The 72,089-nt window shown below is 39.2% G+C and overlaps 1 protein-coding gene across 2 annotated transcripts; it reads right to left on the reverse strand.

Moving 5' to 3' along the window:
• Window positions 1-24,209: 24,209 nt before the first annotated feature.
• Window positions 24,210-31,585, reverse strand: LOC127107063 (uncharacterized). Of its 2 annotated transcripts, none has more exons than XR_007795623.1 (15): window positions 31,339-31,585; window positions 31,009-31,204; window positions 30,457-30,531; window positions 30,034-30,108; window positions 29,706-29,803; window positions 28,863-29,109; window positions 27,974-28,071; window positions 27,505-27,751; window positions 26,172-26,288; window positions 25,918-26,022; window positions 25,431-25,493; window positions 25,267-25,356; window positions 25,079-25,134; window positions 24,568-24,728; window positions 24,210-24,447 (listed from the first exon to the last, which is right to left on the reverse strand). XR_007795623.1 is itself a non-coding variant. In XM_051044338.1 (15 exons), exons 1-14 carry the CDS (start codon window positions 31,444-31,446, stop codon window positions 24,571-24,573), a joined length of 1,740 nt encoding a protein of 579 aa, XP_050900295.1. In that variant the 5' UTR covers window positions 31,447-31,584; the 3' UTR covers window positions 24,210-24,447; window positions 24,568-24,570. The 2 variants fall into 2 exon arrangements, 1 of the variants encoding a protein (XP_050900295.1); XM_051044338.1 differs by having other exon boundaries at window positions 24,568-24,735; window positions 31,339-31,584.
• Window positions 31,586-72,089: the final 40,504 nt, after the last annotated feature.

The following is a 72,089-nucleotide window of genomic DNA, read 5'->3' on the forward strand; positions in this document are numbered from 1 at the left end:
TTTTGGACCTCATTTTAAGCCCATTAGGTCACCACTACCACTACTATAAATACCAGCTCTCCTCTGCCACGAAAAACACACACACAGACAGACACAGAAAAACTCACAGAGACTCACACACAGACCCAGAGGAAACCCTAGCACCGAAATCCTGCTGATCCAAAGAGTTCAGAAGGCGGAAACCCCGAAGGCCGCTTACCCGCTCTGAAGCTACCGCCGCCCAACGCAATCAGGCTCGCCAATTCAAGGTTGCAATTCGATTGCAAACAGGTTTGCATCACTATTCTCGCTTTATTTTCTTAATTTGCATGTGATATCGCTTTGTATTCTCATTTGGCATGTGGTACCGCTTCATGTTCTTAACTTGTGGATGATACTATAATTGAATTTATAAATGTATTTGAAGTTTTGCACGTGAATTTAAGTGTGCCTAAATATTGTGAATGCTGAACCATGTAATTATGTGTTGGATACCATAAGCCATGCCGCAGGTTGAAGTCATGCTCTTCTCAAATTCCAAACCCGTGGCCACTCGCTAGCTCATCGCTAGGCGAGCCCGCAGCGAGCCTTCGCTGAGCCTTCGCTAGGCGAAGCAGAGGCGAACGGAACAGGGGTTGCTTTGTCTCTTTGTTGCCCATTTTATGTTTACCTAATGATGATTCTGCATTATTTGGCTTAAATTCCTGACTGTTATATTTATTTTATGGTGCAATTTCCAATTGTATTTTACCTCGATGCTTTAATCCGTGTGTTCATGGTGTAAGGGCTAGCATACTTCCGAAGAAATAGCCTGCAAGGCATACCGCTTTAGGTGTCGCTTTAGGTGTGGACACTCTTGAGGAAACGGTTTCTGGAATGGCTTAAGTTTAATGTGGAGATTCCTCTCGAATCACCAAGATTGATTTTTAATGTATTGATTTCATTGATTTACTGTGGACCTATTCACCTAATTGACTACGGCTATTTAATTAATTGTTAAAATCCGGACTTAAAATAAATAATATGGGACCTCTCTTTATTACCCCACGATTGCGTAATACGGTCATGCCCCGCGAATATGGGGATATCTTTAGCAAAGACCCTTCGGTAAAATCATCATAGTCCCTCGGATGTTGCCTTCGGAAATACGATTTTGTCCCTCGATGACCCTTCGGTGTAGCCTACGGTTAAATGATGATAGTCCCTTCGAATGCTAAGGTATCCTCACAACTGTTGCCTTCAATGACCAACCGATGACCCTACGATGACCCATCTACATCCCCAGGATAAAACTACTTACTTCTCCATAGTAAGGACAGTTTTACCCTCATAAGGATGGGAAATGCCCGGAAAGACCTCGGACAGGTATAACCTTAATTGCTCATTCATAACAAAAAATGCTTTTCACACCTCACACCTTTCAAACATCTTTTTAGAAAATCACCACTTAGCATACATCCGTACTAGGATCATTGCCAAGTTATATTTTTCTGAACTATTTTCAAAATTAAACGAGATAATCACTTTGTATACATTCCTGCAAGAATCATTACAAAGTTAAATTCTCATTTTCAAAACATTTTTCATACATTTTTCAACCACCTTTTTTAAACTAAAAAAACATAAATGATTGAGCAATTAAGAGCCCATGGATAACCATGTATACAAAGGGTGCTTACCCCTTCCCTTTGTATAAAGTACCTCCCGAACCTAAGAATTTAAAATTAAGGTCTTTCCTGTTCTTTTCCACCTTTCCTTATGGGATAAAAGAAAAGTCGGTGGCGACTCTTGCTAACCGCGACATTGCGATTACAAATCCAATAAAGTCCAGTTCACCGTATGACAGAACTGGCGACTCTGCTGGGGAGTAAAGAGAGGTCCACCTTAAAAATCATTTATGTTTTAATTTGTTCTTTCGTTTTAAGGGATTGTTTGAGTGAAAGATCCTACACCCGGATCTAGTGTACCTTAGGTAAGTAGCAATAGATCATCGCGACTATCCGGCGTATACTGGAATGGTTAAAATGATGGCTACGGTTAATGTGACACTTTGGTTGTCCTGATGTTCCTCATGTTACTTGAGGAAAAATTTGGCTTCCGCGTGGTGTCATTAAAGCATTAACCAGACCTTTAGAACCCTAATTGACTCATCCTGGCCATTAGAAAGTAGTGAGATAACTGGCTTCGGTTCCGACTGAGGTTGGTTGATACTCGATACTACACTCTTTGAGATTGGACTTTAGGGAAGCTTCGGTCAACCACTTGGTGTTGCACTGAAGTGGACCCAAAGAAAGGTCGATGATCTGAGATCCTTCTAGAACCCGGTTACTATTCTAGGACAGGTTGAACCAACCAAACTTCAGTGGGGAGGGTACTTACCTATGGAACTCATGCAAGCCTTAAAACCTAGGAATGATTGTTGTGTGACATGTCTGTGCTTGCATAGCATCATAACATCATAACATCATAACATCATACTAACCGTTTCAAGGACTTAGGGATTTAGCTTTGCTCTGTTGAACAGGTTATGGCTTCCAGGAAGACTATCCGGATCAATCTTGTAACGATCTCTCCTCAACTCAAGGATTTGGTGTCAGAACTTCCCGATCGTGCTCAGTTCAGCAAGAAACATGGTCATCTTCTCAACCTGGTTACCACTGGTTTCAAAGAAGATATGATGAGAGTCCTATTCCAGTTCTTCGATCCTAAACATCATTGCTTCACCTTCCCAGATTATCAGTTGGTACCCACATTAGAAGAATTCTCCCAGCTGCTTGGGATACCTATCCTGGATCAAATACCTTTCAGTGGTTTAGAAAAGATTCCGAAGGCTGAAGCAGTTGCCGCAGCTCTACGCATGACAAAGTCTGACATTGAGACCAATTGGGTAACAAGGAGTGGAACGAAAGGTTTACTTGCCAAATTTCTGATAAGTAAGGCCCGAGAATTCCTAAAAGTTATGAATGTCCGTGCTTTTGAAGATGTTCTAGCATTGCTAATCTATGGTTTGGTGATATTCCCTAATCCGGACCAATTCATAGATGTGAATGCTATTAAGATATTCCTCACTCATAACCCTGTGCCTACCTTGCTCGGAGATGTCTTGCATTCCCTTCACACTCGTACTACGAAAAGGCAAGGGACTCTCATGTGCTGCGTATCTTTGTTGTCTAGGTGGTTTATTTCGCACCTTCCTCAATCAGTCCTGAAGAATGATCAAAATCTGAAGTGGTCTCAAAGGATAATGGCACTCTCCCATTCAGACATCCGTTGGTATTCCGATCTCAGAGAAAATGTCACCCTCATCGACCATTGTGGAGAATTCCCTAATGTACCACTCCTGGGGATAAGGGGAGGTATTACTTATAATCCTGCCTTAGCCCTACGTCAGTTTGGGCATGCTCGAAGAGATGGTCCACATGAAATGATTATTCAAGGTACAGTGTTTGACTATGACGATGACTCTCAAGGTCTCCGTCAAAGGTTTGTACGAGCCTGGAGCATGGTGAAAAGAAGCAATTTCCAGAGCATTCCTTACCCAGATATGCCTACTGATGTTGAGGAATTGAAAAGATCCTGGACCCAGTTGAGAGAAGAGAGAGATACTTTTGAAGCTCAGTTCAATGCAGAAAGGAAGAAAGTGTTAGAGCTCACCAGTCAGCTTAATGAGGAACAAAGACTCAATGCATATCTTCGCCCGAAAAGAAGTCGCCCCTGGGAGACTTGAGCTTTCATTGTATTTTTACTATTATTCCTTTTGTAATGAACATTGATAAAAAAAGAGTAGCAATAAACATTTCTCTCTTGTTGGGGATTTATGCAAAGTTAAATTCCAAAAGTCCTTGAAAACATTTCATGCATTGCATCGCATAACATAACATTGCATAACAGGTGTTCTAAAGGACCATATTCTCACGGTCTGCCTCTTAAACAGAAAAATGGATCTCGAACAAACCGTCAAAGATCTCCAAACTCAGAATGCTCAATTCAAGGAGATGATGCTAAGCTTATCCAAGGGGCAGGAGGAACTGAAGGCCCTTTTGGCTGAAAAGAAGAAGGACAAGAAAGCTGTGAGCTTCATTAACCCGGGCAGAAGGCGTAAAGGACAGGCTACGGGAATCAAATTTGGAATCCCGAATGGCCCAGAAGAGGGGGCGGAAAATGATTCAGAGGAGGAGAATGTTGATTTCTCTAACCCTGAGGATGATGATGAAGAGTATGAAAATGAACAGTACTCTCCAAGAGATGATAAGTACAAACTGCTGGAAGAACGCATGCTAGCCATGGAGAGCCAGAAGGCGCCTGGTCTGGATTTCGAAAGTTTGGGTCTGGTCTCCGATGTGACCATTCCTCGCAAATTCAAGATCCCCACTTTCACTAAGTACGATGGTGCGTCTTGTCCTCAGATGCATCTAAGGGCTTATGTGAGAAAGATCCAGCCGCATACCACTGATAAGAAACTATGGATCCATTTCTTCCAAGAAAGTCTGTCTGGCACTCAGTTGGAATGGTATTATCAGCTCGAGAGCTCTGACATCCGCACCTGGACTGACTTAGCAACAACTTTCTATAAGCAGTACCAGTACAATTCTGAATTAGCACCTACTCGGCTACAGCTGCAGAATATGGCTATGGGATCTAAAGAAAGCTTCAAAGAGTATGCTCAGAAATGGAGAGATTTAGCCGGCAGGGTCAAACCCCCTATGTCTGACCGAGAATTAGTAGACCTGTTCATGGGTACCCTGATTGGCCCATTCTACAGCCACCTATTGGGGAGTTCTTCATCAGGTTTCACTGAACTTATACTGACAGGTGAACGGGTGGAGAGCGGCATTCGAAGTGGAAAATTACAGGCAGCTACTTCTACAAGCGGTAAAAAGTCCTACCATGGGAAGAATGAATCGAATGCTGTGTATGGTCAAAAGAGTCACAATAAGAAAAACGGTGACCATGCCATTGGAGCGGTGACGATCGCAGCCCCGCCAGCTCAAAACTTCCAGCAAAGACAAGATAGACCAAGAAGGCAGTTTACCAAGCTCAATATGACTTTAGCACAAGCACTGCAAAGCATGCTGAAGGTGAACTTAATCACTCTCAGAGGTCCTCCTGCAAATGTCAACACTGCTTCGCCTCGTTATAATCCCAATGCCAGGTGTGCATATCACTCTGATAGCCCCGGGCATGATACAAACGATTGTTGGCTGTTGAAGAATAAGATTCAGGACATGATCGATGCTGGGGAAATTGAGTTCGAGCCTCCGGAGACTCCAAATGTCGTCACTGCTCCTATGCCTAATCATGACAGGGCTGTTAATGCTCTCGATGACGATTCTCTCATCACTACTGTAGCGGACTTGACATCTCCTCTCCCGATCATAAAGAGGAATTTATTGCAAGCTGGTTTATTTCCAGGTTGCACTGAAGATTGTAATCTCTGCATACTCTGGCCCGAGGACTGTTTGAAATTGAAGAATGGCATTCAACGACTGATGGACGATCGCACGATTCTCTTGGAAAGGGTTCCTAAGACGGAATACCCTATCAAAGAAGTATCTGTGATTGCAAGGTCCAAGGGTCCAGTGAAGATTACTGCTCCCCGAATACCTGTGAAGATTATTGCCGAGCCCCGGGTAGCTCCTCTGATCATTACTACACCTGGCCCAGTACCATATTCCTCGAGCAAAGCCATTCCGTGGAATTATGGAGGTGATGTTTACATCCATGGTGTAAAGCAAGTTGGCAATTCTGCTAATCCTAATGATATTGTTGGGACTAGTAAAGTTACTCGAAGCGGAAGGATCTTCTCTCCAGAAATCTCACCTCCGGTTCCCGAAAACCGAGGAAAGGAACCAGTCAACCCTTCTCAGTCAGAGATACCGATCAAAGCTACTACTGAAGACGTTGCCAAACGAGAAATGGAAGAAATGCTGAAAATCATCCGCAAGAGTGATTTCGATGTGGTAGAACAGTTGGGGCATACTCCTTCCAAAATCTCGATGTTGTCCTTGTTGTTATCTTCCGAATCTCATGCCAATGCCTTGATAAAATTCCTGAAGACTGCCCATGTACCTCAGGAGACCTCCGTCGATCAGTTCGAAAACTATGTTGCTAATCTGACTGTCGACGGTGGCCTAGGTTTTTCCAATGCTGACCTGACGCCGGCGGGAAAGAACCACAATAAAGCCCTGCATATCTCCATTGAGTGTAAAGGGATCACCCTGTCTCATGTGTTGATCGATAATGGATCCTCTTTGAATGTGTTACCGAAAGTCGTGCTCGATAAACTTGACTGCAAGAGCATTGAATTGAAGCCTAGTGACATTGTGGTGCGTGCTTACGATGGTGCAAAGAGTGTTGTCCATGGTGAAGTGGTTCTCCCTATCAAGATAGGACCTCAGGTTTTCGACACTACTTTTCACGTAATGAACATTCGCCCCGCTTATTCCTGCTTACTGGGACGCCCTTGGATTCATGAGGCAGGTGCTGTAGCTTCGTCTCTCCATCAAAAGCTGAGGTATCCAATAGAGGGTAAGATCGTCACTGTGTGTGGGGAAGAAGAATACATTGTCAGTAGTGTGCATACCTTCAGATACGTTGAGATGGATGGTGAATTCTTCGAGACTCCGACTCAGTCATTTGAATTGGTTCCTCCGCCTAGTCCTGTCCTTAAGCCAACTCCCCTTGTGCCCGAGGTTATTCGAGCTCCTCCTGCCATGGTTTCCCTGAAGGACGCTCAAGCTGTGGTTGAAGATGGTGGCTGTACTGGCTGGGGTCAACTGATCAGCATACCCTACAAGTCTGATAAATCTGGTCTGGGATTTAGCTCTGAAAAGATGGTCAAAGATCAAATCAATGCTGTAGAAGATGCTGACAGTGATTGCGACCTGGATAGCTGGATCTACCCAACAATTGGCGACGGACTCAATAATTGGAAGGCTGAAGACACTATCCCGATCTCCTTTAGTCAGGAGTAATTGTTATTGTCCATTTAGTATTGCAAATCTTTAAATTTTAATTGAACTTCTTAAAGCATTGTGTCTATACCCGGGGCACAATAGCTAATTTGTTAAGGGTTTCGTCATTTCATAAGCATATTCATATTCAATAAATCAATGGACTTTTTCGCATTCGAATATTGCGCTCTTTATTTTTCCTGTCGTCTTTCAAACAAGTTATGCTTTCTTACACACACTCACGTAACAAATTGCAGATCCGTATCCACTCTGGATCCTATTGATAATAATTCCGCTACTGTTCATTATGACTTTGAAAATCCAATCTACCAAGCCGAAGATGGAAGTGAGGAAGATTGTGAAGTCCCTGGAGAGCTTGCCAGACTATTACTGCAAGAGGAAAGGACTATACAGCCGCATGAAGAGTCCCTCGAAATTGTAAATCTGGGTACTGAGGTAGACAGAAAAGAAGTCAAAATAGGAGCAGATTTGGAAAACAGTGTAAAAGAAAGATTGATTCAGATGTTGCACGACTATGTAGAGGTTTTCGCCTGGTCTTATGAAGACATGCCCGGGTTGGATACTGATATAGTGGTGCATCGGCTGCCTACGAAGGAAGACTGCCGTCCTGTCAAGCAAAAGGTTCGCCGCATGCGTCCCGAAATGTCTGAGAAAATCAAAGCCGAGGTTATGAAGCAATTCAATGCCGGTTTCCTAGCCGTTACTTCTTATCCTCAATGGGTTGCTAATGTGGTGCCAGTGCCAAAGAAGGATGGTAAGGTGCGGATGTGCGTAGATTACAGAGATTTGAATAAAGCGAGTCCCAAAGATGACTTTCCACTCCCGCACATTGATGTTCTGGTAGATAACACCGCTCAACACAAAGTATTCTCATTCATGGATGGATTCTCGGGTTATAATCAGATTAAGATGGCACCTGAGGACATGGAGAAAACTACGTTTGTGACACAATGGGGCACTTTCTATTACAAAGTAATGCCATTCGGTCTAAAGAACGCCGGGGCAACGTACCAGCGTGCTATGGTGGTTTTGTTCCATGATATGATTCATCATGAGATAGAAGTATATGTGGATGACATGATAGCTAGATCTCATACTGAAGAAGAACATCTCGATCATTTATACAAACTGTTCGAGAGGTTGAAGAAGTACAAGTTGAGATTGAATCCAAACAAGTGCACTTTTGGAGTGAGATCCGGTAAACTCTTGGGCTTTATTGTCAGTGGTAAAGGAATTGAGGTTGACCCGGCTAAAGTGAGAGCTATTCAGGAAATGCCAGTTCCCCGTACGGAGAAAGAGGTCAGAGGTTTCTTGGGACGCTTGAACTACATTGCCCGATTTATCTCCCACTTGACCGCTACCTGTAAACCCATCTTCAAATTACTGAGGAAGGATCAAGAGATGATATGGAACGACGAATGCCAAGAAGCTTTTGACAGAATCAAGAAATATCTCCAGGAACCTCCAATTCTGATACCACCAGTCGAAGGAAGACCTCTGATCATGTATTTGACCGTGTTAGAAAATTCAATGGGGTGCGTGTTGGGGCAACATGACGAGTCTGGTCGAAAAGAGCATGCCATATACTACCTGAGCAAAAAGTTCACCGACTGTGAAACAAGATACTCACTGCTCGAGAGAACTTGCTGTGCTTTGGCCTGGGCTGCTCGCCGACTAAGACAGTATATGTTGAATCACACCACTTTGTTGATTTCTAGGATGGATCCCATCAAATACATGTTCGAGAAGCCTGCCCTCTCCGGAAGAATAGCAAGATGGCAGATGATCTTAACAGAGTACGACATCCAGTACACTACCCAGAAAGCAATCAAAGGAAGCGTGCTAGCTGATCATTTGGCTCATCAAGCGGTGGATGATTACCAATCTATGAATTTTGAGTTCCCAGATGAGGATGTCATGTTTGTTATTGGTAATGAAAAACCTAAACCGGATGAAGGACCCGAATGGGGATCCCGATGGACTATGGTCTTTGATGGGTCTTCTAATGCATTGGGCCATGGTGTTGGAGTTGTACTCATTTCTCCCGGAGGTCACCATACACCTTTCACAGCTAGACTATGTTTTCATTGTACTAATAATATGGCTGAGTATGAAGCATGTATTTTGGGACTCAAAGCTGCTATAGATTGGCGAATCAAGTTTTTGAGTGTGTACGGGGATTCGGCCTTGGTAATCAGTCAGATCAACGGAGAATGGGAGACTAAACATCCAAATCTCATCCCTTATCGAGAGCAGGTGATGACATTGATCCCATACTTTGAGGAGATTACATTTGAACATATTCCACGAGAGGAGAATCAGTTGGCAGACGCATTAGCTACCATGTCATCTATGTTCAGAGTCAGATGGGGTAGCGAAGCTCCCGTGATTACCATTGGACGATTAGATGAACCAGCACACTGTTATGAACTTGACACTGAGGTGGTACAGGAGAAACCTTGGTTCCACAATGTAAGAAGATATTTAGAAGCTCAGGAATACCCTGAAGGGGCATCCATCAATGACAGAAAATTCCTGAGGAAGTTCTCCGCTAAATTCTTTCTGAGTAACGGAGTATTATACAAACGTAATCATGATTCGACTCTGCTTCGCTGTGTGGATAAAAAGGAAGCAGAAAGGATTATGGAAGACATGCATGACGGTATTTTTGGGACTCATTCTAATGGACATACAATGGCCAAGAAGATTCTGAGATCAGGGTATTATTGGTCTACCATGGAAGCGGATTGCCACCATCACTCCAGAACCTGTCACAAGTGTCAGATCTATGCGGATAAAGTACATGTGCCTCCGGCTCCATTGAACGTGTTGACAGCTCCTTGGCCCTTTGCAATGTGGGGCATCGATATGATCGGAGAGATTAAACCTAAGGCTTCTAATGGACATCGCTTCATTCTCGTCGCCATTGATTACTTCACAAAGTGGGTAGAGGCATCCTCATTTGCTTCTGTCACCAAGACTGTGGTGGCACGGTTCATCAAGAATAGTCTTATTTGTCGGTATGGCATCCCTGAAAGAATTATCACTGACAACGGTACTAACTTGAACAACAAGATGATTACTGAACTCTGCACGCAGTTCAAGATAAAACACCATAACTCTTCCCCGTACCGGCCAAAGATGAATGGCGCCGTAGAAGCTGCTAATAAGAACATCAAGAAAATCATACAAAAGATGACAGTGACGTACAAAGACTGGCATGAGATGTTACCATTTGCTCTCCATGGTTATCGCACTTCAGTACGCACTTCGACAGGGGCAACTCCTTTCTCTTTAGTCTACGGAACGGAAGCTGTTTTACCAGTGGAAGTCCAGATTCCCTCCCTAAGGATCATGAAAGAGGCGGGCTTAGATGAAGATGAATTGATTCAGACTCGACTCGATCAGATAAACTTGATTGATGAGAAGAGACTTGCGGCTGTTTGTCACGGGCAGATATATCAGAAGCGCATAACCCAGGCATTTAACAAAAGAGTCAAGAGACAGGTGTATCGAGTTGGCGACTTGGTGATCAAGCGTATCATCCTACCACAAGGTGATCCCAGAGGCAAGTGGACTCCCACATACGAAGGGCCATTTGTGATTAAGAAGGTATTCTCCGGTGGAGCCATGATACTTGCTACGATGGATGGCGAAGACTTCCCGCATCCTGTGAACGCGGATATAGTTAAAAAATACTACGCATAAAAAAGACCCGCTAGGTCGATGTACCTAGGCAAAAGTAAGGGCATCCCGGCGAACCAAAAAGGTTCGGGCAAAAATTAGGGATAAACATATAAAGACGTACACCCGGCAAGTCGAAAACCTGAAAGGGCGGCTTGGGCAAAAAAGGGCATCCCGGTGGACTGAAAACCTGAAAAGGCGGTCCAGGAAAAAATTAGGGATTAAAGCGTATGACTATGTCCTGTTCTCTGCCAGCTTCAACCAAGTTCAAGGGACTAACAAGCCAATCACTTCTATCCGACAGCGAGTGATGAGATGCTCGAAGACATGATGACAGTAGTGGAATTAAAATCAATAGGACTTTTTCTGCATAGCTTTCTCTTTTTCTTGACAATTTCCTCTTACTAGGATTTCTGTCTCCTTGTACATAAATTGCCTGTTTATAGGCCCTCTTTCAACATCAATACAATTTCATTTCCAAAAAGATGCTTTTGTTTCACGTTCTCTGTTTTGTTTGTGTAAACGTCCATTGGTTTCATTTGAATTGATTTATGCATTTGAGTATGATCAATGTTTACCAAAAATGCATGTCTAAAATAGCAATAGCAATCACTACGACTTCAGGATCGAGGAGAAGGTCTAATCACGCTTCCCCAGGAGTCCGTTGCTAATTCTATTCCCCGGCTAAGCCAGTTATTCCCCAGAAGAAATTGGCATCACCAGACAGACAGGTCATCTCTTCTATCCCCAGCCAGGCTCTGTTGAGTGTTTCCACCGTCAGACAGAAATCAAATCCCCAGCTAAGGAAGGGCCATCAATACCACTGCCTCCGACCAGCAGACTGAGATCTATCTCCCCAGTAGTGTCCCCTGGAAGAATGTTTCAGACGCCTAATGCATTCATTATATCATTTCATATTACATACCTGCATACAACGCTCACATTTACTTCATTCCGCATCATACACTTTACATCATTTCATAACATATACATGCATACACATGCATACCAGGTCCGCATGCATGCAACATTTGCATCTCATGCATCATGACATCGCATAAAGCTAACTTTATTTTTCAGGCTAATTATCCCCCTGATCACATTCAAGGTTCGAGTACAGCTCTCAGATATACTCCGTGTCAACATTCATTCTGACATACTCAGGTGCTACCTTCGGACAGGTACATTCCTGAATGGTAGTCTAGTATACGGCTACTCCCTTGCTCAGGTGCTACCTTCGGACAGGTACATTCCTGAATGGTAGTCTAGTATACGGCTACTCCCTTGCTCAGGTGCTACCTTCGGACAGGTACATTCCTGAATGGTAGTCTAGTATACGGCTACTCCCTTGCTCAGGTGCTACCTTCGGACAGGTACATTCCTGAATGGTAGTCTAGTATACGGCTACTCCATTACTCAGGTGCTACCTTCGGACAGGTACATTCCTGAATGGTAGTCTAGTATACGGCTACTCCCTTGCTCAGGTGCTACCTTCGGACAGGTACATTCCTGAATGGTAGTCTAGTATACGGCTACTCCCTTACTCAGGTGCTACCTTCGGACAGGTACATTCCTGAATGGTAGTCTAGTATACGGCTACTCCCTTACTCAGGTGCTACCTTCGGACAGGTACATTCCTGAATGGTAGTCTAGTATACGGCTACTCCCTTACTCAGGTGCTACCTTCAGACAGGTACATTCCTGAATGGTAGTCTAATATACGGCTACTCCCTTACTCAGGTACTACCTTCGGACAGGTACATTCCTGAATGGTAGTCTAGTATACGGCTACTCCCTTGCTCAGGTGCTACCTTCGGACAGGTACATTCCTGAATGGTAGTCTAGTATACGGCTACTCCCTTACTCAGGTGCTACCTTCGGACAGGTACATTCCTGAATGGTAGTCTAATATACGGCTACTCCCTTACTCAGGTGCTACCTTCGGACAGGTACATTCCTGAATGGTAGTCTAGTATACGGCTACTCCCTTACTCAGGTGCTACCTTCGGACAGGTACATTCCTGAATGGTAGTCTAATATACGGCTACTCCCTTGCTCAGGTGCTACCTTCGGACAGGTACATTCCTGACTGGTAGTCTAGTATACGGCTACTCCCTTGCTCAGGTGCTACCTTCGGACAGGTACATTCCTGAATGGTAGTCTAGTATACGGCTACTCCCTTACTCAGGTGCTACCTTCGGACAGGTACATTCCTGAATGGTAGTCTAATATACGGCTACTCCCTTACTCAGGTGCTACCTTCGGACAGGTACATTCCTGAATGGTAGTCTAATATACGGCTACTCCCTTACTCAGGTGCTACCTTCGGACAGGTACATTCCTGAATGGTAGTCTAGTATACGGCTACTCCCTTACTCAGGTGCTGCCTTCGGACAGGTACATTCCTGAATGGTAGTCTAGTATACGGCTACTCCCTTGCTCAGATGCTACCTTCGGACAGGTACATTTCTGAATGGTGGTCGGGTACACGACTACTCCCTTTTCGGCAGATCCAGCCTAACGGACGGCCCATTCTGCAACCCAGATGCGATCTAGCGTACGATCAATTCTGATCTTTCATCCCCAGCAAAGTCATCCGCCTAATGAACAACTCACTATGGTATTCAGACACGGTCTAACGTATGATCCATTCTGATCCCTTATCCCCGGCAGTATATAGCACACGCTGATTTCCCAGCGAAGTCAACAACATGACGGATGTTTCACCATACGGTCTAGCGTAGGACCCGGGATGACATCCATATCTTCAGACATCGTCTAAAATATGACACAATCGGAAGCTCGTCATCAAACTTCCTGGGTGGCATCTCTAAGCCCACCTCCATCAAGACTCATGGACAAGCGCAAATTTTCGGGGCATTCTAGTGTTCAATAATCTTTCACCTCCAGACCACGAACGGCACATACCATTCTACTCTCTCGGTTCAAGAATATTGAATAGGAGCAGCTGTCATACCCCAAAATTTGCCCATCGACACTACAAAGCATTTTTCGAGACCCTCTGACTTGTCATGCAAGGCACCGGTATCAAATGGACAAAAGCCCAGCTCACAACAGGCCCAATCCAAAGGCGGCCCAAAACAGCTTGCTCGCTAGGCGAGCAGCTCCTTCGCCTAGCGAACATTTCATCATGCCACTCGCCCAGCGAAGCATTGGATCCAGAGAAAAGCCCAGACCTAGCTTGCTCGCTAGGCGAGCAATTCCTTCGCCTAGCGAAGCTTGCGAGAATTTGAAGTTTTGGACCTCATTTTAAGCCCATTAGGTCACCACTACCACTACTATAAATACCAGCTCTCCTCTGCCACGAAAAACACACACACAGACAGACACAGAAAAACTCACAGAGACTCACACACAGACCCAGAGGAAACCCTAGCACCGAAATCCTGCTGATCCAAAGAGTTCAGAAGGTGGAAACCCTGAAGGCCGCTTACCCGCTCCGAAGCTACCGCCGCCCAACGCAATCAGGCTCGCCAATTCAAGGTTGCAATTCGATTGCAAACAGGTTTGCATCACTATTCTCGCTTTATTTTCTTAATTTGCATGTGATATCGCTTTGTATTCTCATTTGGCATGTGGTACCGCTTCATGTTCTTAACTTGTGGATGATACTATAATTGAATTTATAAATGTATTTAAAGTTTTGCACGTGAATTTAAGTGTGCCTAAATATTGTGAATGCTGAACCATGTAATTATATGTTGGATACCATAAGCCATGCCGCAGGTTGAAGTCATGCTCTTCTCAAATTCCAAACCCGTGGCCGCTCGCTAGCTCATCGCTAGGCGAGCCCGCAGCGAGCCTTCGCTGAGCCTTCGCTAGGCGAAGCAGAGGCGAACGGAACAGGGGCTGCTTTGTCTCTTTGTTGCCCATTTTATGTTTACCTAATGATGATTCTGCATTATTTGGCTTAAATTCCTGACTGTTATATTTATTTTATGGTGCAATTTCCAATTGTATTTTACCTCGATGCTTTAATCCGTGTGTTCATGGTGTAAGGGCTAGCATACTTCCGAAGAAATAGCCGGCTAGGCATACCGCTATAGGTGTCGCTTTAGGTGTGGACACTCTTGAGGAAACGGTTTCTGGAATGGCTTAAGTTTAATGTGGAGATTCCTCTCGAATCACCAAGATTGATTTTTAATGTATTGATTTCATTGATTTACTGTGGACCTATTCACCTAATTGACTACGGCTATTTAATTAATTGTTAAAATCCGGACTTAAAATAAATAATATGGGACCTCTCTTTATTACCCCACGATTGCGTAATACGGTCATGCCCCGCGAATATGGGGATATCTTTAGCAAAGACCCTTCGGTAAAATCATCATAGTCCCTCGGATGTTGCCTTCGGAAATACGATTTTGTCCCTCGATGACCCTTCGGTGTAGCCTACGGTTAAATGATGATAGTCCCTTCGAATGCTAAGGTATCCTCACAACTGTTGCCTTCAATGACCAACCGATGACCCTACGATGACCCTTCTACATCCCCAGGATAAAACTACTTACTTCTCCATAGTAAGGACAGTTTTACCCTCATAAGGATGGGAAATGCCCGGAAAGACCTCGGACAGGTATAACCTTAATTGCTCATTCATAACAAAAAATGCTTTTCACACCTCACACCTTTCAAACATCTTTTTAGAAAATCACCACTTAGCATACATCCGTACTAGGATCATTGCCAAGTTATATTTTTCTGAACTATTTTCAAAATTAAACGAGATAATCACTTTGTATACATTCCTGCAAGAATCATTACAAAGTTAAATTCTCATTTTCAAAACATTTTTCATACATTTTTCAACCACCTTTTTTAAACTAAAAAAAACATAAATGATTGAGCAATTAAGAGCCCATGGATAACCATGGATACAAAGGGTGCTTACCCCTTCCCTTTGTATAAAGTACCTCCCGAACCTAAGAATTTAAAATTAAGGTCTTTCCTGTTCTTTTCCACCTTTCCTTATGGGATAAAAGAAAAGTCGGTGGCGACTCTTGCTAACCGCGACATTGCGATTACAAATCCAATAAAGTCCAGTTCACCGTATGACACCAATGAACTCAGCATGAAGAGATCTCTCTAAAGCATGCAATAATTTAATGAAATAAGGAGGTCGAAATCTTACCAAGTTGGAAGAGTAGTTGTGATACAGTTGTTATTTGGCCAAGTTGAGGTGAAACAGATGCTCCTCAAGCTTCCCAAAGTTGAATGGAGAAAGAATTTTGGCTCAAGAGTGTTTAGTTTTGCTCGAAACAAAATCTGCCATAGCTGACCTCTTCAATGGAGCAGTGGTGCAAATGGCATTACAGTTGGAAATCAAGGGTTGGAATGGACTCAAAGATGATGATAGATGATGAAGCAACCAAAGCCAGGTCGTGTGCTTTGCAATTTTTTCAAGAAAAGTTCAAAGATGAAAAAAATGAGAACTTGAGAGAGTGAGAATTTCTGTTTGTAAAGTGGCTGCTAGGGCTTCTGTTTGGCAGAAAATGAACCTTATATCTGCTGTCTTAAGTTGGTTAAGCAAGGTTAATGGAAGTTTAATCATGATTTGTTAAAAATGACCTCTTTGCTAATTGGTCACTTTTGCTTAAATGGTGAGGTGCAAGGCCAAGGCTGCGAAATTGGGCTTTGTAACATGTCAAAAATGCAATTTCTGAACTATTCCAAATGGCACAAATGATTGAAAATGGTTATTTCAAAAATTCAAATTTCACCCTCACTTGAAATTAAATCATGCAAGTTCAAAAAATGCCATTTTGATCTATGATGTTTTGGTGAATGATGGTTACATTTTTGGAAAGAGGGGATCAAATGTGACTTGTTGCAAAAAACCCCACCCAATTTGGCCAAATGGTTTGAGAGATATGGCCTTTTGAAGTTCAAAAATATTTGAGAATGATTCGATCATAACTTGCCAACCATACATGGGAATTGAGTGTTCTTGGACTTTTTGGAAATGGGAGAACACGATCTTCAACTTTCATGTTGGGTAAAAATTCATTTGAAGCTTGTATCATGATGTAAGTTTGGGATCAAGAAGTTTCCATTTTTGGCAAATTCCAATTACAGGTCAAGTTTCTATTTTTGGAAATTTCTTGTCTGGCTTCAAATTCTTCCATGATGATGTTTGACATGTTATATGAGGCCTATATGGACATGAATGAGCCCTCTCAAACCAAATCCCACCATCAAAACCATAAAATCAGGCCCAGTTGACCAAGGTTGACTTTTTAGGGTTTCTGATGGACTGATGCATTGACTGGTGACTTCTGAGCATCCAATCTTTGACCAAACCATTTCAAGAGGACCCCTAGGTCATGTGAACATGTTGGACCAACCCTAGGGCCTTGGCTCAATGGAGTTTGCACTTGCTTGATTGACTGACTGATCTCCTGACCAGTTTGACCTAATTCTTCTGAATGGCTTGCACTTGAGGCAAAGGGACAATGCAATGCTATGCAGTGGACCATGTTATGTTATGACCTAATATGAGAATGTATGTACAATGATAGGTGCAAATTTGAGGTGCTACATGGACTTCCCTTTTGACTTCAGATTCTGCTCAACAGTTCTTAATATGGCTAGTAGTTCAGGAAGAGATTTGTCCATATTATTCATATTGAAATTTAGGACAAATTGACTGAATCTATCTGGCAACGATTGCAAGATTAAATCAGTCGCACGTTCCTTTTCGAGGGGAAAACCCAACCTCTCAAGGTTCTCCACATACGTAATCATCTTGAGCACATGGGGACCTATAGGGGCTCCCTCACCTAACTTGCCTTGAAAAAGGGCTTTTGAAACTTCAAACCTTTCATGCCTTGCTTGCTCTTGATAGAGCATCTTCAGGTGTTCGATCATATCGAACACTGCCATGTTCTCATGTTGCTTTTGCAACTATGAGTTCATGGTAGCTAGCATGAGACAAGCAGTTTCATTGGCATCATCGACATGATTCTTATAAGCATCTCTTTCTGCCTTAGGTGCAGAACTAGGAGGTTCCTCTTCAGGAACAGGTTTCTCCAAGACATACAACTTTCTATCATGTTTGAGGATAATCCTCAAATTTCGGTGTCAATCCAAAAAATTTGTTCCAGACAATTTTTCCTTGTCAAGGATTGATCCTAAAATGTTGTTAGAGATGTTTGTTGTCATGGTAATCTACATGATAATAATGAAAATATAAGTATCAATAACATATTTAATTAGGCCTTTAATTAAATATGCTCCCACTATTTTACTCAAAACAAATGACCCTCACCATTTAATTCGGAAAATCCTGTTGGAAGATTTTCTAGTGGGTCGAGATCCACATTTCACTTTGTTTTAAGTCCGCGTAGGCGGATTACACAAAACTAGGTTATTTAAGTAGGAACTCCTTCCAATTGTATCTAATACAACTCTCGAATATTTTAGTTGGGTGAATAACTCCTTATTCCAATCCATCACATGGATCATTTCCAACTTTTGCTTCTAAACATATATAATCTTATTATAATTTGTTTAGTTAAGTTTGACCCATTGTTTTAGCAATTGGATATTATAAGTATCCCATCTCACCTTATTAATATAGAACATGCACCTCATGTAGGCGAAACCTACATTATCCGATACTAGTCTTGATGAGTGTTAAAACTTGGAAAGCATAAACTTAATATTTAATTTGAGGGAATTTGCAATTATTCTGATCTCACCGGCTTATTTATCATATAAATCGTCTCTCACATGCATCAACATACATTCACATGCATCAACATACATAATGAAACAGTTATGGCCCCTAGCGCAATTGTTCTCCCAAGCCAATGAGAGAACCTAAGCTAACCTAATAGCGATCTAAGCTTCTCCAAGCAAGATCTTTAAGGTTGTCCTCCTTTGATATTGAATTCTTCTCTTTCTTCATAACATTACATTACATAAAAGAAACTCGTTTTATATACGAGGGAGTGAGATGGGAAAAGAAGTTACATTAAGAGATTAAAAGAGAGGCACGACACGCAGGTCGTATTTTAAAAACCCAAAACAAAATAAAGGAAAACTAAGGCCATAACCAATCACCACAAGATAATAATAATAAACACATTATTATTATTAACTTTAATTCTTTTAATTAATTAAAACCAAATTAAATTTCGGCGACCAATCACACTACGCAGAGTTAGCCGGGGGTCCGCTGCCCGGTCAGCGGGAACGGGGGTCAAGGGGGCAGCGCCCCTTGCAGGGTTGTAGGGGCAGCGCCGCGCACCGAAAATTTTAATGAACAATTCATTTGAAATCGACGTCGTTTTTCGCATCAACCCTTGATACTTTAAGGCACAACTCTTGCGCAGTCACAATCCTAATCGCATAACTCTTTGACAACACAACCCTTGTGCCGTCATTAACCCTAATGCACCAATTTCAAACCGTCAAACACATCTCGATTGTTGATTCAGTATGATTGATCAACACGTCATTGCTTCACCATACTAATGTCGGATCAAGAAGAAAACGACCATTGATCGCTCAAAGGAAAACAACCATTAAGTATTTGAATGAACGAAACAGAAACAGTATATCACATATACCGTATTTTGCATCAGGATTACTTATATCATATATATAACTTGATCGATCTCAATTGCATAACCTATGGACGATTGATGTATCGCTGCTTCACCATACTAATGTCGGATTCCGAAGCATAATCAACATCAGTCATCCAAATCGTACACACATGATGCCAAATTTAATTACTCGTTTATTCTTTGATTCATTCTGTCTTTTAATTGTATTAATACAGAAAATAAACAGCTATCAGATGCATGGTTTCGTAAGTGGCTCTGATACCACTGAAGGAGAAGGGTGATCTAAAACGCAACGGAATTTAAAATTTCTCCTTTAGTGGTCCTTAAGAATGGGCATGATCAGTGATAGAATTGTTACCTCTTGTGGCGATTGTAACCTTTGATGCAGATCTACGGAGTGATCACGAACATTGAACGATGACAACGCCTCTACTCAGTCCACACGAACGGATTCCTTCAATCTTAGTGCTAGCTGCTACGAATGAAGGCTTTGAGTGAAAGAGAGAGAGAGAGAGAGAGAGGGAGAGAGAGAGAGAGAGAGAGAGAGAGAGAGAGAGAGAGAGAAACGAAATTGCAACTGCACACATGCTTCTACACAAGGTTTCTATTTATAGAACCATTTGTGTGGGCTGCAAGCTAAAAATCTCACTCAAGTGTATGTGGCCCATATCTTATAATATGCCAAAATCACTTAAGCGCGTGGTACCTTACCATATTTCGTATTCTACTTAAGTACACCGTACCTTACGATGTTATACAATTCACTTAAGGGCACCGTACATTACGATATTCCTTAGTTACTCTATCTCTCATCAATCCGTCCTTTTGTGTGTGACCCTGTAGGTTTTCGCGGCATTGGCAATTATATTAAATCACGTATTTAACATAATAAACAGTGAGCGGTATCTAGCAACACATCACTGCTATCCAAGACACGAAAATGTCATGTGATCTGACAAATCCTTTTGTGATAATACTTATGTGTATAATTACCTTTTTTCCCTTATGTCTATATTGAACACAAGGCATAGACCGTGTCATCCTTGTCCAGTTCAATATTGGGCCCATAGACATTTATCCTATTACGCAGGATGGGCAAATTCGATCTAGGTCACTCATGTCCCTTAGCACGCTTCGTGGAGTATCCATCAACTATCTTTAGGGTCATCGAGTTACGGACAATGTTTTATCAGCAATAAGGCACTCGACTCTACATCTAGGGTCCATAGTGGTTTCAGGTCGAAGGGTGGTATACATCATGATCACCATGAGAATAACTTATGAAACTTTGCATAACATTCTATATAGTATTCTCATAGCGGGTCATTCCAGTATAAATATTACTCTTAATATTCATACCTATGTTTAAGACTTGATAACTCCTTATCCATGATCCATGAGATGTGATCATCAGTCTATATACATAATAGTCTTAATGCTTTAATGTTATCCCACTTCATAATAAAGCTCGACTATGGATACTTTAAGAATAGTGTCCTTATGTTTAATGTGATCTCATGATTAAGTCACACTTGATACATTAAACGGACTATCTATTCTAGGGACTTTATTAGACAAACATAATAAAGAAAAAGCCTTTTATTATTAATAAATAATTTGATACAAGTACCAAAAGTATTGGCCTCTAGGGCTTACACCAACAGTTATCATATGAAATAAATTTTGTTTTTAATATAAAGCAAAAGAGGTATATGTAAAATTATTTTGGTATGCTCGTTCCAACACTAGACAGTTAGTACGATTGTGATCTGGATGACAACATGAACTACATAATCAAACCATTTTGTTCGTCGTATCCATTTCGGTTCGAATACGGATGTTGTTTGGACGACCCTTTTTCTTTCTTCGCATAACTTTATTGTGCCAGAGAATGTCCCATTGATATCTAGGACAATAATCCTCTTTTGTAACAACTGAAAAACTAATTTTGTAAACATTAGATAAGCTTATGACTTTGTAAACCTCAGATAGTAAGTAGGGTGGGTCCTTTCGAACCTTTGAACATACCGCAATGACATGGGAGCAGGGCATACGAAAGGCTTGGAACTTTCTACACTTGCACCAACCTCCATCTAGTTTCACTATGTATTGTCCCATCGGCATGCCTTCATTGTGATCCACAGACTCAACAACATCGTACCACCCTTTAGTACGGTCAAACACAGTGACCACATGTGTGTTAGCTTTGGCAGCTTCGTGTTTAATGAGTTCCATTGAAGCATTACTGAATAACTGCCCAGATTGCAACACTGAACTTCATTTGGAATGTCTTGTCTCAAACAGCGCCCCTAGCCTGAAATATGTTTCCTGCACTAAAGCGGTTATAGGTAGATTTCATATGTCTTTGAAGACAGAGTTCATTGATTCCACAAGATTTGTTGTCATGTGGTCCTAACATTGACCGTTGTCATATGCCCTAGTCCACTTCTCCAATGGAATACTGTCGATCCACCATATTGCATCTGCGTTTGACAATCTGATGTCTTCGTGGTAGTGTTTGAAAGAAGGTTCTGTTAGTGCGTAACATGCGTTGACAACCTTCGTCCGCAACGTTTTGTCTTTCATCTCCCGTATAAAATTTTGAGCGATATGTCTAATGCAGAAGACATGCGTCGATGGAGGATCCTGCCAGTCATTATCAATGTTTTTGTATGCACTCACTATTGAAGGGTGTCGGTGAGAGATCAAACATAAGTTAGATTGAGGAGCAACGTGCAATCAGAGATTTCTTAGGAAAAAACTCTATCCCTCAGCAGTTTCCCCTTCAACTAGGGCAAAGGCGATTGGAAAAATGTTGTAGTTGCCATCTTGTGTCACTGTCATCAATAACGTTCCTTTATATTTCTCGTACAACCGTGTACCATCACTTTGTATAATAGGAGAGACTTCTGGTCAAGCTAGGGGGTCAAGGTATTAACTTAAAATATCTCAAACAATATTATGCGAGAATAACATTGACCGAAGAATCTACCGATTTTGAAAAAATAATTAAAGCTCGACGTTATATTATGATTCTATTCGATAATTTTTTATTTCTCAAAATTACAGGTAATACGGTAAATATTATGTATTTACCGTTGTTACAAAACATAAATAAGGTAAGCACATATAGTTGGGGTTCAACTGTTTTTGCACATCTATATATTGCGTTGTATAAAAATGCAACAAAAAAATACTTGTACGTTTTATTCATGCGCATATTTGCTACAAGCATGAGGTTGGTCAAGAATGTCGTCACTCGTCCCGGTAAACGAGAAGCCATCTAATTATTAGACTTTATATTACAACTAACTCTAACTAATATTTTTTCAAATGTTTTTGATTTAGGTGGTCAGTTAGAGGGATGAACTACAACAGGTGTCTGAAACATGTTGTAGTAGTCTATCGCAATCTATTGGACCACATTGGACCAGACAATGTAATACTCCAACACAACTCTATTTTGATTAAAAAATAATTATCAAAATATTTATCATCTAATCAAGTCATATTCTTATACAGTTTATCTGGAGGTCATATCTAGGTCTTGATCATCAGGTTAACGATGATACTGCTGCAGTTTGGACAGCAAAAACACCAATTATCCAATTCACTACAGTGGAGATGCACCAGAGTGACCGGGTAAAACCGCAGTTCGGCATGCAACAATAAATTCCAGAACCTCAGAAGTGTTTGGGAGATTGACATCAACAAAGAATCGATGATCAATGAGATTATTCCGACTGGAAGGACTTTGCAAAAGAGATGTGTCTTCATTAGAGGAATCGACGACAACACATCTTAAACGAATTAGTCATACAAGGCGCTAGACCAACTCAACAATATATGGCATGGTTTAGATCGGTTACAACGTCACAATTTGTGTCTAAGCCAAAGTATTTGATTGATCTACGCCAACTAGCTTCGTCATCATATGCCCAACAGCAAGTCCTCGTCCAAGAACAATATCAAAGCATCCAAACCCAACGACCAACCCCACACCATCATCCTACCATAAACACCCAACAACCAAACACCCAACCTCGCAATCCATTCATGCCACACACACAATCTCAAAACCAATAATCAAACCCTACACACCAACAACCATACGCAACCACCACAACAGTCTATAACCCAAATGATTAATATAATTCATGTCATCGTAGCCCCCCACCAATAACCACTCAAACATCTCATCGTCACAACATCCAACCATTGTTTGACTATAGTACACCTCAGGAACCATTGATTCGTTTCCAAACCGATTCAATGTCCCAATTCAGGCAACCATATCGTCTGTAATTCACCAAACCACAACAACCCAACTACAAGAACATGTGCACCAAACTGAATTACGGAAGTGCAGTTGGCGAGAACCCCAAACTATTTGGAACAAATGATGACACATCTATCAAATACCGTTGGACCTTCCACCAGACCTTCACACCAGCCATCATTAGATCATGTCAATACTCAAAGACCTCAAACACCCCAGGAAAATCGTGGGAGACCTCAAAGACAGACTAACGCTCCTGTATGTGGAATATGGGGCATTTCAATCGAGCGGGTCATTGAATTTCTTTTTAATTCCGTGTAATATTTTGGATTATATATATATATATATATATATATATATATATATATATATATATATATATATAATTTTTATTTCCAGTACTTTTTTTATTTTAAAATTAACATTTAAATTTTAAAAAAAATTATAGGTGCATGCGTCACATGCATTGGCGCATACACAATGTAGTGTATGCATGCACCAAGAAGCATGACGCCTAGGTTGTACACCATTAGGAGCATGCACCAAGAGGCATGCCGCTTCCTCTCTAACTTAATTGGATGTGTCAGTTCAACTGACGCATCAGTTAAGAAATGTGGTTATTTTGATTATTTTTTTTGAAAAATAGATTATTTAAGAATTTAAATTGAAATTAGTAGTTATTTAAAAAAAATCGATTATTGTAACTACAGTAATAAAAAATAATTGAAAGAAATTGACAATATTATGGAATTGTTTTTTATTCAAGGACCCAAACAAGTTGATCCCTTGCTCCCTAGCTAAAGGAACTAGACTCGCTAACTGAAACGTTGTATAAGTAATTTACATAGTAACGTTGAAGCTTTAGCTTTTCCTTTCTCATTTCTAATATTGAAAAACTAGCTGAAATAATGTATCAGACTGTCAGGACACTGGCCTGCAAGAAGCAACATAGGACAAATGCACACATCAGTTTATGTTTATGAAATAGACAGGAAAAGTTTCTTCTATCATTTTAATTTGAAATGATTATTTGATATAAGGTTATATGCATTACCCGTCAAAATCCAAGGTCAAAGCTTGGGAATGCTTTCCTTTCACTCAAAAACTCCTCCGCACTCTCTACTTCATTTGAAATGGGGCAAGAAGAATGAACATCCGGACTTGATAATAATAAGTCAAAATCTGCCTCATTGATACTTTGCTGAGCTTCCTTGTCTGAGGACTACATATACAATTTCAAAATCACTTAAACAAATTTTAGACGACTCACGATTTTGCAGTGTATTGAAAACAAACAAAATTCATTGAGAAAAAGTAAGAAAAGTTCTCAACTATATGGAAAGTACGAAACTAATGCCATAGAAATCACATGAACATTCTGCACTCTAGCTGCCACTATTATCGGTTACCATGCTCCTAATTGTACCCTTGGCCTTTTTTAAAAAATCCCAACCAATCCTCTAAGACCAAGAGTTAATATTTTCATTGCGGCCTTTAATGAACAACAGAAAGCAATGATATGAAATGGCACCTAGAAAAAATGTAGAGAGAGAAAGAGAGTAGACCTGGTGGGACATTTTGACATTCTCCTTATACTGGAAACTACCACCACCAGATGTTGCTGCAGAACCCAAATTAAGCAGTGTCAACAGTGCTACTAACATCTTAAAAGTCAAAACAAAGAACAGCTACTAAGATTTTCCGAAAATAAAAATAAAAGAGTAAGAAATCCAAAATATACATCATGACTTGCCTTTGGTAGGTGTAATATCAGGAGATTTCATAGTCTCCATTGATTCACTATCCAAAATGTTTTGATATAACTTATTGGGAGATCGGCCACCTATATAAATCCAACATAGTCACATTATTATGATGTAAAGACAGATCGATATCTTACAAGGTTACGCATCTAACCTGTGATATTACGTTCATGAGACTTAGCCGAAGGGTCTTGTAAAAAGGACAATATCTGATTGACTGCACAAAAACCAGAAATCAGCCACATGTACAAATAATGAAATGACATATTGAGATAAGCAATGTTGCTGAAGAGCCCCATATCATAGCACAGGCATCACATGTCTGTGTCTCTGTCGCAGAATGATCAACTTGATTGAATTTTATATCAGTCAACGGGAGCTCATAATTTATCTTATTTCACAGTTGATGTATATTATTGCCATTCGCCAAGTTATATTTTGATACTTCCCTCATCATGTAAAGTTAGAGATGCCAACGCTAATATGAATATGGAAGCAAAATAGTTTGAGTTAGACATGACAAATCAACTTAGCTCTAAAGAATTATATTGATAAAGAATATATACTAATAGATGTTTAGTCACAACTTTCTAAAGAGGTGTATTGTTAAAAAAATTGGCTTCAAGACCATAGGTACGAACCGTCACGTAAAGGCTTGACTACCGGGACTGCCTTGTTTGATTTTAGCGCAGATTGAGAGTTCAAGCCTGCATCTTGCGGAAGACAAGCTCGGCTCGGAGGCTGTCCTGCATAATATAGCCATAAACAGATGAGAGTGAAAATCAAAACCTGTCTACCGGTCATTCCATTGTTTCCTGCTAGAGGTGGAGGAGGAGCAATAACGCAAACAAGAGCGGGAAGATTAGAGTCCAGACCAGAGGTACAAAGTACAAACCATCATGTAAAGGCTTAACTATTGGGACTGTCTTGCTTGGTTTGATCTCTTCTATCTCGCAAAATTGAGAGTTCAAGCCTGCATCTCGCCAAAGACAAGGCCTGCTTGAAGGTTGTCCTGCATGACGTAACCATAAACAGATGAGAGTGAAAGATCAAAACCTGTCCACATTCATTCAAGACATGATTCATGCTCATGGTTATCAGGGTGCACCCAATACCGATAGCACGCCTTTAGTTTTTTTCGTCTAACAAATTAATTATATTTGACCATCCAATATTTTGATGAGAATTGGTTAAAAGCGTATAAGAAAAAATTGTTGAAAATTGAATCATGTGATCCAAATTGGTGATACTAAATTATTAACTGCATTGATTGATTCATGCATGTATAACACAACTTGAAGTTGTCTGTGATTCCTCACATGAAACCAATAAGTAAATTGCTCACTCTTATCAAGGCATGCTATTCAAACAGTATTTTTTATTTCTAGAGCCAGATTTGGTGTTTTTATTGTCATTTTTGTGAATGGTTTCCAATATTCTTAGCTTCCTTGTCTCTTGTGACTTCACTGATATTAAGGAGGTTTTTTCTTTAATCCTAAATGATTATTCATAATATTATTGGATTTCAGGTGTGAAAGTGCTAAAGCCCCACATCGACTATGAATGAAGGAAATGCTGGATTTTTAAGAGAGGTGACCCATACCCCCATAGCTTTAAGGTTTTTGACAGATATGTGGTGTCAAAGTCTCTTAAACCCCAAACGTTTGACTCATTAACACTTCCGGACCTCGTTGGCTCGGTGGGGGAGCGGAAATGGATCCTAGTGTGGATCAAGGCTAGTGATGTGGGTGACTCACTTGTAGGGGAGATTGTTGGATTTCAAGTGTGAAAGTGCTAAAGTCCCACATCGACTAGGAATGGAGGAAATGTTGGGTTTATAAGAGAGGTGACACATACCCCATAGCTTTAAGGTTTTGAGTGGATATGTGGTGTCAAAGTCTCTTGGAACCATGGATGTTTGCCCCATTAACACCTCGGGGCCTCGCTCCCTGGACTTCCCCAGCAAATATTTATTTATTTTCATTCAATTTCTCAGATAGATGGGTGTCGGTAACAATGAAAACAAACCAGAAGCTTTAAAAACACGTAAAAACTAAATGATCAAAAGATATAATACAACAAAAATATATGATATTTCTTAATGAGATTATTGTGTATAAAGAAATGGATGATAGTAAGTTCAAAACATTTGAATGACATGCACGGAAGTACAGAATTGTACAACAATAAAATGACTTGAAGAAACTTCTGCATAGCTAAGGACTAACCTCTAGCAGTAGATGGATGAAGCTCGCGACAGACCTTTTGCCCATGTCTTTGTTGTCTCTTCTCAACAACATTTTCACCAACAGTCCCTCGTTCACTCAACTTCACTGGAGATTGGTGACTTCCCTCAGGTTCTCCAACATCAACTAAATGTCCAGCAAAATATGCCATGGAACCAGCTTCTATAACTTCATCTTTCTTTAGAAACCTGCGTTCTAAAGGCCTTTTGCTCAAATCATACAGTATGACCTGGAAAGAGAACATTAAAAGGAGAACAACCAATGAAATTTACACTGTGCCAAGATACTGTGTGTTTAAATAAGGTCTAGTGTTATTAAGAAAAGTTGAATAGTTCATTTCCATGGAACCAGTTTCAAAATAAACAGAAAATCAAAAAAATTGAAGACAGATAAAGAAAAATGTGGCGACACAACCAGGAAAAAGAAAATTATAACAAGTGAGAAAATTAACCTGCCGCCCAAGGGATCCACAACATTCTAGTTGTAAAAATCCATCATGATACTTCTTTGCTTTTTGAGTTAATTGTGTTGTGTATAGGACCTTCCATTCTATATTGAAAAGGAAAGAGATATACAGGTGAACGCTGAATAGTTAATGAAGATGAAAAAACTGAAGACAATCAAAGCAGAAATAAATGCAATCAATAATGGACTTCAAAAGAAACTGACCATATACAAGCGGGAAGGAATCCATAAGAAAGAAATTATAAAGCCTATTAATTGACTCATTTATTGGTTTCCGTTGATTCATGATAAAACTATAAATACTATAGATGTGTGTGTGTGTTTTCACGGAATTCTGTATATCAGCTTCAATTTTAAAATTTTGTAAATTGACTGTTTGAAACTCAGTTAACATGGCTTGCATCTCTAAAAATAATCATTGGGAAATAACCACCATTCAAATGTAAGATCTCGCGTAGTAAAATCAGTACGCTTTTCATTATATTTTTGAAAAGGCAAAGTACTTTGTCAATGAAAAGTGCAAATTCTGTGTTTTAGATCCAAATATCGTCATTAAATAGGCTAGCTACATGCATCGTGTAAATCATAATTGACTCATTAACCAAATCATATTAGTGACTGGTACATAAAGACTCTACACTTTTTTCTTCTACATTGATGTTCCTCCTTCAATTTAAAACAGCTATATGTTACAGAACTGAGTAACAAGAAAGAAAACTAGTGTAACTAAGAATTTATTGGAAATACTAAATGCTAATGAAATCTATAATCATCTTATTTAATAAAAATACAAATGGAAAAAGAACTGATGCAACTAAAAACAACTGGCCAAATACAACACATTTTCAAAACAATAAGTATAACTGTCAACTAACCATGTTTTCCAACAGTTACATGGCTATCAGTGTCAAGAGAAGTTTTCTGTCTGTCTATCTTCTCTATTCTCTTTAGATTAGTGCAATTGTTTCCCTGAACACTGGAATCTGGTGTATGACTAACTTGATCCTCACTAATGTCAACCAAATATGTATCAAATGCAATTGATTCACCGGGTTTTATTACATCATCTTTTTTAAGGAACCTGCTATCTAAGAGTTTCCTGCTTGCATCAAACAGCCTAACCTGAAATACAGACAGAAGAGGGACAGATACCCATTTATTAAGCCCCTCATCTAATCCTGACTGCAACTAGGACATTTTAAGATTTATAACCTGTTTGGATAAATATCTTTACAAACAATTATCGAAACAATTTGAAATGATATTACTTGATTTGATTGGATCAGCATGTTTTGTATTCAAAATAGCTTGTAATCAAAATATCACTGCTATCTAAAGGTTTCCAGCATGACCTGAAATATAGACAGAAAAAGGGAGAGTAGGCCATTTATTGAGCACTTTGTTTATTCCTGACTGCAACTAATATCTGAATACTAGTAAGGACATTTAGTGTCTGTTTGTATTACCACATTTTGTATCCAAATAGCTTGTATTCAAAATATTACTGTGTGAGTTACTTTTTTGTTAGAGGGGGGCAGGGATCAATTTCCCTCAATATTTAAGCTAATCCAAGCATGCCATTGATCACAATACAAGAAGAATAACAAACAAAAAAAAGGATTCAGCGTGTATGCATTAAAATAACCTCACCAATCATATCCTGAAATCAAAGCATATATTGAACTTTTGAGAAACGAAATAGATGTTTGAAAGATAACCTGTTCCCCCCGAGAGCCGCATAAATCAAGTCGTAAAAAACCATCATGGTACTTCTTTGCCTTCTGAGTCATTTGACTGGTGTATAGAACTTGCCACTCTAATTGGATATAGAAAAAGTTCTAATAGTTAGAAGATAAATATAACAAGAAAAGGAAGTTTCTTACTCATTATGTCCTAGAACATACTGTCATGTTTCCCATGCATCTAAACTTTGAATTTAAGAGAGTAACTAGGCAGAATCAATGCTGAATTGCCATATTTTGCACCAGAATGACAGAAAAAGACAAATAAGGCAGCAAAGCAGAGTGAACCCAGCATTACACTAACCTGTTGAACTAGGTTTTTGTGTTTCCTGACTTATCTTTGGTGACTGATACTTAAGAATTTCTCTCTTCTTAAATTCTGCAATGTTTACAACCATACTAATTATACAACTATACCGCACTGCAAATCATATAATTACCTACAGGCTACGGCTAATCAATTATCATCATCACTTGTAGCAATGGCGCAAACCGCATAAGGAATAAGTTGATAAGAAACATCTAATACGACCAATATCAGCAAAAGTACGCAAACATTTCCAAGGAAACTATGGACATACTGATCTTTTTGTACTTTGAAAATACACATCATGCCATCATAGTTTGAACTCCTAGCTAGACATTCAACAAGAATAATCTAAGAGCACAAAAATATTTTCACAAAGCTTAGAAGACAAATTCTGAAAATAATGATGCTAATGTTAACCTTTGATGATTTTCTGCGACGGACTGAGAGGTTTCTGTGTCCGCGTAATAGTCTCCTTCGGATTAACTTTGACATCTTTTGCATCAACACACACATTAGAAAGACATCAGCAGTAAATCATGATTAAGCATTCGAAATGATACCTCCAGAATTAGCAAAAAATAAATAAATAAACATATTGTCAAAACTAGTTGGAGTTGTTAAAGGCAATTGGAAGTTGATTAAAATTAGTTAGCGCAATTAAGATCATTATATAAAGTGTATCGTACACACTTTAATCAAGTATGTAACCTATGAAGCACAAACATAGAAAACACGACATCGACACAGATACGTCGACACCAGTAATAATTTGAAATAAATGAATAAATTAAATGTAATTACAAGTGTCGGTTTCGAACAATGACTCAGACACACACATTTTTTCAAAGGTGTCGATGCTAGATAGTCTGTGTGCAACTACCTTTAACAAACTCCAACTAATTCTATCATATTTCGATACATAGATATATCTATCTATAAATTAATGAAAGATTATGAGAGAGTTCATACCAGGAGTTCTGAATCTGAAAACATTCTTTTGTTTTTTATCAACATTCAATTGAGATTCAGGCTTGTTTTCTCCTTCGAGACTACCAATATCAACAAGGTGACCGTTAAACGTCAAAGTCTCACCGGAGGCAACAGTTTCATCGCTGTTCAAGAGTCTACACTCCAACAGTTTCTCGCATTCATCATACAGCGACAACTACACAGTGATTGAGCGAAAAAACTTCGTGAGATTTTGCAATTGAGTAAATTCAACGTGAATTTCCGATCTGAAGAAACGATTGATTGATAAAATTGACGGTAATTTAGAGTGTGAAAAGATTGAGAGAAAACCTTGGCGGTGGAAACGTTGAGCAATAGAAATCCGTCTTGGTAGACTTTGCGTTTCTGTTTGATGTGTTTTGTGTAGGTCACCGTCCATCGCTTGTTCGAATCGTTCATTGTTAGTGTGAGCTCATACACGCTGAAACGGAACCTGATTGTTGATTGTTGTTGTTCAGGTGCCTTTTGAATTTTTCGTAACCAAATTTTGCAAGGTGATAACGCGGGAAAGGGGAGAATGTATGTGAAAAGAATCTTTTTTTTCTTTTAATTTTTTTTAAAAACAATAGAAAATTGCTGCTTTTTTTTCTTCTTTTGAAACTGTATTTTGTTGGTGAAAAAAAAAATCTTAGTATATTAATAATAATCTATAACAATGCATAAAAGAAAAATTTGTTTTTGGTGTAAACTTTTTTTTTTTCAATATTATCCTTCATAAATTAACTAACATTGAAAATTGATATTTCAAAATTTAAATTGTATATCTCATTTTCTTTAACTTTGATAATTTAAATCTGGAATATAAGAAAATTAGACGTTATGGAAATCTCTTTCTTATCCTATCTTATGAAATGACACTTTAGCAAAATAGAGATATTTTGTGTTTAAAATTAACTTTTTACAACCAAACTTTCAATTCCAAATATATGGTTGACTTTGTTATAAATCAACTTGTACTATCTATCCAATTAAACATGTGTATCCAACAAGTAGTTTGAAGCAAACTTTTTTGATAGTCATTTTGTATAAATGTTTTTCTCAATGCTAACTTGTGAAATCGAAAAGGACAAGCCAAATATTATCTTTACTTTTTCAGAAATCCCACATTGAAGTTTACCTACTTTCTATTTTCTTTCTCCGACTCAATCCTCTTATTGCATCTTGTCTCTCTCCAACTCTACCAAAATTTTCTTCATCCATCTCAATATTCATCAACTTCAACTTCATATCAACTGAACCAAACCAAGTTTGTATGTGTCGTTTCATAATCTCATAACGATATTGCCTCATTTTTCCTTTATGTTTTTCTTTTCTTTTCAACCGTTCTTGAGTTTTTAATGTGCAACGTTTGTGTTTTTCTTTACTTTTACATCCTTCTTGATCTTTTATTCATATTTCACTTTGCTCGCTTCATCCAAGCCAACTGTCTTAACTTTTGATTATTTGCTGATGTGATTCGAAGTTGCATGATTTTCCAATTTTTTGCTTCTTAACATATGCGTTTTTCTATGTTATCTTCATTTTGGGTTATATTATTGTGTGTATACCAAATATGTGAATCTGCATTTTCTATTATTTCACGTGAATCATTCATTAAAATATTGCAAGGAATAACATCAATGGCAAGGCCTTTAGAGAAGATTGGAAAAATTTTCGGACAAGAAAGAGTTATGGAAAATTATCGTCAAAATGCATCACAAATGGATTGTCGTTTCTAACAAAAAAGAGCATATGAAACTCATTTTTGTAGACGCAGATGTAAGTGTTTTGTATTCCAGTTTTTGTTGCGTTTTAATTGCATTTGACATTTTAGTTTGTTGAATTGTAATTTCTTGTGTCGAAGCAGGTTGCTCGACAGAAGCAAGGAAGTGTCGAACCACCTAGCGTGTTGAGTTGTGTTAGTGTGTCAGAGTTTCGAAGCATATTGTTTCACACAGGATTTCGACTTAGGTCTATTTTAATAGTGTTACATATTTTGGGCTTTTATAGTTTTGGGTTTTGGCTTAAGTTCCAAGTTAACCTAAATATATAAATAGATGGAGTAACCCCTATTTTTGTAATGAAGTGAATAGAGTATTCATAACATTGTAATTCACAGCATTTTGCAATTGCAAAGTGAATAAGAAGCTTTCCACAGTTTGTGGGCAGAGAGAAACTTTGCAGAATTTAATTCTTCTTCTCCTTCATCGTTCTTTACTTTCTTTCTTTCTCCATTGTTCTTCTTTTTTTCGTTGTTATTGTGTGAATGATAACAATCTTGTTCATCAAGATTGATTGAAATTCTCCATGGGTTCTGGGGGATTACCAACATCTGGTATCAAGAGCTCCGGTTAAACTATTTGTGGGAAGAAAATCACCATGGACACAAATCATCCAAACGGACATTTCCAGCAAATCTTCTGATTCTCAAGAACAACAATTATGAGAATTGGTGCAAGTAGATAAAGGTTGTGTTCTGTTATCAAGATCTTTGGGATCTTGTGAAGGAAGGAGTAGCAACACTTGCAGAAGACGCGACATATCAAGAAAAGGTTGCACATAAAGAATTGAAGAAGAAAGATTATAAAGCTCCCTTTATAATCTATCAATATGTTGATACAAATAACTTTAAAAAGGTTAGTGATGCATAGTCACCAAAAGAAGCATGGGAAATTCTGGAGAAATCGTTTGGAGGCGCGGAGAAGGTGAAAGAGGTGACGTTACAAACTAACAAAAAAACGTATGAATTACTTCAGATGGAAGACAACAGAAGCATAATTGATTTCTTCGCCAAGGTTACGAAATTGGTGAATCAAATGAAGATATGTGAAGAAGTGTTAACATCACGCTCTGTTGTTGGAAAGATCTTGAGGTCGTTGGCTCCAAAGTTCGACCACATGGTAGTATCTATAAAAGAGTCGAAGGATTTGTCAAAACTGACATAGTAAGAGCTTCAAGGGACGCTTGAATCTCATGAACAAAGAATGGCTGAAAGAGTTGCAGGAAAGTCGAAGAGTGATATGGCTTTGCATGCTCAATCAGCAAAAGAAAGAAAAGGCAAAGGAGGTTGGAATGGCAATAAAGGCAAAAGAGGCTACAACAATTCGACTGGTCGAAATCAGCAAGAAGGAAACTGGTCGAATTAGAGAAAACCATGGAACCAAGGCAACCAAAGAGGTGGTGTTGCAGGTAGAGGAAGATGTGGTGGTCAAAATCCAGAAAAGACTCACATTCAGTGTTACAATTGTCAAAAATGTGGTCATTGTTCTAGTAATTGTCCAGAAAAGCATGAGAATCAAGAAACTTATGTAAAGTTGGCGAAACATGAAGAAGAAGAGACATTGTTGATGGTTACAACAAGAGATGAATAGAGATTCAACGACCATTGGTACTTGGACTCGGGATACTCATCACACATGTATGAAAGGAAAGATTGGTTTGTCAACATAAAGCCCTCAATGAAGAACATGGTGAAATTTGCAAGTGACAACACTCTAGCAGTTGAAGGTGTTTGTGATGTTTTGATTGTGAGGAAAGATGACAAGAGGCCAGTAATTTCAAATGTGTTGTACATACAAGGCATGAAGAGTAATTTTCTCAGCATAGGGTAGTTAGTCGAAAAGAACTACAGAGTGTCAATCGAAGACAAGATGATGAGAGTTCTTGACTCAAATGGAAGGTTGATCTTGAAGGCTCAAATGACTTGGAATATAACCTTCAAGATTGAACTGAATATGATGGAGTATAAGTGCCTTGCAACAGCAGCCAACATAGATGAATGGATATGGCATTATAGACTTGGCCATCTCAATTTCAAAGACATCAGAGATTTGAAAAGAAGAAATATGGTTTCAGGATTACCATAAATCGACATTCCAAACAAAGTGTGTGAAGAATGCTTGCAGGCGAAGCAACATAAGAACAACTTCAGTAAGGATGTAGAAAGCAGGTCGAAGGCAATTCTTGAAGTCATATACTATGATGTATGTGGTCCTCTCCAGGTGGATTCGATTGGAGGTAACAAATACTTTGTTACATTCATAGATGATTTCAGTCGAAAACTGTGGTCTTACCTGATATAGAAGAAAAGTGAAGTGGTCGAGGTATTTTCCAAGTTTAAATTTATGGTTGAAAGACAGAGCGGTCAAAAAATCAATATTTTGAGGACTGGTGGTGGTGGAAAATATGTGTCAAAATACTTTGATGCATTATGTGTGAAAGAAGGGATTTTGCATGAGGTGGTTCCACCCTACACCCCACACTAGAATGGAGTCGTAGAAAGGAAGAATAGAACCATTATGAATATGGTTAGAAGTATGCTGAAAGGCAAACATCTACCCAAAGAATTAGGGGGAGAAGTTGTATCGACTGCGACATATATCTTGAATAGATGTCCGACAAAGAAGGTAGAAGGAATCACACCAGAAGAATGTTGCTTTGGTGTCAAGCCTAGCTTGAGTCATCTGAAGGTGTTTGGATCTATAGCACTTAAACATGTTCCAGATCACTTGAGAAGAAAACTTGATGACAAGTCAAATCAGATGATCCTGATAGGATATCATTCGACTGAAGGATACAAGTTTTTCGATCTAGTGAATAAGCAAGTGGTGATCAGCATTGACATGATCATAGATGAGCTTAATGAGTGAGATTAGACTGAGAATGTCAAGAAAGATTCAGTGAGAATATTTTGTGACGAACCAGCTAGTAAAGTCAAAAGAGAAGTTCGATAGGAAGAAGTTAGAGGTGAAGTAGGCCCAAGCAGACCTCAAAGAACAAGACACATGCCTGCAAGGTTGCAAGGATGTGTGATTACATCAAATTATGTGGTCAATGAAGAAGGTGAGCTGGTACATTATGCTTTCTACGCAGATGTCGAACCTTTCAATGCAACTGAGACATTGAAAGATTCTAAGTGGATGAAAGTAATGAACGAATAGCAGAAGTCAATCAAGGTCAAAAACACTTGGTCACTTGTCGAATTTCCCCAAGACAAGAAGACAATTAATGTGAAATGGGTATACAAGGTGAAGTTGTATCCCATAGGAAAAGTGACTCGACACAAGGTGATACTTGTGGCAGAAGGATTTCTTCAAAAAGAAGGAATCAACTTCGATGAAGTTTTTGCACCTGTTACTAGGATCAAAACAAACAGGTTGGTTGTTGGTCTAGAAAACATAAACAACTGGCAGATGTGTTAGATGGATATGAAATTTGCATTCCTTAATGGCCCATTAGAAGAAGAAGTTTATGTTGCACAACCAGATGGGTTTGTGAAACATGGCGAAGAAAGAAAGGTGTATAGGTTGCATAAAGCCCTCTACGGACTTAAACAAGCTCCAAGAGCTTGGAACAAGAAGATATATTATTTTCTAAGGGAGAAGGAATTTGTGAAGTGCAAATCTGGACATGGAATATATGTAATAAGAAACAAGAGTGAATTGCTTATACTATGCCTCTATGTTGATGACCTGTTGACAACAGATGGTTGCAAGAAGGAGATCGAAGACTTCAAAGGTGATCTCAACAAGGAATTCGAAATATCAAATCTGGGTGAAATTTCATATTGCCTTGGCATCGAGTTCTACAAGAGTGGTAGAGGTTTGATGATGCACCAAAGAAGGTATGCAGGCGAAATACTCAAGAGATTTGAGATGCAAGATTGCAACCCAACTTCGGCTCTAACTGAGCCAAGATTACAAGTGTCGAAAGATTCAGATGAAAATGATGTCGACCCAGCCCAATATAGAAGATTTATTGGGGCATTTCGATACCTTTGTCATACAAGGTCTGACTTAGCATACATTGTAGGTATGGTGAGTAGGTTCATGTAGAAGCCAAAGTGGGTTATGTGTTTATGCTAGGTGGTGCACCAGCTGCTTGAAGTTCGAGAAAAGAACTAGTAGTAGCATTATCATCGTGCGAAGCAGAATACATAGATGTTTCCCTTTGTGCATGTCAAGCAATATGGATGGTGAATCTGGTCGAAAAGATAACAACAAAGAGTCATGGAGCAATTACCATGAGGATCGACAACATGTCAGCTATCAATTTAGAGATGAATCCGATAACACATGGTCGAAGCAAGCACATCGAGATGAGGTTCCATTATCTTCGAGAGTAGGTAGCAGATGGGAAGATGATGTGGAACACTGCAGAACTGAGAATCAGATTGCAAATATCATGACGAAGGGAGTGCAGATTGAAGTGTTCAGAAGGCTAAGAACTATGATGAATGTACATAGCTTAGACATAATGAATTGTAATTCCTTGTGTCGAAGCAGGTTCCTCGACAAAAGCAGGGAAGTGTCAAACCACCTAGTGTGTTGAGTTATGTTAGTGTGTCGAAGTTTCGAAGCATGTTTCTTCACACGGGATTTCAACTTAGACCTATTTTAGTAGTGTTAGATATTTTGGCTTTTATAGTTTTGGGTTTTGGCTTGAGGTCCAAGTTAACATAAATCTATAAATAGAGGGAGTGACCCTTATTTTTGTAATGAAGTAAATAAAGTTTTCATAACATTGTAATTCATAGTATTTTGAAGTTGCAAAGTGAACAAGAATTTTCCACAGTTTGTGGGAAAAAAGAAACTCTGCATATTTTAATTATTCTTCTCATTCATCATTATTTACTTTCTTTCTTTCTCCATTGTTCTTCTTCTTTTTTTCGTTGTTATTGTATGAATGATAACAATCTTGTTCATCAAGATTGATTGGAATTCTCCATAGGTTTTGGGGGATTTCCAACATCTGGTATCAAGAGCTCTGGTTAAACGATTCTTGAGAAAAAAAATCACCACGACAACAAATCATCCAAACGGGCATTTTCCAGCAAATCTTCTTATTCTCAAGAACAATAATTATAAGAATTAGTGAAAGCAGATAAAGTTTGTATTCTGTTATCAAGATCTTTGGGATCTTGTAAAGGAAGGAGTAACAACACTTGCAGAAGACGCAACATATCATGAAAAGGTTGCACATAAAGAATTGAATAAGAAAGATTATAAAGCTCTCTTTATAATCCATCAATGTGTTGATGCAGATAACTTTGAAAAGGTTAGTGATACAGAGTCAGTGAAAGAAGCATGGGAAATTCAGGAGAAATCATTTAGAGGAGCGGAGAAGGTGAAAGAGGTGATGTTACAAACTCACAAAAGAATGTATTAATTTCTTCAGATGGAAGACAACGAAAGCATAACTGATTTCTTCACCAAGGTTACGAAATTGGTGAATCAAATGAAGATATGTGGAGAAGTGTTGACATCAAGATTTGTTGTTTGAAAGATCTTGAGGTCGTTGGCTCCAAAGTTCGACCATGTGGTAGTAGCCATAAAAGAGTCGAAGGATTTTTCAAAATTGACAAAGGAAGAGCTTCAAGGTACGCTTGAATCTCATGAACAAAGAATGGATGAAAGAGCTGCAGGAAAGTCGAAAACTGATATGGCTTTGCAAGCTCAATCAACAAAAGAAAGAAAAGGCAAAGGAAGCTGGAATGGAAATAAACAGAGGAGGCTACAACAATTCGACTGGTTGAAATCAGCAAGAAGGAAACTGGTCGAATCGGAGAAAATCGTGGAACCAAGGCAACCAAAGAGGTGGTGTTAGAGGTAGAGGAAGAGGTTGTGGTCAAAAGCCAAACAAGAGTCATATTTAGTGTTACAATTGTTATAAATATGGTCATTATTCTAGTGATTGTCCAGAAAAGCAGAAGAATCAAGAAACTTATGCAAAGCTGGAGAAGCGTGAAGAAGAAGAGACATCGTTGATGGTTACAACAAGAGATGAAGAGCGATTCAAGGACCGGTGGTACTTGGACTCAGGATGCTCATCACACATGTCTGAAAGGAAAGATTGGTTTGTCAACATAAATCCCTCAATGAAGAACATGGTTAAATTTGCAAATGACAACACTCTAGTAGCTGAAGGTGTTGGTGATGTTCTGATTATGAGGAAAGATGGCAAGAGGTCAGTAATTTCAAATGTGTTGTACATACTAGACATGAAGAGCAATTTGCTTAGCATAGGGCAGTTAGTCGAAAAGAACTACAGAGTGTCGATCAAAGACAAGATGATGAGAGTTCCCGACTCAAATGGAAGGTTGATCTTTAAGGCTTAAATGTCTCAGAATAGAACCTTCAAGATTGAATTAAATGTGATAGAGTGAAATTCTAGTATCAGATATGAGATATCGAAGGTAATGTCACGACACTAATATCTGAGTAATGCAAACAGGATAAAGATAGAGAATAGTAATGCAAGAGACACAAGCAATTATTAACCCAGTTCGGTCCAACTCACCTACATCTGGGGGCTACCAAGCCAGGAAGGAAATCCACTAAAATAGAATCAGTTCAAAGACTCTCCATACACTTCAACAAGTTACAGTCTTTCTCACCTAATCTCTACCCGTGCAATTTCTACCTAAGCACTCTTAGATATGAGAACCCACTCATTTCCCTACAATCACATCTATGATTTTAAACAACAATTCCTTGAGAAAAGAAAACACTTTTCAATAACACACACTTGATTTTACTTCACAGTTTCAATCAAGTAGACACACACTTGATCTTGCTTAACATCTTTGATCAGGTAGACACACACTTGATCTTGCTTAACAACTTTGATCAAGTAGACACACACTCTTGCTTACAAGCTTTGAGTGACAAATTACAACCACAAATCAGACCAATTCAATCATCTAAGGATGACTTGAATGGCTTACAAGTCTCACGACTAAACAAGACACAAACCCTATCTCTCTCTCAGTATTTCGCTCAGTATTGGTTGTGTGTTAAATCAAGTTTTCCATGTCCTATTTATAGAAGCATTCAGCTGGGCTTGGACATCTTGAAAACCCTAAACTATTTTCCAATCAAATCTTCTCATGACAGCTGGTTAGATCTCCTTGGAAAATAAGTAAATTAGGTTGTAATCAATGATTGAATGCGCCTGCAAATCAGATCTTCAATCATACAAAGATTGCCATTAAATGCGCAATCACATAACACCAGACATTCATACTGAATGTTCTATGTACAGGATGTCATGACATCGGGTATGACATCCTGGAACAATCCTGCATAATTCCATAATTCCTTTTATAATTTCCAGCAGGTACATAACATATCAGATGTCATGACATCGTGTATGACATTCTGAAACAATCCTGCATAATTATGTTTTCCATTTAAACTCCAGCAGGTACATATTATCAGATGTTATGACATTGTGACATTCTGAGACAATCCTGCATAATTATGTTCTTGAACTCCAGCAGGTACATAGGATATCTTATGTTAAGACATCACACACAACATCTTGTGAACACTCTTTGTTTTACCAAAATTGCTGCCAACACTTAGAACCAACAAACTTCCCCTTTGGCAAATTTTGGCTAAAACATATATCTGTCCTTTTTGTTCACAAGAAAACTATCAGCAGTTAAACAACTGTTTAAACAACAGCAAAAGCAAACACAATTACTAGCTATAGCTACTAGTAATACACACATGCACAAGGGTACTTCTTCTCCCCCTAAATTTGTGCAACACAAACAGAATTACTAGTTATAGATGCAACTAGTAAGACACACAAATGCACAAGGGTACTTCTTCTCCCCCTAAATCTGTGCAATAAAAACATCTCCTTTGATAATAACAACACATGTAACCACAACACCTGTAACAGTCAGAATGTCATTCTGACATCTGCTTCAACATCACCTGTGCACCACACAATATCACTTGTGCACCACATCAGACATCCCCTTTGACATCTGTAAATAGAACAACATTCTGTCTTGCAACAAACACATCTCCTTCAATAATAGATGTTCATCTATTCAGCTACACCAACACATACATCTCCACACAGCTCCACATCTTTAACTGCTTCCACATCAACATTTCTCCCCCTTTTTAGTCAAAACTGACCAAAGGTGGCCAATTAGATAAAATAAATGTCAATTAGCCTAGCAGAGAATGTCAGATCAGATGTTATAACATTAAAAATGTTAAAACATAATTGTTAGGAGATACAAACCATCATCATACACAGTTGTGATAGCTGAGATAATGAACAAATCCAAGGAACTCATTAAGAGCCCAAAATATTACATAAAGGCATCAGTAAGGACTGCCACAAATTACACATATTAAAAAAACAATAAAAACTTCAGCATCCAAATAGCAGGGGGACCAACTTCCATAACAGCACACACAAGAACAGTCTTCATCACAACACATTCTTCAAAACATGGAGAACCATTACCACTTACTATGAGGAAGAAGTATCATCTTCACCTTCAGAATCAGAGCTGCCACTAGATTGAGCATTGGACCTCTCACTTGAGGTATTGGCATCTGAATCCTTGGTCTCACCAGCCTCCTCTATCTCTTCCTTCTCTAGGCTACTTATAAGAACCTCCAAAGCCTCTTTTCTTGCCTTGGCAACCATTATACCATTATCCAGTTCCTTGCAAGTTTCCTTTAATTGATCAATCAAGCTACCCTGAGATGCAGGCTCCTTTCTGGCAGATGTCATGACAACATCATTGACATGACTTCCCTTAAATAGCTTGTAGTGAATGGATAGTGGGGGCTTTCTTCTGCTTGGAATGTCACTTGTATTAAGAATGCCTGGTTGCTGGCTCAAGATAATACCACAAATGATGGATGGGAAGGCAATGGGCAGCTTTACTGCATTTGTTGAGGCATGTCTGACAATTTGATCAAACATAAACCTTTCAAAGTCAAAGTTTATCCTTGTTCCAATAACATGAATGATTCTTCCAAGACCAATGGAGATGGTTGAGATATGATTAGTAGGCACCCAGTTGGCTGAACCAATCTTGTGTAAGATGGCATATTTGACAGTTAGCTTGCCAGCTGATAGGTGATTCCTACTAGGCTATTCCTTAACTTGGTCAACTGTAATAGTCCTACAAACCTCATTGTCTATAGTCTCTAAATCCACTCCTCCATCAGTTCCTCTCCCTAGGAACTTGTTGATTATGGTTGGGGAGAATCTCACACATCTACCTCTTACAAACACCTTGCAGAATTCCCTGCTGCTCTTTTCAGAAATATCCTTAGGGATATTCACAACAAATTCTTTTACTAACCCCTCATAACATTGGGGTAAACCAACAACTGTCTTCATCAGTCCAGCAGCCTTAATCAATTCCATGACTTCCTTCACCTCAACAGCCTCTTTTCCCAACTCTCTTTCAACAACTACCCTCCTCTGAATGACAAACTCCCATTTGGCAGCCCCATCTTCTAAGTGAAAAGAGATGTTATCTAAGTGCACAACTGCAGCTTTGCCTGGACACTTCTAAACAGCCTGCCTTTTAGCAGGGGAGATGTTTGGGACATCGTCTTCGACATCCTCTTCAGAGTCAGAACTCTCTCTGACTTTCCTCTTCCTAACCTCCACTTTGCTCCATGATTTGGAGGGTCCTACACCAGTAGTCTTCTTCTTAGTCCTGGTTGTCATCATTTCAGCCACAGTCTTCCCTTTTCTAGTCTTCAATTTCCTAGCAGCACTTAGTTTTACATGATGAACCAAGGTGTCATTCTCTTCCTCTGAACTCTCTTCATCCAGATTAACAACATTCTCAGCAGGCTCATGAGAACCATCTACTGGTTTCTTACTAGGCAGGGTTTTACCTAGAGAGCATAATCCTTCAGCAGCCCCTTCTTTCTCTGATCTAGATGAGTCATCATCTTTCTCAGCTTGGGGTTCCACCTCAGGTGAGGGGTCCTGTCATACCCCAAAATTTGCCTGTTAATTTTTATGATAAATTGATTCATGCATGGCATTCATTTCACATTTGCATTCATTCATTAGCATATATTCTCATATAAATTATAAATTTTAATTTATTTATTATGTGATACAGATATAAAAAATAATAATGATTTTGGTTATCTATATGATATAAATAAATTTTATATATATAAATAAAATAGTTTTAATTTAATGATAAATAAAAATAGATTTGAATTTTAATTGTATAATTAAAATTTTAAATTAATTTTATTTATTAAAGCTCATTAAGTTATAATAACTATTTTTTATAATTTAGTGACTCATGTTCCATTTATTCATTATTTATAAATAATATTTATTTAGTAATTCACGTTTTTTACTTAATAAAATTTATTTATAAGAGTAACATTTTTTTAAAAGCCCATAAATTATAAAATAATTTTGGTTGATATAAGTAAGAATAATTTTGAGTTTTTTTAAATGATGAAAGTAAAAATAGAAATAGGTTTAAATTTTAATTCAATTATGTAACTAAAATTTAAATTAATTTTTATTTGTTAAAAGTCATTTGAATTATTCATTATTTGTATTTAATAAATATTTAGCAAGGTTAAACCCTAACTCTCCTAAAGTATGGGAAGGGATCCAAATATTTAGCAAGGTTAAACCCTAACTCTCCTAAAGTATAGGAAGGGATCCAAATATTTAGCAAGGTTAAACCCTAAAGTATATGAAGGGATCCAAATATTTAGCAAGGCTAAACCCTAATCCACACTATTATAAATACTTCATATGACTGCAGCGAGAGGGAAAAGGAGGAAAAAGAGGAGAGATACAGGAGAAGAAGATACACAAGGCAAGGCGGAAGCAAGAAGATTCACGGGCAGGGAAAAGAGAAGCAACCATAAAGCAATCATAGCCTGAATAAGAACAACACACATACAGTGAACAAGCTAGAAGAATCAAATCCTCAGTAAGTGTTCATTATGGAATTTGCATCCAGCATGATTACCTTGCAATACTCCTTAATTCATGCATGAATAATATTGGTTTAATATATATATTGAGATGATGTATTCATGGTTTGGTGGATGTTGATATTGCTTTATTCAAGTATGCATCTGTTCTTGATAGGTCATAGCATGTTGGAGAAATTCTGTTTGCATGATTAAAGAATTATATCCGCCATTTAATTATTATTATATGAGTGTTGTTTCGAGCATGATTATGTTTATTTCACATGCTGTTATTACATAATAATGATGATGATGATGATATAATGGTGATAATATAAATCCTTGGTTGTCTTTAACATGTATGTGTAAGGTTTGTTTTATCATTATCACTTGCAGTAAAGAGAACTAATACATGAGTAAAATAATATAAGCTTCTTGATTTGTGCATGGCTATTTTTATTATTGCATGATGATTACATATGATCTTATTTTATGTGTGTGGTTTGATATAAGATGAAGTTACAGGTTTGTTATATTCACATGAAAGAAACAACATGAGAAAAAATAAAGTAGCTTGCCGTAAGAGAGCAAGTTGTAACATGCATGGTGGTGTTGTGTCAAAATGAAAAAATCCATATACAATTAATATATATTTTAATGAAGGCGAATAAATAACGAATGGACCAACATGGCAACGTAGAGGTCCCGGGTTCGAGCCCCCAGGACCTATTTTTTAGCTTTTCAGTTGTTTTTACTATGTTTACTCCCTTTCCACTATAATTAATTCACCACTATTTTTTTATTATTAAAATAAAACCCATTAATTAATTTTCTAATTAATATATTATATTAGTTATTTAAACTAGGATATAATTTAATCTAGTTTATTAATTAAATTTTCATATATCACTTAATTAATTAAAATGGGCTATTTTGAATAATAAAAATCTAATTATATTTTTTTTCTCTTTTCTTTTAAAATTTCTATCAATTTAGTCTAAGTTTTTCCATAAATTCATAAAAAAAATCTATTATTATAGACTAAAAATATTCTTAATTCATTCTTAAATTTAGTTTATTTATTTCATTTGTCATGAACTTTCTATGTAATAGATTTAATTAGGATTTTTTTTTATTTCTTTCTTTTTAGTTTAATTAGGTTTTATTATTTTGTATGCCCTTTTAATTTTGTACTCGTTAATTAAGATTTAGATATTTTATATCCCCTTTTAAATTATGTACCCCCCATCCCGAAGCCATGTAATAGCGTAGTCTTATTTTTCGCACTTTAATTTTTCCATACTGTGAATATAACTGTCTACATGTATGCTAATAGGATTGCATGGAAAGATAAATAATCGAACTTAGATAAATTAATTCAAGATAATATATCTGAATCCAATCACTTCCACACTTGCACCTCTAGGGTAACCCTCTCTTTGTTGCCTTACGATATTATGGTCATGTCCCGCGAATATGGGGATACCCTTAGCAAAGACCCTTTCGATTAAATCATCATCATCCCTAAACAGATAAGTCATAGTCCCTTCGATCAAAAGGTCCATGTCCCTACAAGATAAATCATAGTCCCTCGAACGTTGCCTTCAAATATATGACCTTGTCCCTCAAACGTTGCCTTCGAATATATGACTTCGTCCCTCGATGACCCTTCGTTGTAGCCTACGATTAAATGATGATCGTCTCTTCGAATGCTAAGGTATCCTTACAAATGTTGCCTTCAATGACCAATCGACGACCCCACGATGTCCCTTTACATCCAAAGGATAAGACTACTTACTTCTCAATAGTAAGGACAGTTTTACCCTCCTAAGGATAGGAAATGTCTATAAAGACCTTGGTTAGGTATAACTCTTAAATGCTTGCTCACAACTTAAAATACTTTTCACCTCACACTTTTCAAAACATCTTTTAGAAAATCACCACTTGGTATACATTCGTACCAGAATCATCGCCGAGTTATATTTTTCTAAACATCTTTCAAAATCAAACGAGATAAACACTTTGTATACATTCGTACAAGAATCATTACAAAGTTAAACTCTCCTTTCAAAATATTTTCTAAACACACCACATTTCTCAAACACTTTCTCAAACCAGGAAAACATAAGTGAGTTAAGCAATTAAGAGCCCATGGATAACCATGGATACAGAGGGTGCTAACACCTTCCCTTTGTAAGGAAAACATAAGTGAGTTAAGCAATTAAGAGCCCATGGATAACCATGGATACATAGGGTGCTAACACCTTCCCTTTGTATAATGTACCTCCTGAACTCAAAATCTAATCAAGGTCTTTCCTGTTCTTTTCCGCCTTTCCTTATTGGATAAAAGAAAAGTCGGTGGCGACTCTTGCTATCCGCAACATAGCTTTTCAAAGCAAAAACACAAAGTCAGTTCACCGTATCACAGAACTGGCGACTCTGCTGGGGAATCTTAAAAAGAGAGGTTACCTTAAAGATAAGATCACTTATGTTTTCGAATTGTTTCTTTGTCTGATTTACTTTTAAGGGATTGTTTGGGTATTATATGCTTGAGTGAAAGATCCTACACCCGGATCTAGTGTACCTTAGGTAAGTAGCAAGAGATCATCGCGACTGTCCGGCGTATATTGGAATGGTTAAAATGATGGCTACGGTTAATGTGACACTTTGGATGTCCTGATGTTCCTCATGTTTACTTGAGGAAAAATTTGGCGTCTGCGTGGTGTCATCAAAGCATTAACCAGACCTTTAGAACCCTAATTGACTCATCCTAGCCATTAGAAGGTAATGAGATAACTGACTTCGGTTCCGACTGGGGTTTGTTGATACTCGATACTACACTCTTTGAGATTGGACTTTAGGGAAATTTTGGTCAACTGCTTGGTGTTGCACTGAAGTGGACTTAAGGAAAGGTCAATGATTTGAGATCCTTCTAGAACCCGGTTACTATTCTAGGACAGGTTGAACCAACCAAACTTCAGTGGGGAGGGTACTTACCTATGGAACTCATGCAAGCCTTAAAACCTAGGAATGATTGTGGTGTGACTTGTTTGTGCTTGTTACTTACTTGACATCATAACATCATAACATCATAACATCATAACATCATGACATCATGGCATTGTACTAACCATTTCGAGGACTTAGGGATTTAACTTTGCTCTGTTTTGTAGGGCTATGGCTTCCAGGAAGACCATCCGGATCAATTTTGTAGCGACCTCTCATCAACTCAAGGATTTAGTGTCAGAACTTCCCGATCATGCTCAGTTCATCAAGAAACATGGTTATCTCCTCAATTTAGTTACCACCGGTTTTAAGGAAGATATGATGAGAGTTCTATTTCAGTTCTTCGATCCTAAACATCATTGCTTCACCTTCCCAGATTATCAGTTGGTACCCACATTAGAAGATTTTTCCAGGTTGCTTGGGATACCTATCCTTGATCAAACACCTTTCAGTGGTTTAGAAAAGATTCTGAGGTCTGAAGAGGTTGCCGCGACTTTACACATGACAAAGTCCGACATTTAAACTAATTGGGTAACAAGAAGTGAAGTTAAGGGTTTACTTGCCAAATTTCTGATAAATAAGGCCCGAGAATTCCTAAAAGCTATGAGTGTCCACGCTTTCGAAGATGTTCTAGCATTACTAATCTATGGTTTGGTGCTATTTCCTAATCCGGATCAATTCATAAACATGAATGTTGTTAAGATATTTCTCACTCATAACCCTGTGCCCAACTTGCTTGGAGACATTTTGCATTCCCTTCACACTCGTACTATGAAAAGGCAAGAGACTCTCATATGCTGCGTACCTTTATTATCTAGGTGGTTTATTTCGCACCTTCCTCAATCAGTCTTGAAGAATGAGCAAAATTTGAAATGGTCTCAAAGGATAATGTCGCTCTCCCATTCAGACATCCATCGGTGTCCCCAACCCAAAGAAAATGTTATCATCATTGACTGTTGTGGAGAATTCTCTAACGTACCACTCCTGGGGATAAGAGGAGGTATTACTTATAATCCTGCTTTAGCCCTACGTCAGTTTGGTTATGCTCGAAGAGATGGTCCACATGAAATAATTATCCAAGGCACTGTGTTTGACTATGACAACGATTCTCAAGGTCTCCGTCAAAGGTTTGTACGAGCTTGGGGCATGGTGAAAAGAAGTACTTTAGGACAGAAAAACTCTATTCCTATGGAACCTTATCTCAGATGGGTACGCGCCAGAGCTCGTGAGCTTATCATGCCATATCTTGCAATCGGACCTCTGATTGTTGAACCAAAAGTTGAAAGAAGTACCCCTCAGATCATTCCTTATCCAGATATGCCTACCAATGTGGAAGAATTGAAGAAATCTTGGATCCAATTGAGAGAGGAAAGGTATACTTTTGAAGCTCAATTCTGTGCTGAAAGGAAGAAAGTATTAGAGCTCACCAGCCAGCTTAATGAGGAATGAAGTCTCAATGCATATCTCCGCCCAAAAAGAAGTCGTCCCTGGGAGACTTGAGCTTTCATTTTTTCTTGTAATGAACATTGATTAAAGAAATTATTAATAAAAGTTCCCCTTTTGGTGGTTTACGCAAAGTTAAATTCCAAAAGTCCTTGAAAACATTTCATACATTGCATAACATAACATAACATTGCATAACAGGTACTCTAAAGGATCAATGTTCTCACGGTCTTCCTCTCAAATAGAAAAATGGCCCTCGAACAAACTGTCAAGGATCTCCAGGCTCAGAATGCTCAATTCCAGGAGATGATCTTGAACTTATCCAAGGGGCAGGAGGAACTGAAGACTCTATTGCTCGAGAAGAAGAAAGACAAGAAATCTGTGAGTTACATTAACCCGGGAAGAAGGCTTAAAGGACAGGCTCCAGGAGTCAAGATTGAAATTCTGAAGGATAAAGAAGATGAGACAGAAAATGATTCGGAAGATGAGAATGCTGATCCCTTCAACCCTGAGGACGACTATGAAAATTATGAAAATGAACAGTACTCTTCGAAGGATGATAAGTATAAGTTGTTGAAAGAACGTATGCTAGCTATGGAGGGTCAGAAGGTGCCCCGTCTGGATTTCGAAAGCTTAGGTCTGGTCTATGATGTGGTCATTCCTCGAAAATTCAAGGTCCCCGCTTTCACTAAGTATGATGGTGCGTCTTGTCCTCAGATGCATCTGAGACCTTATGTGAGAAAGATCCAACCGTATACCACTGATAGGAAGCTATGCATCCATTTCTTCCAAGAGAGTCTGTCTGGCACACAGTTAGAGTGGTATTATCAGCTCGAGAGCTCTAACATCCGCACCTGGACTGATTTAGCGACAACTTTCTACGAGCACTACCAGTATAATTCTGAATTAGCGCCTACTCGGCTACAGCTGCAGAATATGACTATGGGATCTAAAGAAAGCTTCAAAGAATATGCTCAAAAATGGAGAGACTTGGCTGGCAGAGTCAAACCCCCTATGACTGATCGAGAATTAGTGGACATGTTCATGGGTACACTGACTGACCCATTCTACAACCATTTATTGGGAAGTTCCTCATTGGGTTTCACTGAACTTATATTGACGGGTGAACGTGTTGAAAGCGGCATTCGAAGTGGAAAGATACAGGCGGTTACCTCTGCAAGCACCAAAAAGTCCTATCAGGGGAAGAATGAATCAAATGTTGTGTGCGGTCAAAGGGGTCATAACAAGAAAAATCGTGACCATACTGTTGGAGCAGTCACGATTGCAGCACCGCCATCTCAAAACTTCCAACACAGACAAGACAGGCCAAGAAGGCAGTTTACCAAGATCAATATGACTTTAGCACAAGCACTGCAGGGTATGCTAAAAGCAAATTTAATTACCCTCAAAGATCCTCCTGCAAATCCCAACACTATTTCTCCTCGTTATAATCCCAATGCTAGGTGTGCATATCACTCTGATAGCCCCGGGCATGATACAAACGATTGTTGGTTGTTGAAGAATAAGATTCAGGATATGATCGACGCTGGAGAAATTGAATTTGATCCTCCGGAGACTCCTAATGTCATCACTGCTCCTATGCCTAATCATGACAAGACTGTTAATGTTGTGGATGACAATTCTCACATTACTAATGTAGCTGACTTAGCATCTCCTCTCTTGATCATCAAGAAGAATTTATTGCAAGCTGGTTTATTTCTAGGTTGTGCTGAAAATTGCGATCTCTGTATACTCCGACCCAATGATTGCTTGAAGTTGAGGAATGGTATTCAACGGCTGATGGATGATCGTATAATTCTCTTTGAAAAGATTCCTAAGGTGGAAAACCCTATTGAAGAAATATCTGTGATTGCTAGGTCCAAAGTTCTAGTGAAGATTACCGCTACTAGAGTGCCTATGAAGATTACTGCTGAGCCCAAGTGTGATACGGTGACATGACTTTGTGTTTTTGCTTTGAAAAGTTATGTTGTGGATAGCAAGAGTCACCACCGACTTTTCTTTTATCCAATAAGGAAAGGCGGAAAAGAACAGGAAAGACCTTGATTAGATTTTGAGTTCGGGAGGTACATTATACAAAGGGAAGGTGTTAGCACCCTTTGTATCCATGGTTATCCATGGGCTCTTAATTGCTTAACTCACTTATGTTTTCCTTGTTTGAGAAAGTGTTTGAGAAATGTGGTGTGTTTAGAAAATATTTTGAAAGGAGAGTTTAACTTTGTAATGATTCTTGTACGAATGTATACAAAGTGTTTATCTCGTTTGATTTGGAAAGATGTTTAGAAAAACTATAACTCGACGATGGTTCTGGTGCGAATGTATACCAAGTGATGATTTTCTAAAAGATGTTTTGAAAAGTGTGAGGTGTGAAAAGTATTTTAAGCTGTGAGCAAGCATTTAAGAGTTATACCTAACCAAGGTCTTTATAGGTATTTCTTATCCTTAGGAGGGTAAAACTGTCCTTACTATTGAGAAGTAAGTAGTCTTATCCTTTAGATGTAAAGGGACATCGTGGGGTCGTCGATTGGTCATTGAAGGCAACATTTGTAAGGATACCTTAGCATTCGAAGAGACGATCATCATTTAATCGTAGGCTATAATGAAGGGTCATCGAGGGACAAAGTCATATATTCGAAGGCAACGTTCGAGGGACTATGATTTATCTTGTAGGGACATTGACCTTTTGATCGAAGGGACTATGACTTATCTGTTTAGGGATGATGATGATTTAATCGAAAGGGTCTTTGCTAAGGGTCTTTGCTGAGGGGGGAGCTACCAACGAGCCATGTTGGTCCATTCGTTATTTATTCGCCTTCCTAAAAATATATATTAATTCTACATGGATTTTTCCATTTTGACACAACACCACCATGTATGTTACAACTTTCTCTCTTACGGCAAGCTACTTTATTTTTCTCATGCTGTTTCTTTCATGTGAATACAACAAATCTGTAACTTCATCTTATATCAAACCACACACATAAAATAAGATCATATGTAATCATCATGCAATAATAAAAATAGCCATGCACAAATCAAGAAGCTTATATTATTTTACTCATGTATTAGTTCTCTTTACTGCAAGTGATAATGATAAAATAAACCTTACACATACATGTTAAAGACAACCAAAGATTTATATTATCACCATTATATCATCCTCATCATTATTATGTAATAACAGCATGTGAAATAAACATAATTATGCTAGAAACAACACTCATATAATAATAATTAAATGGCAAATATAATTCTTTAATCATGCAAACATAGTTTCTCCAACATGCTATGACATATCAAGAACAGATGCATACTTGAATAAAGCAATATCAACATCCACCAAACCATGAATACATCATCCCAATATATATATTAAACCAATATTATTCATGCATGAATTAAGGAGTATTGCAAGGTAATCATGCTGGATGCAAATTCCATAATGAACACTTACTGGGGATTTGAGTGCTTTATGGTTGCTTCTCTTTTCCCTGCCCATGAATCTTCTTGCTTCTGCCTTGCCTTGTGTATCTTCTTCTACTATATCTCTCCTCTTTTTCCGTCTTCCCCCTCTCGCTGCAGCCATATGAAGTATTTATAATGGTGTGGATTAGAGTTTAACCTTGCTAAATATTTGGATCTCTTCCTATACTTTAGGGTTTAACCTTGCTAAATATTTGGATCCCTTCCTATACTTTAGGAGAGTTAGGTTTTAACCTTGCTAAATATTTGGATCCCTTCCCATACTTTAGGAGAGTTAGGGTTTAACCTTGCTAAATATTTATTAAATACAAATAATGAATAATTCAAATGACTTTTAATAAATAAAAATTAATTTAAATTTTAGTTACATAATTGAATTAAAATTTAAACCTATTTCTATTTTTACTTTCATCATTTAAAAAAAAAATCAAAATTATTCTTACTTATCTCAACCAAAATTATTTTATAATTTATGGGTTTTTAAAAAAATGTTACTCTTATAAATAAATTTTATTAAGTAAAAAACGTGAATTTCTAAATAAATACTATTTATAAATAATGAATAAATGGAACATGAGTCACTAAATTATAAAAAATAGTTATTATAATTTAATGAGCTTTAACAAATAAAATTAATTTAAAATTTTAATTATACAATTAAAATTCAAATCTATTTTTATTTATCATTAAATTAAAACTATTTTATTTATATATATATAATTTATTTATATCATACAGATAACCAAAATCATTATTATTTTTTATATCTGTATCACATAATAAATAAATTAAAATTTATAATTTATATGAGAATGTATGCTAATGAATGAATGCAAATGTGAAATGAATGCCATGCATGAATCAATTTATCATAAAAATTAACAGGGAAATTTTGGGGTATGACAGCTGCCCCTGTTCAATATTCTTAAACCGAGAGAATTAGAATGGTATGTACGCCATTCGTGATCTGGAGGTGGAAGATTATTGAACACTTAGAATGCCCCAAAAATTTGCACTTGTTAATTAAAAGATAGTCTTGATGGAGATGGGCTTAAAGATGCCATCCAGAAAGTTTGATGATGAGAGCTTCAGAGTGCGTCGTACATTAGACCATATCTGAAGACATGGGTGTCACACTGGGTCGTACGCTAGACCGTATAATGAGTCATCCATTAGGTGATATTAGGGTGAGCTGAACCTGATGAGATAAGGATCAGAATGGGTCATACGCTAGACCGTATCTGAGTAGCAGAGTGAGCCGTATGTTAGGCTGTATCTGGAGAAATAAAGATCAGAATGGATCGTATGCTAGATCGTATCTGAGTAGTAGAATGAGCCGTCCGTTAGGCTGTATCTGGCGATAAAAAGTAGTCATACGCTAGACTTCATTTCAGAATGTACCGTACGCTAGGTAGTATCTGATGAGAAGAGCCAGACTGGGTCGTACACTAGACCGTATTTGAGTTGCAGAATGAGTCGTCCATTAGGTTGTATCTGTGGATAAAAGATCAGAATGGATCATACGCTAGATCGTATATGAGTAGCAGAATGAGTCATCCTTTAGGCTGTATCTGATGATAAAAGGGGGTAGTCATACGCAAGACTACATTTCAGAATGTACCGTACGTTAGGTAGTATCTGAAGGGATGAATATCCAAATGGGTCGTACGCTAGACCGTATTGGAACAGTTGAAGGAACCATACGTTAGGCTGAATCAGAATGAGCCGTACGTTAGGCTATATCTGATAATATTTGTATATGTTGTATTTGCAATAAATGTCTAGGATGGGCTTAAAGATGCCATCATTAGGAAGATATCAGAATGCTTGTCAGAATGAATATTCATATGGATTATATCTGAAAGATGTATCTGAATCTTGAATGTAATCGATAAAGATATCCGTCTGAATGAATCTTTATTTTGACTCTATCAGGAGGATAATTAACCTGGAAAAAAAAGAGTTAGCCTCATGTCATGTCATGATGCATGAGATGTTTTATGCTCTTGAAAATAAATGTGAATATTGCATGCATGTATATGCTGTGAAATGATGTATGAATGAATTATGCGTCTGAAATTTTTTGCCATGGGAAAATAAATCCCGATATTCTGGTTGGAGATATTTGTATTGATGACCCTTTCTTAGCTGGGGATATTTGATTTCTGTCTGATGGTAGAAATATTCAACAGAACCTGACTGGGGATAAAAGAGATGACCAGTCTGTCTAGTAGTGCCAATTTCTTCTGGGAATAACTGGTTTTGCTGGGGAATAGGATTTGCAACCGGATTTGTTAGAACGTATGGTTAAACCTTATCCTTGATCCTAAAGTCTTTTAGTAATTGCTATTTCTATTTTATGCATGTATTTTCGATAAACATCAATCATATTCAAATGCATATATTAATTCGAATTAAATCAATGGACGTTTATGCAAACAAAACGGAGAAAGTAAAACAAAAGTATCTTTTTGGAAATAAAATTGTATTGATTTTGAAAGAGGGCCTATAAACAAGCAATTTTAATACAAGGAGACAGAAATCCTAGTAAGAGGAAATTGTCAAGAAAGCAAAGAAAAAACAGCTATGAAAAAAAAGTCCTATTGATTTTAATTCTACTACTGCTATTATGTCTTCAAGCATCTCATCTCTTGTTGTCGGATAGAAGTGATTGGCTTGTTCAGTCTCTTTGACTTTGGTGAAGCTGACCGAGAACGGGACATAGTCATACGCTTTAATCCCTAATTTTTGGCTGGACCGCCTTTTCAGGTTTTCAGTCCACCAGGATACCCTTTTTTGCCCAAGCCGCCTTTTCAGGTTTTCGACTTGCCGGGTGTACATTTTTATATGTTTATCCCTAATTTTTGCCCGAACCCTTTTGGTTCGCCGGGATGCCCTTACTTTTGGCTAGATATGTCGACCTAGCGGGTCTCTTTTATGCATAGTATTTTTTAACTATGTTCGCGTTCACGGGATGCGGGAAATCTTCGCCATCCATTGTAGCAAGCATCATGGCTCCACCAGAGAATACCTTCTTAACTACAAATGGCCCTTCGTATGTGGGAGTCCATTTGCCTCTAGGATCACCTTGTGGTAGAATGATACGCTTTATCACCAAGTCGCCAATTTGATACACCTGTCTCTTGACTTTTTTATTAAATGCCTGGGTCATGCGCTTTTGATATATCTGTCCATGACAAACAGCTGCAAGTCTCTTTTCATCAATCAAATTTATCTGATCGAGTCGATTCTGAATCCATTCATCTTCATCTAAGTCTGCATCTTTCATAATTCTTAGAGAGGGAATCTGAACTTCCACTGGTAAAACGGCTTCCATTCCGTAGACTAAAGAGAAAGGAGTTGCCCCTGTCGAAGTGCGTACTAAAGTGCGATAACCATGAAGAGCAAATGGTAACATCTCATGCCAGTCTTTGTATGTTACTGTCATCTTTTGTATAATCTTCTTAATATTCTTATTAGCAGCTTCTACGGCGCCATTCATCTTTGGCCGGTACGGAGAAGAGTTATGGTGTTTTATTTTGAACTGCGTGCAGAGTTCAGTAATCATCTTGTTGTTCAAATTAGTACCATTATCAGTGATAACTCTTTCAGGGATGCCATACCGACAAATAAGACTATTCTTGATGAACCGTGCCACCACATTCTTGGTGACAGAAGCAAATGAGGCTGCCTCTACCCACTTCGTAAAGTAATCAATAGCAACAAGAATGAAACGATGTCCATTAGAAGTAGTAGGTTTAATCTCTCCAATCATATCAATGCCCCACATTGCAAAGGGCCAAGGGGCTGTCAACACGTTCAATGGAGCAGGAGGTACATGTACTTTGTCCGCATAGATCTGGCACTTGTGACAAGTTCTGGAGTGATGGTGGCAATCAGCTTCCATGGTAGACCAATAATACCCTGATCTCAGAATCTTCTTGGCCATCGTATGTCCACTAGAATGAGTCCCAAAAATACCGTCATGCATGTCTTCCATAATCTTTTCTGCTTCCTTTTTATCCACACAGCGAAGCAAAGTCGAATCATGATGACGTTTGTATAATACTCCATTACTCAAAAAGAATTTAGCGGAGAACTTCCTCAGAAATTTTCTGTCATTGATGGATGCCCCTTCAGGGTATTCCTGAGTTTCTAAATATCTTTTTACTTCGTGGAACCAAGGTTTCTCTTCTACTTCATCAGCATTAAGTTCATAACAATATGCCGGTTCATCTAATCGTTCAATGGTGATCATGGGAGCTTCATTGTCCCATCTGACTCTGAACATAGATGACATGGTAGCCAATGCGTCTGCCAACTGATTCTCTTCTCGTGGAATATGTTCGAATGTAATCTCTTCAAAGTATGGGATTAATGTCAACACCCGCTCTCGATAAGGGAAGAGATTTGGATGTTTAGTGTCCCATTCTCCTTTGATCTGACTGATTAGTAAGGCTGAGTCTCCGTACACACTCAAAAACTTGATTCTTAAGTCTATAGCAGCTCTGAGTCCCAAAATACATGCTTCATACTCAGCCATATTGTTGGTACAATCAAAACATAGTCTAGCAGTGAAAGGCGTATGGCAACCCTTGGGAGAAATAATTACAACACCAACACCATTGCCCAATGCATTAGAAGATCCATCAAAAACCATAGTCCATAGGGATCCCAGTTCGGGTCCTTCATCCGGTCCAGGTTCTTCATAATCAGTAACAAGCATAACATCCTCATCAGGGAACTCAAGATTCATAGATTGGTAATCATCAACTGCTTGATGAGCCAAATGATAAGCTAACACGCTTCATTTGATTGCTTTCTGGGTAGTATACTGGATATCATACTTTGTTAAAATCATCTGCCATCTTGCTATTCTTCCGGAGAGAACAGGTTTCTCAAATATATATTTGATAGGATCCATCTTAGAAATCAATAAAGTGGTATGATTCAACATATACTGTCTTAGTCGGCGAGCAGCCCAAGCCAAAGCACAACAAGTTTTCTCAAGCAGTGAGTATCTTGTTTCACAGTCGGTAAACTTTTTGCTAAGGTAGTATATTGCATGCTCTTTTCGACCAAACTCGTCATGTTGCCCCAGCACACACCCCATTGAATTTTCTAACACGGTCAAATACATGATTAGAGGTCTTCCTTCAACTGGTGGCATCAGAATTGGAGGTTCTTGGAGATACTTCTTGATTTTGTCAAAAGCTTCTTGACATTCATCATTCCATATCATCTCTTGATTTTTCCTCAGTAATTTGAAGATGGGTTTGCAAGTAGCAGTCAAATGGGAGATAAATCGGGCAATGTAATTCAAGCGTCCCAAGAAACCTCTGACTTCTTTATCTGTACGGGGAACTGGCATTTCTTGAATAGCTCTCACCTTAGTCGGGTCAACCTCAATTCCTTTACCACTCACAATAAAGCCCAAGAGTTTACCGGATCTTACTCCAAAGGTGCATTTGTTCGGGTTCAATCTCAACTTGTATTTCTTCAACCTCTCAAACAGTTTGTATAAATGATCGAGATGTTCTTCTTCAGTATGAGATCTGGCTATCATGTCATCCACATAAACCTCTATTTCATGATGGATCATATCATGGAACAAAACCACCATGGCACGCTGGTATGTTGCCCCTGCATTCTTTAAACCGAATGGCATTACTTTGTAACAGAAAGTGCCCCATTGAGTCACAAACGTAGCTTTCTCCATGTCTTAAGGTGCCATCTTAATCTGGTTATAACCCGAGAATCCATCCATGAATGAGAATACCTTGTGTTAAGCGGTGTTATCTACCAGAACATCAATATGCGGAAGTGGAAAGACATCTTTGGGACTTGCTTTATTCAAATCTCTGTAATCTACACACATTCGCACCTTACCATCCTTCTTTGGCACTGGTACCACATTAGCAACCCATTGAGGATAAGAAGTAACAGCTAGAAAACCCGCATTAAATTGTTTCATAACCTCGGCTTTTATTTTCTCAGACATTTCAGGACGCATGCAACGAACCTTTTGCTTAACAGGATGACAATCTTCCTTCATCGGCAAACGATGTACTACTATATCAGTATCCAGTCCTGGCATGTCTTCATAAGACCAAGCAAAAATCTCTACATAGTCATGTAACATCTGAATCAATCTTTCTTTGACACTGTTTTCCAAGCCTGCTCCTATTTTGACTTCTTTCTTGTCTACTTCAGTACCCAAATTTACAATTTCAATTGATTCCTCATGCGGTTGTATAGTCTTTTCTTCTTGTAGTAACAGTCTGGCAAGCTCTCCAGGCACTTCGCAATCTTCCTCACTTGTTCGGGTTCAATCTCAACTTGTATTTCTTCAACCTCTCAAACAGTTTGTATAAATGATCGAGATGTTCTTCTTCAGTATGAGATCTGGCTATCATGTCATCCACATATACCTCTATTTCATGATGGATCATATCATGGAACAAAACCACCATGGCACGCTGGTATGTTGCCCCTGCATTCTTTAAACCGAATGGCATTACTTTGTAACAGAAAGTGCCTCATTGCGTCACAAACGTAGTTTTCTCCATGTCTTCAGGTGCCATCTTAATCTAGTTATAACCTGAGAATCCATCCATGAATGAGAATACCTTGTGTTGAGCGGTGTTATCTACCAGAACATCAATGTGCGGAAGTGGAAAGTCATCTTTGGGACTTGCTTTATTCAAATCTCTGTAATCTACACACATTCGCACCTTACCATCCTTCTTTGGCACTGGTACCACATTAGCAACCCATTGAGGATAAGAAGTAACAGCTAGAAAACCCGCATTAAATTGTTTCATAACCTCGGCTTTGATTTTCTCAGACATTTCAGGACGCATGCGACGAACCTTTTGCTTAACAGGATGACAATCTTCCTTCATCGGCAAACGATGTACTACTATATCAGTATCCAGTCCTGGCATGTCTTCATAAGACCAAGCAAAAATCTCTACATAGTCATGTAACATCTGAATCAATCTTTCTTTAACACTGTTTTCCAAGCCTGCTCCTATTTTGACTTCTTTCTTGTCTACTTCAGTACCCAGATTTACAATTTCAATTGATTCCTCATGCGGCTGTATAGTCTTTTCTTCTTGCAGTAACAGTCTGGAAAGCTCTCCAGGCACTTCGCAATCTTTCTCACTTCCATCCTCGGCTTGGTAGATCGGATTTTTAAAGCCATAATTAACAGTAGCAGAATTATTATCAACAGGATCCAGAGTGGATATGGATCTGCAATTTGTTACGTGAGTGTGTGTAAGAAAACATAGCTTATTTGAAAGATGACAGGAAAGATAAAGAGCGCAATATTTGAATGCAAAAAGTACATTGATTTAATGAATGTGAATATGCTTATGAAAATGACAAAACCCTTAACAAATTATCTATTGTGCCCCGGGCATAGACACAATGCTTTAAGAAGTTTAATTATTCATAATAAAAATTACAAAATTTGAAACACTAAAATAAGCAATAACAATTACTCCTGACTAAAGGAAATCGGGATAGTGTCTTCAGCCTTCCAATTATTGAGTCCGTCACCAATTGTTGGGAAAATCCAGCTATCCAAGTCGCAATCGCTATCAGCATCTTCTACAGCATTAATCTGATCTTTGACTATCTTTTCAGAGCTAAACCCCAGGCCAAATTTATCAGACTTGTACGGTACCTCGATCAGTTGACCCCAGCCAGTACGACCACCATCTTCATCCACGGCTTGAGCATCTTTCCTAGAAATCATAGCAGGAGGAGCACGAATAACCTTGGGCACACGGGAAGTTGGCTTAAGGACAGGATTGGTCGGAGGAACTACTTCAAATGACTGAGAATGAGTCTCAAAGAATTCACCATCCATCTCAACGTATCTGAAGGTATGCACACTACTGAGAATATACTCTTCTTCTCCATACACAGTGACAATCTTGTCCTCTATTGGATACCTCAGCTTTTGATGGAGAGAATAAGCTACAACACTTGCCCCATGGATCCAAGGGCGTCCCAGCAAGCAGGAATAGGCAGGACGAATGTTCATTACGTAACAGGTAGTGTTGAAGACTTGAGGTCCTATCTTGATAGGGAGAACCACTTCACCATGGACAACACTCTTCGCACCATCGTAAGCACGCACCACAACGTCACTAGGTTTCAGTTCAATGCTTTTACAGTCAAGCTTATCGAGCACAGCTTTCGGTAGCACATTCAAATAAGAGCCATTGTCGATCAACACATGAGACAAGGTGATCCCCTTACACTCAATGGAGATATGAAGAGCTTTATTGTGATTCTTTCCTGCTGGTGTCAGGTCAGCATCAGAAAAGCCTATGCCATTATCAACAGCCAAGTTAGCAACATAATTTTCTAACTGATCGACAGATGTCTCTTGAGGTACATGAGCGGTCTTCAAGAATTTTATCAACGCACTGGCATGAGATTTAGAAGATAACAACAAGGATAACATCGAAATTTTAGACGGAGTATGCCCCAGCTGTTTTACCACATCAAAATCACTCTTACGGATGATTTTCAGCATTTCTTCCATTTCCTGCTTGGCAACATCTTCGGTAGCAACTTCGACTGGTGTCTTTGACTGAGAAGGATTGATTACTGGTCCCTTTCCTCGAGTTTCAGGGGCGGGAGGTGAGATTTCTGGAGAGAAGATCCTTCCACTTCGAGTAATTTTACTAGTCCCAACAATGTCAACATCATTAGGATTAGCAGAATTATCATCTTGCTTTATGCCGTGGATGTAAACATCACCTCCATAATTCCACGGAATGGCTTTGCTTGAGGAATACGGTACTGGGCCAGGTGCAGTAATAATTAGGGGAGCTACCTTGGGCTCAGCACTAATCTTCACAGGCACTCTAGTAGCGGTAATCTTCACTAGAACTTTGGACCTAGCAATCACAGATATTTCTTCAATAGGGTTTTCCACCTTAGGAATCTTTTCAAAGAGAATTGTACGATCATCCATCAGCCGTTGAATACCATTCCTCAACTTCAAGCAATCATTGGGTCGGAGTATACAGAGATTGCAATTTTCAGCACAACCTGGAAATAAACCAGCTTGCAATAAATTCTTCTTGATGATCAGGAGAGGAGATGCTAAGTCAGCTACATTAGTAATGTGAGAATTGTCATCCACAACATTAACAGTCTTGTCATGATTAGGCATAGGAGGAGTGATGACATTAGGAGTCTCCGGAAGATCAAATTCAATTTCTCCAGCGTCGATCATATCCTGAATCTTATTCTTCAACAACCAACAATCGTTTGTATCATGCCCGGGGCTATCGGAGTGATATGCACACCTGGCATTGGGATTATAACGAGGAGAAGTAGTGTTGGGATTTGTAGGAGGATCTCTGAGGGTAATTAAATTTGCTTTTAGCATACTCTGCAGTGCTTGTGCTAAAGTCATATTGATCTTGGTAAACTGCCTTCTTGGCCTGTCTTGTCTGTGTTGGAAGTTTTGAGATGGCGGTGCTGCAATCGTAATTGCTCCAACAGTATGGTCACGATTTTTCTTGTTATGACCCCTTTGACCGTACACAGCATTTGATTCATTCTTCCCCTGATAGGACTTTTTGGTGCTTGCAGAGGTAGCCGCCTGTATCTTTCCACTTCGAATGCCGCTTTCAACACGTTCACCCGTCAATATAAGTTCAGTGAAACCCGATGAGGAACTTCCCAATAGATGGCTGTAGAATGGGCCAGTTAGTGTACCCATGAACATGTCCACTAATTCTCGATCAGTCATAGGGGGTTTGACTCTGCCAGCCAAGTCTCTCCCATTTTGAGCATATTCTTTGAAGCTTTCTTTAGAGCCCATAGTCATATTCTACAGCTGTAGCCGGGTAGGCGCTAATTTAGAATTATACTGGTAGTGCTTGTAGAAAGCTGTTGCTAAATCAGTCCAGGTGCAGATGTTAGAGCTCTCGAGCTGATAAAACCACTCTAACTGTGTGCCAGACAGACTCTCTTGGAAGAAATGGATTCATAGCTTCCTATCAGTGGTATACGGCTGGATCTTTCTCACATAAGCTCTCATATGCATTTGAGGACAAGACGCACCATCATACTTAGTGAAAGCGGGGACCTTGAATTTGCGAGGAATGACCACATCAGAGACCAGACCTAAGCTTTCGAAATCCAGACCGGGCGCCTTCTGACCCTCCATAGCTAGCATACGTTCTTTCAGCAACTTATACTTATCATCCTTTAGAGAGTACTGTTCATTTTCATAATTTTCATAGTCGTCCTCAGGGTTGAAGGGATCAGCATTCTCATCTTCCGAATCATTTTCTGTCTCATCTTCTTTATCCTTCAGAATTCCAATCTTGACTCCTGGAGCCTGTCCTTTAAGCCTTCTTCCCGGGTTAATGTAACTCACAGATTTCTTATCTTTCTTCTTCTCGAGCAATAGAGTCTTCAGTTCCTCCTGCCCCTTGGATAAGTTCAAGATCATCTCCTGGAATTGAGCATTTTGAGCCTAGAGATCCTTGACAGTTTGTTCGAGGGCCATTTTTCGGTTTGAGAGGAAGACCGTGAGAACATTGGTCCTTTAGAGTACCTGTTATGCAATGTTATGTTATGCTATGCAATGTATGAAATGTTTTCAAGGACTTTTGGAATTTAACTTTGCGTAAACCACCAAAAAGGGGAACTTTTATTAATAATTTCCTTAATCAATGTTCATTACAAGAAAAAATGAAAGCTCAAGTCTCCCAGGGACGGCTTCTTTTTGGGCGGAGATATGCATTGAGACTTTGTTCCTTATTAAGCTTGCTGGTGAGCTCTAATACTTTCTTCCTTTCAGCACAGAACTGAGCTTCAAAAGTATCCCTTTCCTCTCTAAACTGGATCCAATATTTCTTCAATTCTTCAACACTAGTAGGCATATCTGGATAAGGAATGATCTAAGGGGTACCTCCTTCAACTTTTGGTTCAACAATCAGAGGTCCGATTGCAAGATATGGCATGATAAGCTCACGAGCTCTGGCGCGTACTGTTAGTTGTAAATTTACGTGTCGGGTTTTTGTTATCGTATCCACAGGGATTGTAAGATATCACTGCCGTTCGATGGTTGTATTAATTCTAGCTCAAGTAACAATAGGGTTTTGATTGATTGTCACGTTATCTTGCATAAAAAGGTATTAAATTGCGGTAAAAGTTATGTTTTGAATAAATGAGAAATATTGTCAAAGTTAGGGTTCAATGATTACTTTGCATGTATTTGTTCGGTCAACAATCGTATAAACTCCTTTAGATGATAAATCATTTCACAAAGTCCTCCCAATATGTTTCTCTCGAACACACATTGTGAGTTTTCCCATTTTGATCCATTGTTTCTCTCGAACACAATCTATCAAAATGACAACTTTTTGGTTCAACCTTATGGTGAACAAAATCATTCATTACTATCTCTAGCTAATAAACAAGATTGGATGAAAACCTAGGTCAAGAGTTGGTAAACATCTCTCGATCATAAACCAACACAAAGAGTTTTAAATAGAAACAAAGTTTTCATCATATATTCACCATTAAAGAGTTTACATATGAAGATCCTTACATTTACACGCAAAGCTAGTAATCACCTACATCTAACCTTGGCAAATGGATGACTTAGCTACTCATTTTCATGGTAGCTTGGTCGGCAAGTTTCGGAAGAAGGTTGATCAACATCCAAGTCGGATAATCGAGATTGGATGGGAATCCACCTTCTTTTTGTAGGAGATGGTTACAAGATGAAGAGAAATGAAAACTAGGTCAAAAATATCTCTAGAGCAAAAGCTGGAAAAATAAAGTAAAACTAAGGTACTGAGGTATGGTGCTCAAAAGTGGCACTTGCTACTTATAGACATGTGCTGGGCTGTCATACTCGCTAGGCGAGCAGAAAGGCTCGCCTAGCGAGGGTCTAATTATGGCACCAAAGGCACCTGCGCCCAGAGAAAACAGGGTCAGTTGAACTGTCATGTTCGCCTAGCGAACAAACCTTCGCCTAGCGAAGGACACGCTCCAACCTTCGCCCCAGCGAGGTTGAGAGGTTTTGCTACTGGAATGCTCGCTGGGGACTCGCTAGAGCCTCGCCTAGCGAGTGAGTGTTGGCTGCACTTTTCACCAAAACTGAACGAACTCGCCACCACCTTCGCCAGCAGCTCGCCTGGCGAATTTATTGACAATTTACTGGAGCTTTTCGCTTGGAGCTCGCCTAGCGAAGCAGTGCTTCGCCACAGCCCTCGCCTAGCGAGCAGGCTGATGAAATGTTGTATTCTTTGGTTCCTTTGCCAATTTTCTTGTGTCTTCATTTTCAATTAGTTCATGCCCTTTTTTCTGCACAATAACACACAAATCAAAGGCACCAAGCTTGTTTATCAATGTAATGCATTCCATGTAAAACAAATGTGGTTTTGACAATTTTAGCAAGGAAATAGAGTGAAAGATACCCTTAATTGATGGCTCAAATAAGCACTTTTGGGTATCTAACAACTCTCCCCAACTAGATTCTTGCTTGTCCTCAAGCAAAGTATGCCTCTTGAAGGACAAGAGGATTTGCTTTAAGAAAATGGTTTCTCCGAAGTTGGATAAACGGCTCAAACACAAGCGAAATCAGCATATACAAGTTTCCAACGGTTCGAATAAAATAATACACAAGAACTAAAACTTAAATAGCAATGCAAAATATTTATCTATTTACAACAATACTATTCTGAATGAATCATCCTATCTCTCCTCTTCGAATAAGGAATGAAGATTTTACGCGTTTGCAACCGCGGGAATAATCTCACTCACTAACAAACAATGAAGAAATCAAATAGATTCATACAATGTCTAACAATTATACATGGTACTGTGGAAGCATAAAGATCACTAAGGGCTTTTCGGTTGAAGCTTGGTTAGGTTAACAAACAAGGGTCATTTCTAAGGCCATTGAAACGAAAGTGCCGATGCAAAAGAGACATTCACAGTATTAATCACACATCTCGACTTTGTTTCATTTGTTTCTTATTTGAAACCTTCACAACACATATTCCACAACTCAATTTTTATTTTTCACTATTTTTCTTCCAAGCAAGCATTCATTTTCATTCTTTCTATTTTTGTTCTTTTATTTCACATCAAATATACAAAACAGATGTTTCTTTTCTATATTTTCTATACATATATTTTTGTATTTTTATGCTTGCTCGGTTTTTCTTTTCTTTTTCAAGAGTTGTGGTACTTACCGATTCTTTTTCGTTCTCCCCAACTTATTTCTTCCTTACCCTAAGTGAATGCTCTTAACTTTTTACGGCAAAAGAACAATAATCAAGATTTTCCGGGTTGTAAAAAAAGATTTTTGAGATCTCGCTTTATTTCAAGCCGAGATTCAACTGTTTAAGCTCAAAGGGGTTAACAAATACTCTCTCTGCTCACAGGTAAGTTGTTTTTGGATGTAGTTGTGCTCAAAAGAAAACAAGTGCCTTGATCATTTCTAATTGCTTCCACAATTTCACAATAATAAAAGACAAAGCATGAATCACATGAATCAACAAAACTTATTAGAATCCAGCATTTAAGTGTACAATGGAGGTTTCCTCACAATTTGTGGTTTTAAGTTCTAGATGAAACATTCATTCAATTATGTTGCAAAAAGACAATATTCAATTTACCAAAAAGAGTAAAGTTCCTAATGCATTCTAAAATTCTAGCCGGAGGTAACCATGTACCTTAGCTTCATTCACTTGTTTATTCTTATCATTGTCATCCAAGCTCGGATGCACCTTCATTGGGTACTTCTTGAGGAGCAACCAATCTAGAAGGTTTGCCACTTAATCACCCAAAAATTTATTAAACAAACAAAATTAAAAACAGAAATAAATAACATTAACTGAAAATATAAATTTGTTCATGGGGGACAAAACACCCCAATAGTACAACACCAAAGTCAAGATACAAAATTCGAAAATACAAATAAAAATAACATAAAAACTGAAAAGTACAAAAACTTAACCCTCTAAGGGCTCAGGACTCCTCCTCGCTACCGGCATCAGAACCGGTAGCCTCATCATCAACATCATCATCATCATCATCTTCATCAACAGCAGCACCCACCCCCTCACTATACACTAGCGTGTCCACAGGCCAGTTGGCGTTAAGCAGAAACTACTCACGCGTCATCAAAGCATGAGCACCACTTCCCTGCAGCTGTAACCGCTGCATAGAGTCGTGCATATCAATCATAGCTCTCTGGGCTGCCGCCATCCATTCCAAACTGTAATTGCACACAGCTTGGACGTATGGATCTAGTCTAGGAGTAGAAGTACCAGGACCATCAGAAGCCCGGGTACTTCCTGAAGCAGCACTACCTCTAGCATTCTTCGCTCTACAGTATTTGGCCACATACCGGTCATCGATAGGTGGCGGGATCCTTACCTGCCCCCGAGACGGAAGTCTCACCCTTGCCTGAATGCATAAACTCATGATTAAGCACGGGAAAGCTAGGGGACAATTTACACGAGCCCCCGACTTTAGCCCGCTCTCGATCACGGACTTCAGCTCATTTGCGATTATCCTCGCCACATCGATCTCGACGTTGGTGAGGATAGAATGGACCAAATGTGCCACTGGGATCGGCACTGTAGAGGTGTGGGATTTAGGCTGTATGTTAGTCAGAACCATCAGTAGAATCAGTTGAGCCAAGGGAGTCATGTCCTCCCGGTGATACCTCATTGGAACCCCAGATGGGTTCAGCTCAACAGATTTCCCTGGTAAAAGCAGGGCGGCACTAATGGCTGGAACATCACGGTGAAGCTGTAGGTCAGTATGGTACGTGTCCCTCTCTTCAGCTCCCAGCTGGAGCGGCTCCCCAAGGACTCGGTTGATAGCATCCCGGTCAAATGCCACTGGACGCCCGACCACTTTAGATACCCAAGTAAAGGGCTCGTCGTCATCGGGCAGTGTGTTAGCATAAAATTCCCGCACTGTAGCAATGTCGTAATGCTCTAAGGGATTAATCAACCGATCCCATTTCTTCGCGTCAATCAACCCGGCAAAATTTCTGTTCGTGCCCTGTGGGTTGATTAGGAAACGCTTCTCCGGAAGAATTTTCCGCTTCTCCAGAGAAATGTATCTGGCGGCCTGCTTCGGGCCGACAAACTTGTCTTGGTCAAACTGGATAGGCACAGTCCGAGAAGTAGTCGCTCCCTTTCTTTTCTTAGGCGCTCCAGACCTTGACTCCATCTGCAAAATATGAGAGGAAATAACACACACCAAACAAACAGATTAGACATCAAAGCAATATTCAAAAGACTGTCATGCTCGCTGCTGCTTCGCCTAGCGAAGTGGCAGCGAACGCTCGCCCCAGGTTCGCCTAGCGAGTGCTAGCGAATCGTACGGGTTTTGGGATTTTTCAGCATGTTCAGAGATTCTCCCCCCAAAACCCATACTCAAATGGTTCCAACATCAGAACCTAATGATATATCAAGTAAATAACCGTTCTATACTATTGGGGATGACATATTTGCATTCAAAACCTAAAATCCCCAATTCTAAAACCTAAAATCCAATTTGCAAAACCTAAATTACACATGCAAACCTAATGTTTCCCATACTCCACTCATCCTAATTGCGATTCAAATTGGAAATATAGAGTTCAAACAAAAAGAGAATGTAGTAGGGCAAACCTTAGTTACAGTGGTAGGTTGAAAATGTGAAGTGAGTAGAGTTTGCAATCGACCGAGTAGGAAGAGAGTGTTAGTGAGAGTGATGCAAATGAGAGAGTGTGGAGAGCTCTTGAAAAAAAAATTCGTAGCAGGGTTGCAAAACAGCAAATTTGTGTTAGGGCCAAAAATGAGTGCCCTGCTGAGTTTTTAAATAAGTGCTGTCATGCACCGCTCGCTGCTGCTTCGCCTAGCGAGCAGCTAGCGAATCAGCTCGCTACTGCCTCGCCTAGCGAGCAGCAAGCGAGCATGACAGCAATTGCCTTTTCAAAGGCAGCAGTTCATGTTCATACAGCATGGTTTAAGCACAAAGAAACCCAACACAACACAACACAAAAACAGTAAATACTTACAATGTTGGGGTGCCTCCCAACTAGCGCTTGTTTAACATCGGCTAAGCTCGACGGTGTGATGCTCACTGAGGAGCATCAAGCGGAACTGCACAACTCTCGCGATCCACATGACCGTCGAGATACACTTTCAATCGTTGGCCATTCACTGTCCAACTATCTTTCTTGTCTATGTCTTCAATGACAATAGCCCCGTACTCCTTCACCTCTTTCACCCGAAATGGCCCGGACCATTTTGATTTCAACTTCCCGGGAAACAATTTCAACCGGGAGTTGAACAATAGGACCAATTGTCCAGGCACAAATTCTTTGTTACGGAGCTTCTTGTCGTGATACTTTTTTGCCTTTTCCTTGTACAACCAACTTGAGTGGTATACGGCATTGCGCATCTCCTCCAACTCAAGTAGTTGCACTTTCCTTTTGTCACCGGCCAACTCATTCTCAAAATTTAAATTTTTTAGGGCCCACAAGGCTTTGTGCTCCAATTCAACCGGCAAATGGCAAGTTTTACCAAATACCAATTGAAAGGGAGTTAGGCCAATTGGAGCTTTAAAGGCCGTACGGTAGGCCCATAATGCTTCGTCCAATTTTTGGGACCACTCCTTTTTTGAATTAGACACGGTTTTTTCGAGGATTCTCTTAATCTCTCGATTCGAGACCTCAGCTTGCCCGTTAGCCTGAGGGTGATACGGAGTTGTCACCCTATGCGATACACCGTAATGTTTTAAAATAGTTTCCAAAGGTGCAATACAAAAGTGTGACCCTCCGTCACTTATCAACACTCGGGGGGTTCCGAAACGGGAAAATATGTTTTTCTTCAAAAAAATTATCACCGTTTTGGCATCCGCCCGAGGTGAGGCAATCGCCTCAACCCACTTAGAAACATAATCGACAGCGACAAGCATGTACTCATTCCCATAAGAGGGTGGGAAAGGTCCTACGAAATCTATGCCCCAACAATCAAATACTTCCACTTCTTGGATATTTTGGAGAGGCATCTCATCTCTCTTACCTATCCCACCGCTTCTTTGGCAACTGTCACAACTTTGCGCATGGGTATGTGCGTCTTTGAAAATAGTGGGCCAATAAAATCCCGATTGAAGGATTTTAGTGGCCGTTCTAACCCCATTATAGTGACCGCCGTAAAGCGAGTTGTGACAATGCCAAAGGATGCTCTGGGCTTCATCACCAGTTACGCATCTCCTTAATAGGTTATCACTACCCAACTTAAACAAGTATGGGTCATCCCAAACATAATACTTCGCATCCGAAAGGAACTTCTTTTTTTGGTTCGAAGTTAGGTCGGCAGGCACAAAACCACTAGCCTTGTGGTTTGCAAAGTCTGCAAACCACGACCTAACTTGAACTTTAAACAGTTTTTCATCAGGAAATTCTTCCCGGATTTCCTTTTCAGATGCGGTAACCTCCACATTCACTAAGCGGGATAAATGATCCGCTACCAAGTTTTCCGATCCCTTCTTGTCTTTGATTTCCACATCGAATTCTTGTAACAAGAGGATCCAACGGATGAGCCTTTGCTTCGAATCCGGTTTGGTTAGCAGATATTTAATCGCCGCGTGGTCGGTATACACAACGACTTTAGACCCTATAAGATAGGACCTAAACTTTTCTAGCGCATACACTATTGCAAGTAGTTCTTTTTCTGTTGTGGCATAATTTATTTGAGCCTCGTTAAGAACCTTACTCGCATAATGTATCGCATGAAAAGTTTTGTCTTTTCTTTGGCCAAGTACCGCTCCAACAGCATAGTCACTCGCGTCACACATTAGTTCAAAATTTTCATTCCAATCGGGAGTGACTATTATTGGAGCGGTAACCAATTTTTCTTTTAAAACCTCAAAAGCTTGCAAACAATCTTCGGTGAAGAGAAATACCTGGTCCTTGGCGAGCAAATTGCTCAAAGGCTTAGCCACCTTTGAGAAGTCCTTGATAAAGCGCCGGTAGAACCCGGCGTGCCCCAAAAAGCTACGGATGCCCTTCACATTCACCGGAGGGGGTAATTTTTCAATCACTTCAACCTTAGCTCTATCCACTTCAAGCCCCCTTCTAGAGACTTTGTGGCCTAGCACGATCCCCTCGGTCACCATGAAGTGACATTTCTCCCAATTAAGCACCAAATTGGTCTTCACACATCTTTCCAACACCGTCTTCAAATTTTCCAAGCATAGACTAAACGTCCCACCAAATACCGAGAAGTCATCCATGAAGACTTCCATTCTTTTCTCTATTAGATCGGCAAAAATGGCTTGCACACATCGTTGGAAGGTCGCCGGTGCATTGCACAGCCCAAAGGGCATTTTTCGGTATGCGAACACTCCAAACGGACACGTGAAAGCCGTCTTCTCATGATCAACCGGGTCAACCGCAATTTGGTTGTACCCGGAGTAGCCGTCCAAAAAACAATAGTATTGTTGGCCCGATAGTCTTTCGAGCATTTGATCCATAAATGGGAGTGGAAAATGGTCCTTTCGAGTCGCGGTATTCAACCGTCTATAATCTATACACATTCTCCACCCCGTTGCAACTTTAGTAGGGATCAATTCGTCCTTGTCATTTCGGATTACGGTCATTCCACCCTTCTTCGGAACCACGTGCACGGGACTAACCCATGGACTATCCGAGATCGGGTAAATCATTCTCGCATCCAATAGCTTCACCACTTCCTTTCTTACAACCTCCTTCATCGTAGGATTTAAGCGGCGTTGTGGTTGAGCCACCGGCTTAAAATCTTCCTCCATCAAAATCTTGTGCATACAATAGGATGGACTAATTCCTTTTAGATCGGAAAGAGTCCAACCCATGGCGTCTTGATTTGTTTTTAGCACAACGATTAGACGGGCTTCTTCTTCGTTTGTCAAAAGGTTGCTTATGATGACCGGCTTTGCCTCGGTCTCATTTAGGAACACATATTTCAAAGTAGAGGGTAGCACTTTCAATTCAATTGGCGCTTTTTCGTCAATAACCTCCTTTTTCAAGTTTTCCTCCTCTACTTCCCATGGTTGTAGGTCGTCTAAACTATCAAGTTCCTTTAAGCATTCCTCAAGAGCTAGCTCTTCTTCAACAGTGAAAACCTCCAATGAGTCGTCAAGAGCTAACTCCATAGGAGATATCTCATGAATATGCTTTGAAACCTCCATAATAGCGTCTTCGATCACATCGATGCGGAAGCTATCATTTCTATCTTTTGAATGCTTCATTGCCTCGAATAGATCGAACGTCACTTCCTCATTTTGAACTCTCACCTTCATTAAACCGTCATCAATATCTATCATCATTCGCGCGGTCTTCATGAACGGTCGGCCCAAGATGAGCGGAGCATCATCATCTTCCTCCATATCAATAACAATAAAATCAACCGGGAAAAAGAATTTGTCGACCTTCACCAAAACATCTTGGGCTACGCCATGAGGATGGGTCGTCGACTTATCCGCCAATTGCAACGTCATTCGGATGGACTTAATCTCAATGTTGCCAAGTCTCTTGATAATTGACAAAGGTATAAGATTAATACTTGACCCCAAGTCAATAAGTCCCTTCCCGACATACACGTCACCAATTTTAACCGGCAATGTAACTCTTCCCGGATCAACCTCTTTCTTAGGAAGCGTCCTTTGAATAATGGCACTACAGCTCGCATCAAGGACGATGGTCTCCAGTTCCGTATACCTCCGCTTTTTGGTTAGTATGTCCTTCATGAATTTGGCATACTTGGGCATTTGTTCCAAGGCTTCGGCAAACGGAATGTTGATTTGCAACTGTTTAAAAATATCCATGAACCGGGCGTAATGCCGTTCATTCTCCCTTTTGGAAGGAGCATGAGGATAAGGAAGGTTTTGGATAGGATTAGCGCTCACTACCTCCTTTCCCTTTGCAATTCTAGCACTCTTCCATCTAGGCTTTTTCACTACCTCCCTTATTACCTCATCACTTGTATTTTTCCCCATCTCCACACCTTTTTCTTTTTCAACTTCACCATTATTTTTATTCTTTTCAACTTCTTCTCCCTCATTCCACTCTCCTACTTCACCATCAACATTTTCCTCCAATATTCCCTCCTCAATTTCTTTCTCTTTCTCTCTTTGTTCACTCTCAACTCTTTTTTCATTCTCACTACCCAACTCCCTCCCACTTCTCGTCATGATCGCCTTACAATGTGCATTAGGATTTGTTTGCGTGTTTGCCGAAAAGGAAGGACCGGTTTGTTGTTCCGCGAGTTGCTTAGCAAGTTGCCCAACTTGAGTCTCGAGATTTTTTATGGCCGCGTCATTGCTCTTTTGGTTAGCCAT

The sequence above is a fragment of the Lathyrus oleraceus genome, chromosome 7 (assembly GCF_024323335.1).
Source record: "Lathyrus oleraceus cultivar Zhongwan6 chromosome 7, CAAS_Psat_ZW6_1.0, whole genome shotgun sequence".
In the NCBI taxonomy this organism is placed as follows: domain Eukaryota; kingdom Viridiplantae; phylum Streptophyta; class Magnoliopsida; order Fabales; family Fabaceae; genus Lathyrus; species Lathyrus oleraceus.

What these genes read in the sequence shown, in the direction of transcription:
- LOC127107063 (XM_051044338.1), bottom strand. Translation starts at nt 31,446, where the DNA reads ATGAACGATTCGAACAAGCGATGGACGGTGACCTACACAAAACACATC. An exon ending in AGTTAAGCCTTTACATGATG is followed by an intron (nt 26,023 to 26,171) that starts GTTTGTACTTTG and finishes TATATTATGCAG; the next exon opens with GACAGCCTCCGAGCCGAGCT. An exon ending in TGATATTACACCTACCAAAG is followed by an intron (nt 25,135 to 25,266) that starts GCAAGTCATGAT and finishes TGGGTTCTGCAG; the next exon opens with CAACATCTGGTGGTGGTAGT.